Source organism: Medicago sativa, chromosome 7 (assembly GCF_051527215.1).
Source record: "Medicago sativa cultivar Bolivia chromosome 7, Bolivia_mono, whole genome shotgun sequence".
In the NCBI taxonomy this organism is placed as follows: domain Eukaryota; kingdom Viridiplantae; phylum Streptophyta; class Magnoliopsida; order Fabales; family Fabaceae; genus Medicago; species Medicago sativa.
The window spans coordinates 16,267,927-16,340,015 of NC_140755.1; the positions used below are offsets into that span (position 1 = coordinate 16,267,927).

Here is a 72,089-nt window from a genome sequence, read left to right on the forward strand (position 1 = left end):
TACCCATAAGAGTACTAGTCCCTTTAGCCGTCGTTGATAACTCGATAGTACTCCAAATGGATGTGAAAATTGCCTCTTTTTATGGTGAACTAGAAGAAGAAATCTATATGAAACAACCTGAAAGTTTTGCGATTCATGGACAAGAAAACATGGTCTGTAAGTTAGATAATTATTTGTATGGTCTAAAATAAACTCCTGAGGAATGGCATGAAAAATTTGACATTCTAATGTTATCGAATGAGTATAAAGTGAATGAAAGTGACAAATAATATTTGCACGATCATATGTCTCTATAAAGACGACTTGCTCATATTTGATTTAAAGATTCGTGTTATGAATTATGTGAAATCATTGTTTATCAACAACATTGATAAGAAAGACCTAGACAAAGTTGAAGTAATTCTTGGTTTCAAGATTACTAGATCAGAAAAGAGAACTTTTTTGATAAATCTCACAAAGTTGAGAAGTTCTTAAGGAAATATTATTATTTCGCCGTAAACTTGCAATCATATATTATGATCCAAGTGTAAGAACACTTGAGATGGAGTTAAACAAATAAAATATGCGAGCATCATTGGCAGTCCTTAGGTAAGCCACTGAATGTATTAGACCCGACATTGCCGATGTCGTAAAACTCTTGTGCAAGTTTACTAGTAGACGGATGAGAAGCATTGCCATGCTATAGAAAGAGTCATGAGGTGCCTTAAGAAGATTATGACTCTAAGATTACTTCACTAGGAGTAACCTATTGTACTTAAATGGTACAAGATATAAAATAGAACATTTTCAGATGAATATTTAGCGACTAGTGTTTGCATATTGAGCATCACTAGAGGAGTTGTTTGTTAAAACAAATGATATTGACTCAGTCCACTATGGAATGAATCTGAGATGAGAACACTAGATAAAACTAGTGGAGAAACAAGTTGACAAGATGCTTGCTAGTTGAAATCCCTTAGTGGATAAAACCGTTTCCAGAAGTGTTAATTCATTGTGATAGTCTGCAGCTATTACAAAAATTGAGAATCGTTAGAGACGATTATTAAGGCACGAACACATAAAGAATTAGAGAGCTAGCTACTCTCAAAAGGAACGGTTAAAGTAGATCATGTAAGTACTGATAAAGAATTAGTTAATCCTTTGACGAAAGGAATTACTAGAAAGAAAGTCCTAAACACATCCAATAGGATGGGACTAATGCCCAAAGGTCACAAGTGATGGTAACCCGACCTACATGACTGGAGATCCCAAGAAATAGGTTCAATGGGTAATAACAAGTCACAAGTGATAGAACATGCTATGATAAAAGTAAGAAAGCATGATTCTTGCAGCGATAGAAGGATGAGATAATAGAAACTCTTAATGAGATCTATACTCTATTTGGAGTGGAGTACATAGCTACAGGAGTACTCTTGATAGACTCACCTATACGAATGTGGAACTAAGGGCCGGCTCCTATGGGATTCGGGGCAGAATACCTAGAGCGTTCGTTAAAACCGGGATACACGTGCAAGGCCACAAACGCACGGGCTTTTAGAATACACCTTATGAAAAGGTTTGTGTGTGGGTTCTATGTCTGAGATAGAGCTCAATGCTGTAAGCAACTCTTGTTAATCAGAATTTTACTCGCTATGCAAAGGTTCAAGTTGTAGGCGACACCTTTGTTTACTAGCAAATCTTATGGAGACGTTTTTGACGTTATTTCTGAAACCATTTTCTAAATTCAAGTGGGGGATTGTTGGAACATGTGTGGAAATTGAGTAAAAAAGACTAAACACAAATTCCCATGTTGGGTAGAACTAGTGTTGTGTGAATTGAAAAAAGTGGAAGTCCCACATCGGATGTAACACACACATTAGTAGTGTTTATATAGTGGGGGTGTACCTCTAATTAATGGGGGTACATAAGCACTAGAGAAAAAATATATATTGATATATATATTTTATTATTTGGAAATGATAAATTAAATAATTAATTTAATCATTATTAGAAAGTGCTTTCTTAGTCCCCAAGTTTTGCTAAAATATTTTGGTACATAATATAATATATTTTTGTACTAAAGTTAATATATTTTGGTACTCAATTAAGATATTTTTGTACTAGATCTAATATGTGAATTACTTAATGACAAAGTAATGTATTACTTGTTCCCAAAGTTTCTCACTTATTAGTTGTGAATTTTTTCTATAACTAGAGAGCTCACACAGTACATTCCACACACCAAAGAGTTTCATTGAGTTGTCGGGAACTCTTTCTCTCTTCTCCCTTTTTTGACTTGTGTTGACGAGTCTTTCATCTCTTCTCCCTCCTTCGACTTGTTTAACAAGTCCTTCTCCTTTTTCTACTCCTTTCTGTCCCTTCGGAATTAAGAGTGTTCTTAAGACCATAGTCCCTTCTTCGGTTTAATGTCCCTTCGGAATTAAGAGTGGTCTTAAGTTCATAGTCCCTTCGGAATATAGAGTACTATTAAGTTCATAGTATATAGAGTACTATTAAGTTCATAGTCCCTTCGATAATATATGTCCCTTCGGAATAAAGAGTACTTTTAAGATCATAGTCCTTATTTGGAATAAACAATGTCCCGTCGGAATCAAGAATGATCTTAACGGTATATAAAAATTATTCAATAATTTTATTTGAGGAGAAATGGTGGTAACACCATATTTGAGTGGTCGTAGTATCATATTGATACTTTGGAGAAATTAAGGTTAGAATGGTGGAAACACCATATTTGAGTGGTCTTAGCACCATAATAGAGTGGTAAAAATACCATATTAAAGTGGTTTCAGTATTAAAGAGTGGTCTTAGTACCATATTTGACGGTGTAATTCTCGAACGATTTTTCTACAGTGCAGTAGTTAATCGAACAGTTGTAGCTGGGCTTGTTTTATCCTGGAGGCGGCGTGGTTGATAGTCTACCTTGCACAACTTTGGGTAGTGCCACGAAACGTCTTAAAGAGAGCGACCTGGTCGTGACTCAACCTAGTAACAACTTCGGTAGATAATAGAATTTGGAAATCCAAATACAATAGTTTGGAAATCCAAAAACAACAAAGAGTGTTACTGAAGGAACTGCAAACTGATAAACCAGTTCCAACTCATCAATCCGAGGCAACGACTGAAGGGTTATGACTGCTCCAAGTTAGTTATGTTATACGGTTAAAGTGGTTATGATCTCATGTTCAAGACTTCAAGTCACACGTACGTGACTTATAGTGCACCCACATAGGTGTATATAAATCTTGTACTTGATGTATTCATTAATGAATTGATGCAATAACAAATTCTAGTTTCTCAATATTTCCTCTCCTATCATGGAGTCTGTTTAGATTATTCCCAACAAAATTCTTTTCCTATTATGTTTCCTCTCCTATCTTGCATTTGCATACCATTTGTTTCACTTAATTAATATGAAACGATTATATGTATATGGAAGAAATTAAATTGGTGCAACAATCTTTACAAGACTAAAACTAGTGACACTACTTTTTTCTATTAAAGTATCATCAATTGAGTGTTTATTCCATCTTAAATCTGCTGTTGTAATCTTTGAGTGGCAGTTGCATACTCAATTTCACCAGTTGCCACCCTAGCTCAATGCCATTGCCAAATTGTCAATATTGTTAGGTGGAACACTTTCATCCGAGTTTGAAACTAGGACTTTGCAATTGTTTGTGCGAGTTTCAAGAGGTACTTGCTACTTCGTTTGTAGACAAAAAAATAAAATAATAGAAGAATGTTATTTACCAAAACATGAATATACTTTAAGAATATGATTGTTTGTGTTGAGTATGGCTCATATATACACATAAGAGGGGCAAGGGGCGAAGAAGGAGCTGAGCTAGTGGAGCGTCACAAACCGTAATTCATCACAAACAATACTAAACGGCAGTACTATATACATTGGTTGTAACAGTGTAAACCCTAATTCATCACAGAATTCAAACGGAACTATAGTTGCTTTATAGTCGCAGAGGTAGGCACCATTGGTCGAACTGCGTTAACAAAGATCGATCGTGTCCATTATCTTTTACTTTCATTTACATTAATCTTCTTTTATTGGCTGTTGTTATTAAAAGATAAATGTGAGTCCACTGATAGTAAAGAGAGTCAACTGATTCACAATTAACAGCTGGAAGATTTTCTTGTTATTGTTATTGTTTTTTTTTATTTCACATTATGATGGAGATATTTTAGGGATTTGATAGGAACAGCAATTAACACAATGAAGGATTGCACGCTCCATCTTTCTCTATAAATCAGAATTGTAATTCCACATTTCAATTAAATGAGAACAATTTCCATTCACATATGTTTCTCTTCTTTGTATGAATTTTACTTCTTTTAACATGGTATCAAGAGCCTTCTTGATCTAAATCCTTGCTTCCGCTACCATGCCACCTCGTGCAATCCCCAATCCTCCCCTGGATCCCCTTTTGGATCAAACAAGCCCTTACTTTGTACATCCCAGCGATGGACCGTCATCTGTTGTCGTTACTCCGGTTCTCACCGGATCTAATTACCACTCTTGGGCCAGGTCGATGCGTCGTGCTCTTGGAGGAAAAATGAAGTTTGATTTCCTTGATGGAACTATAACCATGCCCGCTGATTCCTTCGATCCCATGTTTCGAGCTTGGAGTCGTTGCAATATGTTGATCCATTCCTGGCTGATGAACTCGGTTGACGAATCGATTGGTCAATCGATTGTTTTCATGGAGAACGCTGCTGATGTTTGGCTTGATTTAAAAGAACGATTTGGTCAAGGTGATCTTATACGCATTTCAGAACTTCAACAAGAAATTTACGGTCTGAAACAAAATTCCAGGTCTGTTACTGAATTTTTCTCTGAACTTAAAATTCTTTGGGAAGAATTAGAGATCTATATGCCTATTCCTGCTTGTAGTTGTCGTGTTCGCTGTTCTTGTGAGGCTATGCGAAACGCTCGCAATAATCACCATCTGCTTCATGCTATTCGTTTCCTTACCGGACTTAATGAGAATTTCTCTGTTGTTAAATCTCAAATTTTACTCATTGATCCTCTTCCTCCTATGAACAAAATTTTTTCCATGGTTCTTCAACATGAGAGACAAGGGAACTCTGCAGTTTCTGAGGATTCTAGGGTGCTTATCAATGCTGTTGACTCTAAGAAATCTAGTTTTAAGTTTGGGAAACCTGGAAATCATAGTTCTGGTTCCAAAACAAGGGTTTGTACCTTCTGTGGTCGTGATAATCACACTATTGAGACTTGTTATCACAAACATGGTTTGCCTCCTCACTTGCAACGTGGTAAATCCTCTACTGTTAATCATGCTGCAACTGATGGGAGTGATTATGGTGATGATTCATCTGCAACAATTGAGACAAAGGCAGGCCCCCCCTCTCTCACTCATGATCAATATGAGAAATTGATGAACCTAATTCAGAATTCTAGCATTAGTCAACCTTCAAATGTTACTTCCAATCAGGTTTGCTCTTCTAAATCAGCTGGTCCTTCATCATCTGATAAGAAAGGTATGGTTTTCACACTCTCTTCCTCATGTCATAACATTACTCTTGGCTCTTGGATCATAGATTCAGGAGCTAGTGATCACATATGCAGTTCACTTCATTGGTTTCATTCTTACAATGAAATCACTCCAATAAATATAAAATTACCAAATGGTCATCACACTATTGCTAAACATGTTGGGACAGTTATCTTTTCACCTGGTTTTTTAATTGAAAATGTTTTGTATGTTCCTGATTTTTCGTTGAATTTAATATCTGTCTCAAAACTATGTGAAGCATTAGGCTACATAGTATCTTTTAATAAATCTCATTGTTTCATACAGGAACAGGGTACTTTGAAGATGATTGGTTCAGCTGAAAAGATTGAAGCATTATATCATTTGATCATGCCAAATAATGATGCTTGTAGATCTAGTGTTAATACCACCTCTACTGTTTTACCAGATAGTGCCTTGTGGCATTTTAGGCTAGGTCACATCTCCCACAATCGAATGATGAGTTTATCCTCAGATTTTCCTTTTATTGTTGCTGATGTAAAGGCAGTTTGTGACATTTGTCACTTTGCTAAACATAGAAAGCAATCTTACAATCACAGTTTGAATAAAGCTTTGAAACCTTATGATTTAGTGCATTTTGATATATGGGGTCCTATTGCTATTAAATCTATCCATGGGCATTCTTATTTTCTTACTGCTGTTGATGATCATAGTAGATATACTTGGATTACCTTAATGAAACATAAAAGTGAGGCAAGACAACATGTCATCAATTTTATAAATCAAATTGAAAGACAACATGATTGTAAGCTGAAAATTATAAGAACTGATAATGGACCTGAATTTATAATGCCTCTCTTTTATGCTTCTAAAGGGATCATTCATCAAACTAGTTGTGTGGAATCTCCCCAACAAAATGGTCGGGTTGAGAGAAAACACCAACATATTTTGAATGTGGCAAGAGCTTTGTTATTCCAATCAAACTTGCCCAAATATTTTTGGTCTTATGCAGTAAGTCATGCAGTTTTCATCATAAACAGAGTGCCTACTCCTATACTTGAAAATAAATCTCCTTTTTTTCTGTTGCATGATACATTACCTGATATACATCTTTTAAAGGTTTTTGGTTCATTAGTTTATGCATCCACTTTACAATCACACAGGACTAAACTTGCTCATAGAGCGAGAAAATGTGTTTTCTTGGGTTACAAAAGCGGCACAAAGGGTGTTGTTCTTTTTGACATCAACAATAAAGAGATTCTAATATCTAGAAACATCACTCATCATGAACATGTATTCCCTTATCATAGTGACTCATCCTCTCCAACCTGGCATTATCATCCTTCTACCAATCCTGACTTACCAGTTTGTAATCCTACCATTAATAACCCTCCACAAAATACTACACAAAATAGCCACCATACCCCAAATGCAGCCACACCATCAATTGACTTCCCAAAAACTGATACTTTAAACGACATGGAAGACATTACATCAACTAACCCCACACCTTCAACTTCACATTCTGCACCAAATACTACTTCTGCACCATACACTAAACCCATTAGACACAAGAATGCACCTCATTATTTGGCTGATTATGTGTGTGATAATGTTTCATCTCATTCAGCTGCTTCAACCATCTCAGGTACACCTTATCCTATCTCTTCCTTTCATTCTTTTTCTTTTTTGTCTCCTTCACACAAGGCTTTTAGTTTGTCTATCACACACTGCTCTGAGCCTCAAACCTATGAGGAAGCTAGCAAATTTGAATGTTGGCAACTTGCTATGAAATCTGAATTAGAAGCTCTGAATAAAAATGGCACTTGGATTATTGTTGACTTGCCGTTACATGTCAAACCAATTGGTAGTAAATGGGTATATAAAGTGAAACACAAAGCTGATGGTTCTATAGAAAGATATAAAGCTCGACTTGTAGCTAAAGGCTACAATCAAATAGAGGGATTAGATTTTTTTGACACTTTTTCCCCAGTAGCTAAATTAACTACAGTCAGGACCTTACTTGCCTTAGCTTCTATTCACAATTGGCACCTCCACCAATTAGATGTGAATAATGCTTTTTTACACGGTGATCTACAAGAAGATGTTTATATGGTGATACCTGAAGGTGTTTCTCATTCTAAGCCAAACCAAGTGTGCAAACTTTTGAAAAGCCTATATGGTCTTAAACAAGCTAGTAGAAAGTGGTATGAAAAATTAACCTCTTTGCTTGTTAAGGAAGGATATAGACAGTCTAGTTCTGATTATTCTTTGTTTACCCTTGCCAATGGTACTGATTTCACTGCTGTGTTAGTATATGTAGATGATATGATTCTTGCAGGCACTTCATTGACAGAATTTTCAAGAATCAAAACAATTCTTGATGACAATTTCAAGATAAAAGACTTGGGTCAATTAAAATATTTCCTTGGTTTGGAAGTGGCCCGTTCAAAAGCTGGTATCTCGATTTCACAAAGGAAGTACTGCTTAGATTTGTTGAAAGATTCCGGATTTTTAGGATCCAAACCTGCTCCTACACCTCTTGACACCTCAATCAAGCTACATCAAGATTCTGGTAAGCCTTTTGAAGATGTTTCATCATATAGGAGATTAATTGGGAAGCTTCTCTACTTGAATACAACACGTCCTGACATAACCTTTGCTACACAACAATTGAGTCAATTTCTACATGCTCCTACCATGACACACTATCATGCTGCATGTAGAGTGATCAGGTACCTTAAGCATAACCCAGGCAGAGGTTTATTTTTTTCCAAAGATTCTGAATTGCAAGTTCTAGGGTACTCAGATGAATATTGGGCTGGCTGTATAGATTCAAGGCGTTCAATCTCCGGTTATTGTTTCTTCTTGGGATCATCTCTTATTTCTTGGCGTGCAAAGAAACAACAGACTGTATCCAGATCATCATCAGAAGCTGAATATAGAGCACTTTCAACAGCCACATGTGAACTACAATGGCTTCTTTACTTACTCAAGGATTTTCAGATCACTTGCACTAGACCGCCAGTGCTCTATTGTGACAACCAGAGTGCACTACACATTGCTTCTAACCCAGTTTTTCATGAAAGAACCAAACATCTGGATATTGATTGTCATCTAGTTAGAGAAAAGGTTCAGAAGGGAATACTTCGTTTACTCCCAATTTCTTCATCAGAGCAAATAGCAGATTTCCTTACCAAAGCTCTTGCAACTCCAAAGTTCACCTCTTTCATTTCCAAGCTTGGGATGATAGACATTTATCATGCTCCAGCTTGTAGGAGGCTATTAAAAGATAAATGTGAGTCCACTGATAGTAAAGAGAGTCAACTGATTCACAATTAACAGCTGGAAGATTTTCTTGTTATTGTTATTGTTTTTTTTTTATTTCACATTATGATGGAGATATTTTAGGGATTTGATAGGAACAGCAATTAACACAATGAAGGATTGCACGCTCCATCTTTCTCTATAAATCAGAATTGTAATTCCACATTTCAATTAAATGAGAACAATTTCCATTCACATATGTTTCTCTTCTTTGTATGAATTTTACTTCTTTTAACAGTTGTTCTAACAATTTGACTTTTAAAAAAAAAATATCTGAAATTTCAAAGTCATATTTCACCCATTTGTAATAAAGATGCTTTCAAGGTATAAATAAAATATAGTTAATAAACAATACTGAAAATGCAAGCAGTCTACATATCTCTCTTTTTAACATTTGGAAACAAACAAACAAACTTTTTGGCACATGAAAAAAGAAACTACTATAATATATAGCTAACCTATACTATATTATATATCTAAGTGATTACTATAAGCTGCTAACAACTTAGTACAAAATTGAATGTGAACATGAAATATATTATACACTATGGATTATTAGGTTGGTGGTTATTGATGGGTGGCCTATGGGATGGCTTTCCCTTATGACTATAGTCTTTATACATGAGACTTCCAATCTCTTTTGCAGCATCAATACTTTGAGCTTCTTCAGAAATTTGTATAGACCTTGTTGATCTCTCTGGGCTACCCTTAATTGGCACAACATCACAATTTTGTGAACACTTTGTGTTTGTGTTGGTGAGGCTATTCCTTGGAATTGCAAACTTGGTGACTTTCAAATATGCCTTTGCCTTCATTGTCATATGCTTCTGTTTAATTGAATATTAATATGGTTAGAAATATATAATATTTCATTAGTTTCATAATACAAGTCATTTTAGTAAAAGTAAATAATACACAAATTAATGAAGACTGATTTGAAAATGAACAAATTTTGCAGGGACTAAAATAAAATACCGAAAATCAAAAGTAAAAAAGTTTTATACTCGTAAAGACTAAAAACAGAAAATTATATAGTGCAAGGACCAAATGCATATTTAAACCGATGATAAATTACCTGCGCATCGTTCGTTTGTACTTGGAATAAGCTTCTAAATGACTTCCTCAGACCATCATTCTCATTACCTGTGGAATGGAAGCAACATAGTACAAAGAGTGATACATAAGTTTCTTTCATAATATAAGATTTTAATTATTATATTATATAAAGAATACGCATGTTAAGGTAAATTATGTTTTAATTCAGATTTTTTCCTTCACAATATACTAGAATATTAATGGACCTTTTCATAAGCTAGAAAATTAATCTTCAAAGTATATTATATACTTGTGATGTACAAAAATGTTTAATTTCTATTCCTACACTGATGAAGCTATAGCTAGCTAGGAGATTCACTCACAAATGATTTTTTTCACTCAGTTATGTTTTGGAAGGTGGTGCCTTGGTCCATGATAATCATCAGTGAAATCTACAGAACCAAAATCCATTTTCAGCTTTCTTGTTGGTTTACTTTTCTTCTCTTTACTACAACATTTTACAATTTTATAATTGGACCCCTCCCTTTCAAAGTCACATATTCCATCACAATAAGTTGCACCTGAAATCTTTGAAGTCTCTCTTTTTCCATTCTTAGAATCATCACTTGTTTCTTCATGATGCATTATGGTTCCTAATCCTAGCTTCCTCACATGAAAAAATCCAGTGATTCTCTGAAAAGGTACCTGATCATAGATACAATCATCAAAACATGAAACTTGGTATAACATATTTTTTTTACTAAGAAAAATTAATATTATTGCAAACTACAAACACATATGAAACTTGTTATATCATGTATGTCCATGAGGTTTACTATTGGGACATGACTAGGCAACATATAAATATACTCTCTCTCAGTGGCGGAGCCAGGATTATTGTAAAGTCTGGGCAAAAAAATTTGCAACACATTTATAGGAGTTTACATAAGAAATTGCAAGCAAATAATAAAAAAATATAAAAAAATTGCCCAATTTATAGGGGTTTATATAAGAAATTCATCGGGATTTATATAAGAAATTGCAAAAAATTTGGGCCGGACCCCGTGCGGGTGCCCGTGGTCGCCGGGCCATAGAACCGCCCTTGTACTCTCTAATTTTATTTTATTTTTTATTTTACATTGACCAGGAAGTAGTGTGACCAACACATACTCAAATAAACACATATATTTTTTATCGAAATAAAAATAAAAACACGAGTTTGAAGACCTAGAATCAAATCTGGGATCCCACATAAAATATTTTCACAGTCAAACAACTACAGTGTAATGTGGACTTCTGATTTTATTTATAAGCAAACATTAATTATTTCATATTTTTAAGAAAATTATTTAATCTTATTTAATTTTCTCAAAGTAAGAAATTACACTCTAAATTGTCCATCGTACAAACTTGTTTCATAAGAATAAAAAAATTATTGGAAAATAAACCCTAAATTAATCAAAAGATACTTTAGAAATAACAGCACTATATTTAGTAGATTCTTATATATTTAATATGACAAAATATGAATTTTTTGTTGCATATGTTCAAGACCTGAAGAATTACCTTTGGAGATGATATGACTATAATTTCAGCAACTTCGAGCTTGTTTTTGTTCCATTCTTGACCTGCAGTTACAGTTGTGGTAATTAATCAGATCATGCAATCTTTATTTTGATATATTGGAAACCAAAATAATTAAATAAACAACATTTTTTTTACCTGAAACAACTCTTGCTAATGAGTCCCTTTGGAAAGTAAGGACCAAGAGACCTCCTAGTAAAAGGCTTGATAGCAATATGAAGATGAACTTCATCTCAGTGTTTCTTTTTCTTATATGAATGTATTTTCTTTTGTTTAATTAACAACTGAAAGAGAGAAAATGTTAACTAGCAAAATATGAGTTTTATAGAGGGGTTCAAAGTCCAAAATCAAGTCAAAGCTAACTAGGGTTCCGACACCTTTTCTACTGATTATAATTATATTATTCCTTGGAAGGTTAAATACTTAGGACAGTACAAAATTATACAGATGATTAAATTACTATTATGTATGTACTATCTTTTTTCAATTTTTGGGTTTTTAAGAAAGAAAAATGATATTTGAACAACCATTTTGTGATAATTTTTATTGTAATTTTCTTTCTTATATTCACATTGTATTTTTACTTTCTTTTTTAATTTCTTTGATTTGTGTCAATACTTGCATTTCTTTGTATATTTTTTTTGATGGTGGCCGGGGTTCGAACCCTGGACCTTTGCATATTTTTATGCATCGTCCATACCAATTGAGCTAAGCTCACGAGGACATTTCTTTGTATATTTTAATTGTCCCATAAATTGTCTCAAAAAGTGGTTGTTCAAATACCACTATTTAAGAAAATCTCCTCTTATTATAATTTATAAGTGATTTTTTTATTAAGTTTCAAATATACATTTACCTTTTATTCGTCCATTCACTTCTCTTTTTATTGTTTCGTTGAAAATTGATATCCTATTCAAGAATCGACTAATCCAATAGATCAACCTCACATCCACTAGTAAAGCCCAATTGAAATCAAACTCGGGGTAAAACTATATATATGAGTTGGCCTGTCACATGAGTTATTGACATCGAACCCGAGACAAGAGATGAGCATATTCAAAGTCACAAGTCTATACAACCAGATCAACCCTTATTTATTTGTTAATGTAAGAATACAAATTAAGTTATTTACCCTTGAATTGTTTCTACCCCCACTTTAAGTTCTTTCTACCTACTAACACAAAGCAGCCGCCGCTCTCCTTCGTCCTCTCCTTTTTTTTTTGTTCAAATTGCTTCGGCGAGATGTAGATTCGGCTGCGGTGGTGCGATGAGTACCTTTGTCCTCCGCACCACCTTTTAGTCGTCAGATCTGCCGGCGGTTCCGCTTGTTTTCATCTTTTCCGGCAGTCTGGCATGTGGGTTTCTATAACGCGTTGGTGTGTGGTTCGACCACCGTCGCGTCTGTTCTGATCGGCGGACACTTTGTTTGTCGTGGCTTGTTTCTGTTGGTGTCGAAAACCCAAACAGGGGTAGTCCTCACAACCGTCGGCGCGCCCTCGTGGTTTGCCCTAAAGTTTTCTCCTGATCGTTTTCGAAAGGAAGTTGTTGTTGGTTTCATGATTCTGATCTTTGAAGGTGTGTTATCGATTCGAGGTAGGCATTTCGATGTTTTGACTCTCTGATCATTATCCAAGTCTGTTGAGATCTGTAGGTGTCAAGATTAAGGTTTGCCTCCTCCGAACAATTGCCGCCTTAATATCCGTATCGATTTTAATGATTGATTTCGGACTGTTTTAAAATCCTCATCATTCTATATGTCTTATGTTGGACTCATGGGCTCGAAAGAGTCGTGTAGAGCTTGTTGTTGTTTTTGCAAGGAGTTGATGGATCTTGAATTGTTTCTATGTTGGCAGACGATTCATACACCAGGCTAAGAACCGCCGTTCACTTTGTTTGATTGGACTGTGAGGCTCAAAAGGGTCGTTTAACTTGCTGCCATTATTGCAGGGAGCTGATGGTACATGAACCACCTCCGTGTTGACTGAGGGTTCAATCACCGCATCAAAGACTTTTAATTAGTTTTAGGATTAATTAGATGTTGATACACTTGCGTGTTGTTTTTATTTTTTAATCAACCGTTTGGGATCGACTTACACTCTTGTGTGGTTTTACTGGGTTAGGTTTATGTCCCCTAGTTTTTATGTATTTTTTTTTTCCTTTTTTTTAATAAAATTTATGCGCATTTGACAAAGATTAGAGTAGGGTATCAACTTAGTTGGAAGCCTCTCTGTCTGATGTCATTTTGTTCTGGCCTTATAAAAAAAAGTGTAAGAATATAATAATTTGAATATAATTAAAAACAATTTTTTTATATAAAGAGGGTCAAACCCAAAGGAAAATAGCTACAATTTTATCAAATAGGGAGTAAAATTTCCAACACAATAAGCAAACAAACAATAAATGCAAAATTTGAGCTGGACAAAGCTCATAAAGTATCAAGGAAGGACCTCATCCACAACCCATATTTGTTAACATCCCCACAATTGTTTACTTCACGATAAGCAGTGGCGGAGCCAGGAAAATTATAGAGCCTGGGTAAAATTTTTATCGTAAAATATGGCGTGTTAAGAACGTTAAAATATGGCTTTACACAAAATATTATAAATTTTCGACAAATTGATTATGAATTTTCAAAGTGTCAAAAACTCAAAAAACAAAACAACGGAAATCTCGGCCTATAAATCAAATTTTGAGCTCAATATTTGCAGAGACATCTATAAAAATACATAAAAAGATCTGTAAAGTTTCATAGCATTTCGAAGTCGTTTCAATTTATTTTGATTTTTCAACCAAAACGTGCAAAATTGAAATTTTGTTCCGATTAAGCGTATACTCACAGGTCAAATTTAGTTTTCTAATTTTGCAGGCATGACTAGAAGATGATAAGAACCTTCACAATGAAATTTTGTAGTTTTTAAACGAGATACAAATTAATTATAAATTGTTTAAGAAATTCATAATTATGGGGAATAAAAATTCATATTTAATTTGTCCCTGGTCGAAAAAATTTAATTTTTTGTGTAAAGCTATATTTTAACGTGCTAAACATGTATGAAAAAAATCATGAAAAAATTCAACATCTATGTCACATTTTTATACTACGCGTGTATTATAGGATAAAAAATAAGAAAAAACTCGAATTACAATACTAGAATATATGTTTTTTATTTTGTATGGTCAATTTGAACAATTAACCATTCAAAATAAGAGAGTTGAACCTACCAATAGTGCGCTAAATAAAATTAGGAGATAAATAAATGTCCTTTCCGAGATCTCTTTGCGTGTGAGAATTTTCAGATTTAGCCCAAATTTTTTTTTTTTTTTTTTAAGTAGGAAAAGGGTTATTAGGCTGGACTTGGTACAAAGAGAATAGCAGCTGAGCCCGGGCTAGTGCCCAGGCTAGCTGGGGTTGTCACCGCCCCTGACGATAAGAATGACAAACACATTTCAATTCATCTCCATAGTAACCGAATAATGTGTTGCCCCAAACGACATGCCACAACACTCCCACAAGATCTATATTCTAACATGTTAACAACAAGGTTCAAATCTATATGAAATTCCAGTCGAGTGAATCCACGAGAACAAGCCAATGCCAATCCCTCAAAAACTCCTCATAGCTCGGCCACATACGTGCTACAACAGAGGCCGACCTAACATATCTAAAGCAAAATTTGAAGTGACACCATTTTAAAATTAAAAACAACAAAATTAGAAATCTTTTAAGTCTATTTAATTTTTATAATATTAAACAAAACAAATGTTCAAATGCATTCACACGATTGATTGACTTTTTTAATAAATGAATTAGTTCCAAAATTTATACAATGTGACCTAAAATAATTAACTGTTAACTAAATTAAAAATTAAATTTGAGGCCTAAGACTTGGCAGCTCCGTTGGGGACAATACTTGGGTGCCATTAATAGCACCGTGCCATTAAATCCTGGCCATTGATGGCACCCAACACACACATCACACACGCACTTGGGGCAATGTGTGGCCCTGATCTAATGGCATGGTGCCATTAATGGCACCAAAGTGTCACCCCTCCGTTGGGCCGTCCTTGATTACAGACTCCAACAAATTTAGAAAAACTACAAAGAATTCTGCTCTTTACCCAAACGGTTCTGCTCATTCCCAAAGTAAAAGTTCAAAATGTCCCTACGCAACTTAAGTTGCGCTAGTGTATTATGAGCAATAAAACAGAAATACACTAGCGCATGTTAAGTTGCGCTGCGCAACTTAAGTTGCGTTAGTGTATTCTGAGCTCAAGTTAAGTTGCGCTAGTGTATTCTGAGCTCAAGTTAAGTTGCGCTAGTGTATTCTGAACAGAAATACAATAGCGCATGTTAAGTTGCGCTAGTGTATTCTGAGCTCATGTTAAGTTGTGCTAGTGTATCACCACAACTTAACATAAGCTCAGAATACACTAGTGCAACTTAAGTTGCGTAGGGGCATTTTGGACTTTTACTTTGGGAATGAGCAGAACCGTTTGGGTAAAGAGCAGAATTCAACTACAAATTCATTAACCATTTGAATCTCTAAGAAGGTCGCACCATTTGAATTCACCCTAACCCAACCTACCTCTGGCGGCCACCAACAGAAGTGAAGCAAGTGATTTAGCAAAAATAAATTCGATTAAAGAGGTGCAATTGGAACATGTCAATTTTGAGATACACTCCATACTAGCTGTGGACAATTTTAATCATGCAATGTAGGCGTTTCTGACTTTGAATCTGGAGATTAATTAAACATTTTTTCCTTGATTTTTCAAAACTCAAATTCCTTCAAAAAAAAAAAAAACTCAAATGTAGAGTTTGTTAGAAGGTAAACAAATGGGGTAGTTCATGTGTTAGCAATGGTAACACTATTTATATATTCAATACCATAAAACGTATAAGACCAAAAATTATTTAATACTATAAAAATTTGTCGTGTATTGTTCTGCTTTTTATAGTGTTGTTTTATCTTGTGTTGTTCAGTCATATACATGTTGTTTAGCAGATCACTCATACTCTCTTTACTCATACTCTCTTTTAATGTCTTTTGATTATAAAAAAACAAAGTTATACAAACAGAGCAGCGTTAAGCTTAACACTTTATAGGTAGAAATTAAACAATGATTTTTATGATAGAAACCAAACCATGCCTCCAAATTAAAATCATTGACTCAATGAGAAAATAGCTGGTTGTTTAATTGTGTATGGTTACACGTTGAATATATTGGACCACCGTCGTTGCTCCTTGGAAAGATGATTTACTTCTGACAAAATATTGTCATATATATGGTGCCCTAAAAAACAAAGGAAGACAAAATGGTCTATTCAGGTAAAGGTTTAATTTTGTCAGATTTATTTAATTAATTAGTTAGTGAGATAAGACGAAATCAGTGTTCTTCCCGTAGATTCCAATTCCAAATGAAATGAATCTCCTCCTCACTACAACAGTATATTTTACTCTAACAATATATGCTAGTGTATATATATATCATGGTGTAGTTTACCAATAATGCCAATATATATCATGGTGAGTATAATTTGATGTTTAGTCTGCTTCCATTCATGAAATATTGCTGACTTGATAATAATGCCAATATAATTCTTTATGTATTTTTTCTCACTAGAATATTGACATTTCATTTTTTGAAGGAAGAATATTGACAATTAGTAGGTAGGTTTTTCTGAATGACTCAAACTCTAATTTAAATGCTTTAATAATATTAGAAGTGATAGAGAACCGGAGAACAAGGAGTGGCATGTGGAGAAAGTTCCTTAATTGATAGTAGGAGATTTTGTTTTTCCTTTATGGAAAAATAGATTAAACCAAGTATAAAGGAGCATCTAAAATCGGGGCCGAAGTTTGAATCCCTAATTTTAATATAAAGAAGGATATGATCAATGTTGTTAAAATCGCGTGTCAATACATACAATCGTCCAATTTTACATAAAGTGTGAATTTTGTGTTAAATCGATGGTAAAATCGGTTTTAACTGAATTAAAATTCAACTTTATTTTAAGTGATTAACTTCTGGAAAAAATTGGGAAAATCTAATTAGTTTATTTCGATTTTACCTGATTTTGAACAACTTAACTTTGTTTTAACTTTTAACTAGATCTCTCTTTTCTATAGTTTTTTTTATAGTTATTTTGGATGATTATATGATTTAGTGGGATAATTTATGTTGTTTTATACAAGTTTATGAGCTTGACACTTCATCATGATGATTTGGTCTATTTTTGTTTTATAATTAAAGTTAAAATTTTAAATTATTGATGTATTTATAATATTACATAAGTATATATGTCATTTATATAATAATCTTAACATCATTTTAGAACGAGGTAAACTCGTCGGAGTTTACAAGTCTATAAGAAAAAAACACATTTATTCATACCAATAAATGTTGTAGAACATAAATTTTATATTGTTTGGATGAAGATGTTATGTCTGATCGCTTATGAATCTTGGGTTATTGACTCAATTTTGCTCACTCTATCTCCTTTGCAAGTAGAATTGGAGTCCTTGTTCTGCTTCATGGAAGGAGTGGGAGTAGTTCCTTGTTCAACCTCATATATGGATCATTTCATCAAAAGTCTTCTTGGTGGTACATGTTGAATATGGTATCAGAGTCGGGTTAAGGTTCAATGTGGGAATTTAACCCAGACCCACATTAGGCATTAGGATGGTTGTTGAATATGATTTTGAAGTTGTTTGTAGTTTGTTATTTGTCCCACGTTGTTCAGGTTCCTGAGCCGTTGAGCGTATATACATGTTTGAGTACCGTCATCCTTTAAACTAACTTTTGAGATGAGATTCAAGCACATTTAACATTACAAACATATGGTGTGAGAGTCTCACACTTGAGGGGGGGAATCAACTATGAATAGGTGCAATGGTCAATATATAAGAGAGGTGTCAATTCCTTTTCGATGGAGATGTGCAGCGGTGAAGGTAACACTATTTTTACGTGGGGGCCAAATATAAAGAAAAAAGTAAACACTAATATACGAAACTTAATTAATTTTACTCATATTTAATGAAACTGCAACAAAAAAAAAATAAAGCTAACAATAGTTTTTTTTTTTTGAAGAAGCTAAACTAACCCACTCAAATTGGCACCGAAAGGAATCGAACTTGAGACCTCGAGGAGGAGCATACTCCCAGGTCTCAAGTCAATACCACCAGGCCAACCCAAGTGGGTTTAAAGCTAACAATAGTTATTTATAAAAGTTAAGCTCTAAGGAGTTTTTAGAAGTCAAATTTATCCATAATTGACATTATACTAAATAGATTATCAATATTTTTATAATATCATCTCTATTTTAACCAACAAATAATATCTGGGATAGCTACATATATATCTAAGTTAAATATTCAAGATTTCTTTTTCTTTTGGAGTAGCCAATACTATCCCATATGGTTGTGAAGCCCTTCGCCCTTGGAGATGTGATGTCTATATTTCTTATAGCCTTGAATCATTAACTCATTGTTGCTCTCAACCCTCCCTAGATCACTATCCAAATATGTGTATGTTTAAATTGACGAAATTATGATGATGCATTATATTATAAAATCTTCGAAAGTTTAACTATTGTGAAATTTTTTATTGCTCACTATATTATGTCAAACTTACCGTCTGTATAAACACACACTTTTACCGGAAAAATTGATGAATTTTGAGGAGTCAAGCACATAGGTGTAGTAAATATTCCTCAGGAGACATGAGAGTATCAAACTAAGAGATTCTGAAAAACGAGCAATTGATTCTATGCTTAGAATTGCGAACCATATGAACAAGTTGATTAAACTATACTTTAAACTTGTGTTGTAGTACGTGCTTATATGAACACGAGGCGTAGCCTCCAATTTCATGCTAGTGCTCTCTTTTTGAGAAAGGTGTGCCTCGCATCACATAAAACCAAGTCGGTTTCGTTTCTCAGTTTTTCCACCGTCATGGTCTTTCCTTTTTTTTTTTAAACAAAGGTATTATCTGCGTAACTTTGGGTCGAAATAACTGAGCTCTATTTAAGAGATTGACTTCTTCGAAGAGTTGAACCCTATACCAAATAGTTATGAGATTCAAGTATCTACGTGTTATGTTGATTTCACCTCTTTTTTTAAGTATATGTTTAGTATTACAATATATTTATCGTATGCACAATAAACTACCATGTTTTTGTAAAAGCTACACAGATTATGTTGAGAGACTAATTCAATTCGGTTTGTTAGTTAAAGTTATAAGTAGTTATAACATTCAGATTTTTTGTTTAGGTGAACTTTCAAATTTACTAGCTAGCTTTGTGTTTTTGTGAGTGATATCCATTATGAGATTTAGCACACATGCACACATGCAAATGCCACCAAAACCGTGTTTAGAAGCACTAAATATATAACGGCTTATACAAGAAGTTCCCCAATTTAGATGCTTAAATGGGTCAGGTTTTTGTATGTAGTACTTAATAAATACTAGACATCTCAAATTCATGCCATCAAAAAATTTATTGAATGAGCTTCATCAATGATTATAAAAAAAACATTACATTTCAACAAAACTTATTTATTTTAATACAATTTATTGAGTGGAGTCTGCGAAAAAGTGACAAAAGAGTGTGATTCAATAGTCATCACTCCGTGAGCACCAGAATTTTTACTTCACAATTAGGATGTCTATTTAGTTGAGTGTTTTCAAGAATAGATTCCTTTCGAGAATAGTTGGTGCAAATAAGTAAATTTGTTTTTAAATTGTGAGAATGAGTCAAAATAGTTTCTCACTTTTGAAAATTGGCAAATATATTCACAAAATAGTAACACATATGTTAAAATATTTAATTTTCTCACTACCAAAAAAAATATTTAATTTTCTATTAACTTTTAGAGTTGTCCCAAAATAGTTATACATATATCATTTTTCAAGCTTTTATCGTTAGAGACTATGAAGTGTCTTGAAATTAAGGCAATTATGTTTTCCACCCTATGCGTTTCTCGGGCACCCTGTTTTTTATTTCCCGAAATATCATTTGTTCATATTCTATAATTCGAACTCCTGCAGATGGATTTTTCGATTATCCAATCTGAAACATCTTGAAACTCATAAATGGCTGTGTAATTGATATCAAAGTCTTTGCTGATCATCGTACAATTCCCACAAAAACTAAAAAGCAATTTCAGGGATTGTATGAATAGTCAGCAGTGACCATGATATCATAAACCATTCAAAACTAAAAAAAAATAAAGAAAATAAAGAAAATTTTAGAATGGATGAGAAGTGAAGAATGAATGAAAGTATTGAAGGATGCAAGGTTATTTATAGTCATCAAATGTTGCTAGATCGTAACTACAATTAAAGGAAACATGTTTAACATTTAAAACTCTATTAATAAACCACAAATCGTCCAAACCTTTGATGCAACACCACCGTCCACGGCTTGGATAATAAAATCTAAAAGCTTCAGAGAAGAATTATGATTATATAATTTGAACCGTCCCAGACTGTGTCTATGCTTGAGGTTTAGAAGGTTTTGCATGGTGCATAACACAAGAAAAAACTAAATAACATAATTCAACAACGTAAAACAACATAATAAGATTAGTGATGATGAAAGGGAAGGCGTTCCAAAAATATGTTTTGAACTCGATCTTGTTGCCTAATGGTCGGATTAGGCAGGTGTACCAAATCGTTTACCAAGTAATAAAGTGAGAAGTAGAGTATCGTATCCACATGAATTGTCGTTTCGTCATACAATTCGAGTTACTGATTTGAGAACAAAATAATAAATAAAGTGTTGGAACAAAATGTGTTTAACAATGAACCTTGAGAGTTTTGATGATAACAAGGTATTAAAAATTGTCAATTGGACTAGCTAATATTTGTTCAAGTGTACAGGACCATAGACAAAATTTTGACATCATATATAGGTTCTGAAGAACAAAAGAGAGCTTAGAATTCAACAAAAAGGAAGCTTAAAGCATCTGAAGAGAAAGTGCTCCTGAAGACAAAAGTGCTCCTGAAGACAAGAGTGCTCCTGATGACGTCATCAGAAGCAAGTTCATCAGAAGCAACCTCATCAGAAGCTGAAACTCACCAGAAGCTAAAGTTCAATCAGATAGAAGAATTAAAGCTTCAAAATCTGTTTAATGGATTCGAAAGCAATGAAGAAGACTGGGAATACAAAGCAACAGTCATTTTGAGAAGATTTGAAGGCATTGGATGCTTATCTTCAAAAAACGTTGACAAAAGTACAATTGTACGAAGTGTACAACCACTACCTCCACTACTCTGCTTTGTCCCTGCTACAAGACAAGAAAAACAGCTCTGCCTGCAACAATGTTCCTTCACAATGGGAATGCATTTCAAATTGATCCTTTATAGGACAACAACCATATCAGGCAAAAGATCATTGGTGATTGATCAATCTTCAAACGACTCTTTTTGATGTGCTGACAATTTCACAACGTCTCTTTCACACCTCTATAAAAAGGAGTGAAGACCTAGAGATTGGTAGAGACTCAATAACAATTTACAAGTGCCAAAACTCTGCTGAAATTGTTCTGCATTCAAAGTTCACTTAGAATTTCTGTTTTCAAGTTCATAACTTAGAAATTCTAGAGTCCTAAAGAGTCTGTATCTGATTTGTATTGTGAGCACCTCTGATTGTATATCAAGCGTTCAACCTCAAACATTTTTTTTTTTGTAATCTTGTTTGATTAGAAGTCTCTTGCAGTTGTGCTTGAGCATTAGACGTCTTTTGATTGTGTTCAGGAGCATAGGAAGTCTCTTGCTTGTGTGCTTGAGCAATTTGAAGTCTATTGCTAAGTTTAGCAGTGAGCAGCTGTAATCAGATATTACATTTTAGTGAACTCTCCTTGGAAGTGCAAGGGGGACTGGACTACTTCCGGTTTGTGGAAGGAACCAGTATAATTGTTTTGTGTCTTTCTTCCTTCTCTCTCTCTCTCTATTTTTATCCGCTGCATATTAGTAATGAACTTCACTTCAGAAGCAGTTCATACTGTGCTTTTGATCAGTGTTTTCAGCTTAGGAGAAAACGAAGAAAAAGATAACACAATTCAACCCCCCTTCTTGTGTTTTTCTCACCTTCATAAAGAGATAAGGGTTTAGAGTTTGAAATAGAGCAAGTTTACCTGTTTGATTGCATAATATTAGCGGCGGTTAGGATTCTTTGAATCCCTTCTATTCATTTGTTGGAATTAATTAACAGTCAAGTCGCATCAGTTATCCTAAGTAGACTATCTAAGTGATGATTTTGTTGGGACGTGATAACCTAATCAACTGTCAAGTTGCACCTATTGGTCGCACGACGATACTTACGTGCGGGGTCTTACTCTCTCATAGATTTAGTCTATCCCTTGCCTATTGAGTTGCACCTGCTAATCACACTAAGGTTATACGCGCGCTACAGTATAGGGTTATCAATCCTATAAGATATGTCACCTTCGTAAGGATTATTAGTGTAGGGTCTTACTCGCTTAGGGGTAATTGAAACGTAAAATTAAATTGGCATTCCTAAATTTCCAAATGTATGGTGGCCAATGTTAGTAAATGTTTTCTCATCTATTAGAAGTACATGGAACATTTTCCCTTTTGGTAGTTCTACAAACGGGCAGCCCTATCAGCGTCTACCTTACCAAGGTGTGAAAAGAATGGAGTTACTAGGTTGATTTAAGTCGTGAAGTCACTTGTTTCATTAATTACTAACTAGTTACTACCCGATTTCAGCAGATTTACATCAATATTAGTTATGTCAGGGTACACTCGCTTTCGGTTTGTTTTGCTAGTTACTAACTAATTACTTCCTGGTTAGACAGATATAAATATCAATATTAGGTCATGTCACTACCTAAGTGCCTAAATCATGGATGCGTTCCAGAGGAGACAAATCTTACGCACTACATTAAAACTAAATAGCGAACAAAAAATAACTAAATAAATGACTTTAAATTAAATGATTATCCAACAAATAAAATAGAGGTTCATCTTAGAGTCCTAGCCTAAAAATATTTAGTTACCCATGGTAACTAAAAACAAATTACAAAAGAAATAAAACATACCCAAGAAATACTTGGAGTGAGGAGAGAGAAACTCATCCGTGGAAGCTCCTAGTTCTTGCCTTCCTCTTGAACCGCTTTGTTCTGAATGAGAAATTGTGAATGAGGCAGGCAACATTTATAAAGAAAGTTTCCACGTGATTTTGGGCTAAAGACATGGGTTTTCGAGCACAAAAAGTCACAAAACAACGCCTTGGCCCGCAAGGCACAGGCGCCAAGCGCTTAGTACCATACGCCAGGCGCATGTGAGTGGTTTTTCATGCGTTAGGCGCCCCAGTGCAAAGTTTTTGGGCACCTGGCGCCTCCTCCTGTGTGTTGGGTGCATGTGAGTTTGTCCGGTGCTGAAATAGCTTGTTTCTTCGCCTTTTTAGGTGTTTGCTTCTACGTAAGATCTCCTGGAACTTGAGAAAAGAATTCCTCCCTTTGTAAAGTCTTCTGAGGCCTCTTGAATCTTCATTCTTCATCTTTCCAAGGTCTTTCCAAATATGTTGGTGTCTTGTTTTGCCGATATGCATGATTTCTTCGTGAATTTACAACAAAACACCCTACAATTGCCACGTTTCGGAAAGAATAAAATTACAAGCTCAAATTCAAAAAACAATATTAATGTCCCAAAATCATAGGAAATTATTCTAATACTCCTCTGTTATGCTGGTAAAACCTACTGAAATTGACTGAAAAACATGCTAAGAATAACGTAAGAAGATTTGCCATCACTGCCCTGCCAACCGACATATTTCTATTGACAGAGCAGCAAGATCAAGTTAAAAACAACAACTTCGTGTTCAGATCCGCTGGAAATGATGAAAGGGAAGGTGTGTCCAAAAGGTGTTTTTAAACTTGATTCCACTGCTCTGTCAACTAACATATTTCTATTGGTAGGGCAGCAATATCAAGTTCATAACAACCTCTTAGGTTTCAGATCCGCCAAATAATGTTTCATAGTTCTTTGTTGTGTTTTACAACAAATGAACCAAACACGTCTATTTATACAAGTTTATGTGTGTCGTGGACCATAGGAATTGTCGGTGCAATGTGGACAATAGAAAAATCATGTACTTGACTGGTTCGGATTATACAATTTGAAATGTCTCTCACCCTACAAAGTACGAGGTTTAACACAGCATTGAACCCGTTCGGATTATGTAATCCAAAAATTCCGAAGATGGTTTTGGATTATATGATCCAAACCAGTTCAGAGTGTGGACGATGGCTTGATCAGCACGGCTGAATCATTCATCATGTTTTTCTTTGGGTCCCTTCTGCTCATACCAGTTTGACCATGTTTTTCTACCCTAATTAATGAAACGTTACACTATATGCACCATCATTCACAAATTCTCCCCTATAAGTATTCACCCATCACTCACAAATTCAATTCCATCTCACATTCACTCATTCTCTTTTCTTCTACAATGTGCTTCCACTATTGGCCTTCATGCAAAGGTTACTCTAATATTTTAGGGATTGCATGAATTGTCAAAGGGCAAGGTGTCACTCTGTAATTTGACATCATCTATCTAGGGTGTAAGGTTGATATGTCTAGGTGTAAGGTTGTCATCAAAGTCTCATTCTCCTTAGAGAGGAAACAAACCTTACCCCAGTCTCATTCTCCCTCAATCTTCTTGCACCACAAGTTTAGCATTAGGTGTTGAATAATTTAATAAGTTTCAATGTTAATATAAATGTACTATGAAAGATATGATATATTAATAAAATGAAAATTTGATTCATTTTTGTCTCTTTTCATTTTGTTCATTTTCAATTATGTCTTCTTAATATTATACTCCATCCGTTTCAAAATGAGTGTCGCTTTAGCCAATTGCACACATATTAAGGAATGGAATGAAATAATCATTAGACATAACACTTTTACTAAACTGCCCTTAATTTATAAGAAAAAGACAAACTTAAAGTTGCATTGAAAATTGTGTGATAGAAAAGTTGGAAGAAAAAAATTAAAGTTGTATTGGAAATGTAAGTGACATTCATTTTGAAACAAATTTTTTTAGCTAAAGTGACACTCATTTTGAAACGGATGGAGTATGTCACTGTTGTTGTGTAAATCTGGGTAATACAAGGTTTCAGACTAGAATTAAAGTGGCACTAGGGACGACCAAGGCCAAACTACTAAAACAAGAACATAGGCCTCCAAAAAAATTGTTTTTCATGTATTAAAATTCCTTAAAAAGGGTTTCTCTTAACATCACCTTTGTGTCTCAATTGCCACCCTCGTCAACCGCCTTAGGATATAGGATTGACTTGCAAGCAACACCCTTTATTTACTCACCGGTATCAATGTCTCTACTAACCCTCCATCAGGTTGTGTTAACCTTTTACGATTAGATATTGTTATTGTTTATTTTTGTTGTAGAGTCCTTGCATAGTTTGGCCTAAGAGGCCTCCTTTGTATAAAAAAAAAAATGCCTAAAAAATAAAAATACTTAAAAAGATACATCAATTAATATAGTCAATTAAAATCTTTTGGATCTCAAAATGCAAGAAAGGTAAAATTTAAATAAAATTAGAATGAAATATTATCATTAACATTAAAAAGCCTCAATTTTTTATTGTTAATGATTTTCTTTAGAATTCGTTTTAACCCTCAATAAGTGTTTAATCATCCCTAGGATACATCTATAAATTTTTTGGCGATGTGATATTCATGTGATTCACAAAAAATGTCGCATGTTTATTCCACTAATTTTATTTTATTTTTGATAGATAGACGAAATGCTAATAAGAATGGACAAGATTAAAGAGTGGAAATATTATTTTGATGACAAGATTAATCCGCATATCCAAGAGGGTGTACAATATTATGCATCCAAAGGCATGATGGTTCAAGAGCTATATATATCATTTTTGACCTTCAAGATATGTTTGATGGTGGTTGCTCTGCCATATTTCTCAACATGCAATTGTAGATTTTCAGATTCAAACCTGTGCACTTCAATCATCCCATTCACATTCCAACGAGTTCCAGCATTCACCTGTCGTGGATGGATACGGAAACGAAAAGTTGAATTGTTCGTAGAAGCGTCCGCAGCTATTGGCTTTACAGCATTCACCCAGCATGGTTGGAAACTGGGAAGGACTTTTGGCGAAGGGTCTTCGGCTATTGGCTTCATAGCATTCACCTAATTGCGATGTGCAGAGAAAGGAAAACAACGATTCAACACCACGGTACGGAAAAGAAGGAAAAAAACGAAAGAGAACGAACGTGCGACAAGGATCTCATTCAGCATTTAACCATGTATAACTACGGGAGTGGATCCTCTCCTGTTTTCTCTTGTGCCTAACAATCCACCTTTAATTACACTCTCTCTCCCTTTTTATTATTACAAACGCATTCTCTCACCTATTTAATGGAAGGCTTAGATTACACATGAGAGAAAATTGGAGACAATCTCCTCCCGTATAACTACACGTTAAATATGCGAAAAAGTGAAGGCTGGTCAAGTGCCAAGTGGAAACTAGAACTCTAATAAATCACTGATATAAGATCATGAGATGAATTATATTATGATGATTTTGGGAAATTGAAAATCTCAACCATGTCTCTTTGATCAACAATTTCATCGTGACTGTACTATATATCTTTCAACTGCACCAAATCCATCACCGTTTTCAATCAAAACACCTTTTGACACATCTATTAAGTCAAAAGTTCTTTCTCTAATTTTATTTTTTTATTTTTAAGCCACTTTTGTCTTAAGTTTAGTTTACCATGTTGAAAACTACTATTCAATTCAACTTGTTTAATTGTTACTCATGACTTTTTAAACGCCGGCGAGCTATGAAAAAATTATCTTGAGCATTAAAAGACTTTAGTTGCTTTTTTCAAACAAATATTATATCTTATTTTCGAAATCGTATCGTTAATCATATTCATATCTCGACTTTAGTATTAATTGGATGATGAGTATACATCCAACTAAATTTTGTGAGTATCATTGTGTTCACCTTATACTTTGTCTCTTTTCTTTTCTTTCCCTTGGGAGTTTTATTTTCCATTTTCAGAAGTGGTCAATCAATCCTTTTGTGTGTAAACAGGATATAAAGTTGTGAATTAAAGTGTCAATTTTCTTTGTGAAAGTTGCATTGATGATTTGATATAACTATTTAACGGTGCTTGGGTTGAATAATCATATATTTTGTTATTAAATTAAGATGTTATTTGTACTAATCGGTTTGTGATTAGGAATAGGTGAAACTTTTAATGTATAATTTTCAAGTAGGTAACTCGGTTGATGAATTACGAGACACTAAAGAACTTTTAAGAGGTTTGGGGTTTGAATCTTAAAAATTAAACATAAGCATTAAATTACTATAATTTGTCAATACTCAATAGAGAAAGTAGCATGAAAACTTAAATTATGTGCATGTTCAAGTTGTTGAACAGAGATTAAGATGAGAAGTCCATTGTCACAAAAATTCAATTTAGTTTTATACCAATGAGGATGGTGATGAAAGGCATATATACTTACTACAAAGAATAATGAATCGATATCAAAGGAATTAAAAACACATTATTTTTAATAAATTGGAAAGGTGTATGATAGAATATTTTGGTAGGTTAGTTATGTGGAAAGGACTTGGAGAAGAAAGATGTAGTGCATGTATTTGAACCACCAACTAACATCAGAAAGGGATCACAGTTAGAGTAAGATCATAGAGTAAAACATAAATTTCTCTAATATTATAGGTATGCTCTAGGAGTTTGCTTTAAGTCCACATTTTTTATCAAAGTTATTAACATACTTAGAGAACAACAGTTCACATACTTATCAGTGCATATCCCACCTAATTATGATGGGTAATAATCTATGTAGAAGAAACTATCTCTCACCTTCTCCACTCTGGAGTAGTGGGTTGGCTAATTCAACTGGTTTGAGCTAAGAGATCGGGAGTTAGAGATCTTGGATTCATATTTTTCAAAAGAGAAAAAAATAATCTAACAACTAAATGCTAACATTTGTATCGTTTGAAAGTACACTTCCAAAGTCTGTGATTTCACATTAATACCCATTAGGCCATTACCAGTGAACCCTATCTTATTAGGGACTCAATATTTTACCTACCACTGCTAAAATATGAAACTACTATTGACCAAGAAATGTACCAAACTCTACAATACAATAAATAAGAAATATGAAACTTTTGCTAACATTTTATTATGGTGGTTGCAGAGGTTATCAGAAATGACTTATGTTTGTTTGTAACCTTTTGGACTAAAAACTTGACAAATGTTATGCAGATTCTCATTTCACTTCATGCAGATATTAATATAATCATAAAAGAAAGGGATGAGCTACAATAATGTGCCAAGAACTAACTCCTCAAACCACACACAATCACATGCATTCCCTACAGCAACCATGGATTACAAGCATCAAGACAGCAAATAAATTGTGGTGACTAGTCATAATAAAAAAAAGTAAACAATAGAGTCATTTGCACAAAAATGATCATCTCTAATCAAAGTTATGAAACACAGACTCCGACACGGACACCTAACACGACACACTGCAAATGTCAAAAACATAGGACACTAAAGCACATGAATGGACCACTGCTCAATAATTGAAACCTCATCTCCCTGAAATCAAAGGAATTTATGTTTCTTAAAAAAAGCATCAGCCCCAGCTACAGCTCATAAAGAACATTTATATTTGAAGGAAACAGTCTCAGTTTATCTTCAATGCAGAAATCAATGAGACCAAAACCCTTCCAATTAGTAATTGCAAGGCATGCAATACAATACAGGGAAAAAAGAAAAATGTCAAGTCAGACCAACACAAACACTTGTAAATTGTAATTAAAACATGTTTTCTCAAAGTTACAAGAGTAGTGGTAGAGTCTATGAAATAGAATCAACAAATCGGCCAAAAAAAAGCTTCTCGTATCTATATTTCCTGCTTTCAACTGTTCGATATCAATCAACAAATTTAGAACAGCGGCGTAATGATTCAAACAATTTCTTCTCAACTAAATTTAACATTAGGAGCATACTCATGAAAAATGTAGCAGAAGACAAAGATGGCAGCAAGAAATTAGCTCTAGCATTCATGAGAGCGCTCTCAATTTTAAACAGTTTTTGTATTGCATTGGAAACTAGTGCAGCAGTATAAATAACTAAAACTAGTAAAACCGATTTCTATAATCACATCAAGATAAAGTCACAAAAGTATAAAGTAAACCATGTTCTTGATCAGTTATTTTCCATGAGAAAGAAAAAAAAGTTGAAAGAACCCATTTACATGAGAAAGTTACATAAGGTAAAGGTTCAAGAAAAGATTTAAAAAAGTTATATTACACGAGCATGCAAAAAGTTGAAGTTACAGATACACAATTTCAGTGCCAATGCCATATACATTTTCAAAATGGCCATGTCGAGGAGAATCTCAATTCGAAGAAAACATGTCAGGTGAAAACAAATCACTGGTAAACCTCTGTTATGTAAGTGTCGATCACAATCTGATATCATGTCGTAAGACTTTAGTAGCTTAGTAGATAGAAGCATCAAACCTTGGCTCATAGAAACAAGCTTGATTGTTGTATGACTGAAAAGCACTCCCACCAATCCAAGACCAGATCTTTTTATCAACATCAAATAGAAGGCCCTTCCCTTGGTTATAAGATGTGAAGCAAATTAAGTTATCAAGTCCAAAGCATTCAAATCTCTCAGCCGACAATCTCAATAACGAACGAAAATACCTTGGCGGCATCCTACTGATCTCCACCCACGAAATCTTGGCATGATCCAATTCCCAAATTCTTATACTCTGCAGAGTGCTATAAAGGCCAATCCTTCCAACAAGAAAAAGCCGCTTCTGAGTACCGGCAACCAAGTAACCATCAAGTAACGATCGCGGGAACTTAGCCGGAATATGTTCCCAACGATTTATATCTAGTCTGTACATCATCAAACCAAGCGGTGAAAGGGTTTCCAAGTACAACCTAGAATCACAATACGCCATCTTTGAAGAACAGAGATTGGAAGCCGGCATAGTCTGATGGACGGACCATTTATCTTCCTTTGAGTCATAAATTTCAGTCGGCAATGACTTGTCACTACATATATCATTAGTGGCTATCACTTTAAACGACTGATCCGAACGATCAACAACCATTATCAGTTGCCTTTGTTGATTAAAATGCATACTTGGCAATTTCCTCCAAGTTTGAGTGAGGGGATTACAAACAAGTATATAAAAAACTGATCCTTCGCACCCAGAAAAGCAAACAAGACCACCAGATGACCCAACCAGCCAGATCGCCCAATGCGGCAAAAATGTGAAACACATTCTATACCAAGTTTTAAGAGGCAAACTGTAAACAGAACATTGCGGGATCAACGAGCTCTTACAGAAACTAAGAACACAAGGTCCATGTGATGGCACACTCGAATGAAACTTAAGAAAACTACTATCCTGAAGCAATGAATTCCATCTCTTACAAACCGAACGAAGCCGAAAAATTAGAAACGGCGGAACTCTAGCTAAGATCTCATGCAACAAATCCTCAGGCAACATAGCCCATATGTTATCCTCCATCTGAATATCAGCATGAACTACTTTACCAAATGTAGCATGTGTTTCTTCATCTAAACCCCTTGGTTTAGTCTTAACAACCTTTTGCCTTGAAGGACTCGTATTCCTCGACCCGACTCGACCCATTGGACTAGTATTCCTTGATCCATTTCCCCTTGGAGGAGAAGCTTGTATACAACATCTAACATCACCACCTAAAACTACATTTTCAACTGCTTCACCAATACTAACACCAGACCCTAATTCAGAAGATTTCCCTACACAATCCATTTTCTCTAATCCCTTAAAAAAAAATCAAATTTAAACCCTAAAGCACAAAATTTCAGATTTAAACCCTATATCATAAAATTCAGCAGACCAACAAAATTTATTGAAACCCTAAAGCACAAATTTTGAAGCAAACCCAGAAAAACTAACACAGATCAAGATCTAAAAATCTGATTTTTATTCAAAATGATGAAGATTTTCAAGGATGGATGAACAAGGTGATGATTAAATTGAATAAAGATTAAATTTTTGAAGTGAGATAAGAGAATTGAAGAGTTAAGCTATGATGGGGTGTGTGATGATAAGCAATTACCTTAGAGATTTTATAACCATTGATTGATGATGGGAAAAATGAGATTTTGAGACAATGATTGAAGAGGGAAGAACCAGAACTTGGTTCAGATTAGAGTTTCTGTGTTTCTGTCTTTTGGGTTGGATTTAGTTTTGGTACTTTTGTTTGTGACTATTTTGACAAAGGCAACAACAAAATTCAAGAATACAATGTGATGGTACTTGGTAATTGTGGTACTTGTTGTGTTCCTCTACGAGCTGTTCCACAATTTCAACCTGTACCTTATGACCACGTCATTTGATTATCTTTTTTACCGTAATCTTATACACTTTCCGATCATTATTATAAATAAAAATTGATACTCCCTCCGTCCCGGAATAACTGACCCATTTTCTAAAAAAAAGTGTCCCAAAATAACTGACCCATTTCAATTTTCAATACAACTTTCATCATTCCCAATACAATATAACACTAAATAATACTACTTTTATCATTTCCAATACAATATATTCCACTTTCCCCTTCATTTATACACTTTTCTTAATCTGTGTGAAAAACCAAAGTAGGTCAATTATACCGGGACGGAGGGAGTATTTTAGATTTATTCATTAAATGATGTATATGGTCTATAATAAAGATCATATACATCATTGATTGAATGAATCTATAATATAGTTTTTTTTGCTTACAACAGTGATTGAATTTTCCTTAAAAAAAAAACAGTGATTGAATTGTGTACTTTAAACAAAAGAGCTAATAATCTAGAGTTTGATGGAAGTAAATAAAATCCAATAAAAAAAGTGTTTCAAGCATAATCAAACTCAGATTCTCTTGTAACAAAAAAAACTCAGATTCTCTTAAGAAATTTATTATATAAGAATTCATTAACATTTGAACGTGATCATGTGGTTTCGTCATTTGTTTCTTTCATTAAGAAAAAATCATTTTATAAATTTTACAATAGTTATAATATTTCTTTTTAAAATGTTTATGAATGTTTTCAAAATCAAATCGGTTAGAGTTGGTTCATAATTTAACATTTGTTTGTTTTATGTGTGTTAATCCTCTGATTTTCATAAAAAAATGGTTGGTAATATAAAGTTCAGTTGAAAAATAAGTAAAATATGACCAAAGACTATTTAATTTAAAAATCGAACTCAGATTCTTTTAAACAATTCGTCATAATGATAACTCATTAATCACGTTAGCTCAATCCCATGATTTCGTCATTTGCTTATCTTTTCATTAAGAAAAAATCAGTTTATAAATTTTACATTAGAGCATCTTTAGTCGAGTTGTCTTAATCAGTTTATAAATTTTACATTAGAGCATCTTTAGTCGAGTTGTCTTAGAGGTTGCTTAAAACACATGAAATCGTAGTTTAACATTTTTTTTTTTTGGAGGAGAACAACGTAACACTGTGGGTTGTATTTTAGGCTAAACAAATAGGGTTATGCTAATCAGTGTCCTTATGTCCTTAGGACACAAGTTAAGGAAACTAAAAATAGCAAGTTTGCATTGAATTCGACAATTTTTTATGTTGTCAACAAGGTTGTCATCAAATGGATGTCAAAATATCATTACTCAAGGTTGTCAACAAAACAAAGTGAAAACAATGGAGAACTTTGAAGAACATAGCGTTGGAGTTGCTCTTAAACAAAACAAATTATGTTCTTGCCTTTGAAGAACTTTGAAGAACAGAGCGTTGGAGTTGTTGCTCTTAAAAACAATGGAGAGAGAAAAAGGAAGAGAGATGATAACAATATCATGTGAGTATGAGAGAGAAAGTTGTCAAAAAATGGTTGTCAAAATATCATTTCTCTTATTTTTTTATGAAGAAATTAGGTCTGTTATATGGGAGCATTAGCATCTCCAATAGAGAGAAAATTTAAGCAAATACCTTGAAACAATTCAAACATATTTTAGTTCAATGGTAACAATTTAAGCAACTTTAAGAAACCAACACTGATGATTTTTACTCAAGGTTGTCTCCAACGCTTTGTTTTTAGCAATAAAAAGAGAAAAAAACAAGGTTGTCAACAAAATTGTCATTAAATGGATGTCAAAATATCATTACTCAAAAAATAAATACACATTAGGAGTGGATATGTCGAGGTCCACTATTGATTGCTGTAGCGTTGGCCGTTGGTCCACTAACCTGTGTTTGATTACTGCTAAGCGCCTAACTTAGGAGAGACTAATTTTATTTTATGATGATGAAATGAAAAAAGACTATTGAAAAATTCTATAAAATTAATGAGCCTGTATTTTTATTTGACAAATGGAATCATTCACTGCAGTTGAATTGAATAATTCATTCACAAGATGGCTGAATTAAAGTAAATAAATGAAAATCATTTCTGATAGTAACATGTTTGTGGTCAAAACTCAGTTTCTGGTTTGTATTGAAGACTGCCAATATTATTTTTGGCTTGCTGTTTCAAACGTATTATGAATAAAATGAAGTTAAGGAAATAATAATAGAAAAATTACGCATATTTATTGGAATGTAAGGGCTGAAAAATGCCATGGGTCAAAAGTTAGGCTGATTATGTAAACTGTCTTGTTTGGTGTTTACACCAGGCTGGACCACATAGCACAGGTTTAATAACTATTGAAATTAACACATATTTTAATTTTACGGATTAAACAATAATATTGTACAAGTTGTTTTTTAAGCCAATACTATTGTACCACCCAAATCTTGTAGCGAAGATAATCGAATCTAAAACTTTAAGGAGCAGCATGTTTCAAGACTTCAAATCAATACCATCAGACCAACCTAAATAGATTAATATTATACATGTTTAATTTTATATATTTGGTCTCAGATGTTTATTTTAAAGTTATACTTTGATCTTTTACGTTTTAATTTGGTGTTACATTAGTCACGAGTTGATCCCTTATGTTAAGTATTGATTAGATTGTGTATAAAATGTGAGGCTTAAATGCTCTTTTGGTTTTCTACCTAAAAAAAAAAATGCTCTTTTGGTCTTTAACTATTTATTTGGTATCGCTTTGATCCCTTAACTAAAAAAAAGATTGTTTGAGTATTTTATCTTTATCTTCGTTACCTGTTTTGGTCCCTTCCATTAAATAAATTCAAAAAAACGTTAGGGTTTGTACCAACCCATATTTTGGGACCAAAACGATACCAAATAAATACTTAAGGGACCAAAATAACATTTAAGTTTTTTTTCATCTTCTTTTTCTTCATCTTCTTCCTTTCTCCTCTTCATCATTTTCTTCATCATCTTCAACACCTAATATCATCATACCCATAGAATATACCATCAACAACCAATTGTTTTTAGTTATCTTCATCTTCTTCCCTCCTCTTCTTCTTCATCTTCATCATATACATACACCTATCTTCAAACCCATAAAAAATAAAAAACTCAATTTTATTTTTGTAAATTTCAATCTTCATCTCTTCAAATTTATTACCATAGCTACAAATTAAATATAACAATCGCAAAATCACCCATTGTGATTAAAAAACCTTACCTAAATCAAAACTTATTTACACCAGCCCTTTCAAATTCTTAATTTTATACCAAATAAATAGTTAAGGGACCAAAAGAGCATTTAAGCCAAAATGTGATATGTCTAATGAGAGTTAACATGTACATGATGCTTAATTTCATATTATATCTCTAACATGTATTTTAAGCATGCTTAATTTCATATTATATCTCTAACATGTATTTTAAGCTTCACTTTAGTAGCTAAGTTTTATAAGTTTTAATTTGGCCCCTTCTTGCTAGAACCAAATAAATTTAAAATTTTAGCCTCTAATTGAAGCTATAAAAACATACGAGACCAAAGTGAAACACCAAATATGAAATTAAGCATGTAGTATACCATACATCATTTGTCATAGTATGATTGGCATCCCATATACTCTTGAAGCTTTGTGCTCATGAAAAAAATACTCTTGAAAAGTTTTGATAATTTTGTTCATGCAAAGGATAAAAAATTAAGCACTTTCAAATAATTTAAAAGCACAAGCATGCAAAGTTCGATTGAATTGAGCATCAAGGGCTCCATGTGCATGAGTATGATTCATTAATAAAGGTCAAAGAATAAATATCGCAGTAAAATCAAATTACACATTTACAGTCCAAAATAAATTATGCATTTGCGAAAATAAATTCTGCATTTAAAATCTAAAAACATGTCCCAACATAAATAGACACATGATTAGAAAATGGTTTTCTACCTTATCCTCAATATAGGGAAAAACTTCCTATCATGAATCCATGAACCAAAAGGTCTCATGAGTTCCAAGTAACAAGACAATATATAACTTATTACAAAACAAATGGCCTAAAATAATGAGACTATAATCCAATTCTTAGTTACAATTGATCTGCATGATCATCAAGAAGGAGGGAAACAGATTTTGCTTGAAGATATGTTAAAAGATATTCAACGCTATAAATCAAGACAAGATAAACTCATATTATGACACTTCTATGATAATATAATAATTATAAAGTAAAATCTTCACTTAGTTTGTATATTCATGTTCTAGAGCTACTCGAATGATAACTTAATTGTTGATCCACAAACGAAATTCCACTCCCTTAATATTAAGCTTACAACCGCAAGCAGCAGTTTAATCTAAAGGTCCCATCTTATGATAAAGAAACAATTTTTCTGAATCAAAATCGAAACAGAAAGTTAGATCACATTTCTTCAATCATTTGTTCCTTAATATGTATTTTTTTTTCTAGGTGTTGTACTAATTTAGATTATATAATCCGAAATAGTGTAATATATGCTAAATTCTAATTTTTTTTGTTTTGTTATTGATTTTTATATGTGATTTTGATTTTTTTTTTCAATATATGGACCAACACCCTTATCGTGTTAGAGGCAAGAGACCTGCCATGACTGTATCGGCTAGACGAAAGCGGTTACAACAAACTTTTGGGCATGGGGCAAGCTTGATGGAGCTGAACCGTCTCAGGGGCTAGAGCCTGATCCCCAACAAGAGGAGGAGGCATTGATGGACGAAAATTAGTAAGTACACCAAATCGTATCAAGTAATAAAGTAGTAAGTTATCATATCCACATGAATTGTCGTTCAACTCGGTAATTAATTTGAATTTATTTGAAAGTAAATAAAAGAAGAGATTTGAAATTGGTTGCATGGTTTTATTTTTCCTGCCCAATGCGAGATTATGTTTTGTCATTCATAAGGGTAACGGCGATCAAGGAATCCTTGAATCCCCTTTCAGTCTTTGTTGGAACTAATTTGATTAATTATTAGTTTATGACTTGCTTTTTGGGGATTTATGAAAGTAGAACATGTCCCCGTGATAAATCAGTGGAAAGTTTATTTTAATACCGATGCAATTCAACCAGTTACAATTGTGGTGTTCCCTCAAGATGAGTCATAGCCTTAAATTCATACTAAGCTTCGATTAAAAGAATTTAATTTAGAAACTAAGCAATATACTACTGTCATGTTCGGATGGGATTCAGGTTGGCAATCCTACTAAGCTCTATCTAGAGATACGATATAGAAATGGACATATACAAATTAAATCAGACTTTGGAACATAATTTGAATTAAAAATTTTATTAATTGAATCCAACAAATGAGAAGGGGTTTATCGCGGAACCCTAGTCAAAGAGGTTCAGTTTCGCATAGCAACCGACATCATTACAAAGCAATATAAAAAAGATACCCTAATAAAAGCAATAGGAGGATGGAGATCATCTTCCTTGAAGCTCTGATGCTTGACCCTTGTCTTGTACCACTAGCTTTCTGAGTGAATAAAAGAGTATTTATAGTACATCATTACTTAGGGGTTAAGAGAAGAAAAATATGATTTTTCAACTAAAAACACCTTAAAAACCAAGCAACGAACGCTCCCTGGCCATGCTTATGCGCATGAGGCAGTAGCAAATGATGCCTCATGCCCAGGGCGCTTCTGACAGTCTCTCCTATGCGAATTTTGTAGCTTTCGTCCTTTTTTTAAGTGTTCTTCTGTCTTGCAATGCCTTGGAACTTGAAATGAATTATCTTCACTTTTTATTGTCTTTAAATACCTTCTAAGAATCATTGATGTTCAATCTTCATATCTTCGATCCTTCGTGTGATGTATTTTGCCGATTTACATGATTTATCATTAAAAAGATTCAAAACACATATACAGTTGCATGATTTAGGATAAAATTGAATTACAACAACTCGAATGAAAAAAAACAAAAAAAAAAAAATCAAACCATTGACAACTCGTCTAAATGACTTCTAATTTATCTTCAAATGCAAAGAAAATAACTAAAAACATAGCCTGAAATATCATAAGATATTCCATCAGCAGGCACCACATCCCCTCGACTGAGGTGGAGGCAGAGGAGCATGGAGGTGCTAAGTTAAGGCTGATGAGATGTTAGGTGTTGAGGATGAGTTACCTGCCCTGGATTCTTATCCTAATGGGCTATCGAACATGTTAGACCTTGACCATTATATGTAGCATAAGGTGTAAACAAATCAAGATGAATTAAAACCAAGTTGATTGGGCTTCAGTGGCAAGAAGCTCCTTCCAAGGACGTACCCGGGGAATACCGTGTTCGATTCCCAAGGGGGAACAACGCTTGGCCAATGCGCATGCCTCTACGCATGAGCCAGATTAGTCGCCCACCTTTGGTGGGTTGGAAACCGATGCGAAAGCCAAAAAAAAATCAAGATGAATTAAATACAAAAATATAAGGGTATTGCATGTGCACATCCTTATTATAGACTAGTTACACCATTATTTATAGAAATTAGTAATACTTCATTTTGAACTGAGAGTGACAGTTAATTAGAAACAAATTTAATGTTGTCACTATAAGAAATTTGCCATATAGCAACAGACACCTTTAATGACTGCAAAAAAAGCGTTGGTATAGATTAAATATAGCAACCGGAATTGCATCTGGCGTTGCTATAGGGTAGCAGAAAAATAATTTTTTGTTCATAATCTTGGGCCCACCTAAACTTTCCCCATCTCACTCCCACTTTAACTAGAAAAAAAAACAATAATATTTTATTTTCTCTTGTATACGTTCTGTTTCTTCAATATCCATCACTGCTAGTTCATTCAATCTCTCAAACCCTCAATCGAACCTCACCATTACGCAATCGAACTCTCCCCTCCCCAAGGGATTTTGTTCTGAAAAGTTACTCAAACCCATACCTCACATTCTCAAGATTTCGCATTCTCCAACCCTTTCATCAGCGATTCAAACCCTTTCAACATCGTTAATTTAGATTCTGCATCAAACTATCACAAAAAATCGATTCAATTCTTCACCATGTTCAGATTCTCTCTCGCCTCTCAAACCCTCTATTCAATAATCATCGTTTAGTTTCACATTCACGCTCAATTCGTCAAACCGTATATACACTAATCATGGATTTACGCCGTCGGACCCAGAAAAATCAACACCCTGATTGATCGGCACTGTGGCGGAAAGCACGACCATCACACAATTTATCCAATATGCTAATGTTTATTCTGACGAGGCCATGAGGTATAACAACATAGTTTTATCACTTATTAGCACTTTCAGTAATATTTTCTCTTGTTTAATTTCGCCTGGGTTTTGTTTTTGCTGCATAATTTGTATACTTAATTAGTGTGAATGTCACTTGGATTTTCAATTGGTTTCTTGAGTTCAGCAGTATCTTACATGGGTTTATGGGTATAAAAAAAAGAAAAATATATTCTTTAGCAAAGATTGCTCTTCACTGTAACCGTGCATCTTCCTCCAATCCAGGTGATAAGCTTTGTTTCTTGTCTATTTTTTAGCATAAACATTACATGTTTGATAGAACAATACACTAAATACCCTCATTTGCTGCTATTTTTTTATTGTTGATATTTCTATAGAATCCTATTTTGGAGAGCAAACCCTGATTATTATATAATAATTATACATGCTTACTTATAACTTTAGGCCTCGTAACCTTTTAATTTTTGTGCTAATCTTCTTTTAATCAAAGCTTTTTACATTTGAAATAATTTTAAAATCTGATGCATTCTTCCAAATTCACAGGTATTTGAGTCTCTTAAAGTGAGAAAATCTGACAAGCTGCAGAGATTGGAGGTGTCTTTAGATATGGATTACGTGTATTAGACCACATTGTGTGGTTTATTAAGGTACAATACAATTCGAAACTCCTTACGAACCTCATTGAAAATTGGTTATTTTTTATACACATGCAAAACCAGTTCTTAAACTTATTGAAACCAATTTGCAAACTGGTTCTTTAGCTGCACTTTTTAATGATTGTTGCAAAACCTGATAGAAATTTATTAAAGCTTTCATTGAATCGAATCGTAGCAATACTGGTTCTAAACGCTTTGAGTCTGCTCTTTACTTGTTTTTGAGTGATACTAGGTTGAACCGAACCAGATTTTAAACTAATTTTCAAGCACGTACATTTGGCTAGATTTTTCAACTTTGTTTTATTATGTGTTTAAAATGTTGTAAGCCACCAAGAAACCTTCAAAGTAATCCAGAATATTAAGCAATATGGCTTCAAATTGAAACTTAACAGAATTGTTGTATTTCATGTCTGTGTGAGTATTTGAGTTGTAATCTCAAGAGTTTGCTGATGTAAAAAGAAACGGCTTGTATTGTGCCTCATGGCATTAGTTAGTTCTAGTTAATTATGTTAAATAATTCCACTTTACCTTTATCCAAGTATCAATATTTCTTTTTATCTAGATAAAAACATCTGATAAATTGTTGTTTCTATTTAGCAATGCTACATTGCAGCAAATAAGCAAGATGCCTTCATGTAGAGCATGGCCCATATCAAAATCTCCTGTTTGATGTCCTGTTTTGAGTTTTATCTTATGTTTCTGAAAATGCAACTTGTTGTTAAGATATTTACTTGTTTAATATCATATGGGTCTTAATTTTCTCCCTTGTTTAATTTCATTTGGGTCTTAAGATATTTACTTGTTGTTTTTGCTGCAATATTTGTAATTTTAATCAGTATGAATGTCACATGAATTTTGAACTGGTTTCTTGTGTTTAATGGTGCCTTAAATGGGTTTATGGGTCTCGCTTTAATTTGAATTGAATGTACATAATAATGCTTGAACGTTTTGGATTTAATTTCTGGTTTTTTATTAACTTGTGGTCAAACTGATACATCAATTTCAAAAGAATAAGAATGGAGAGCACATCAATCTTATGTTGCAATCGCGCGCCAATGCTTCTTCATGTTATTTGTCTCCTTTTGTTTTACTAAATGCTGCATATATCAGCTCCATTTTTCTAATCTGATTGCGCAATATACTTTCGTTTGCAAATAATATATAATTATACTTGCTTCTATGGCAGATCTTCTATGATCCACCATCATCACCGTCCAAAGAGAAGTTTTCACCTGAATATCAGTTCCAAAGAGGTATTTAAAATACAAATTGGTTTATGAATGATGTTGTTAACCGAGTCATTAGCAGGAAGGGAAATATTTGTTGAAGAAAACTTGTTTAATTCTTCTTTTTTGATTACATGACTGCAATTTGAAAGTTCCTTTAAGAATAAAACTACTAAGTTTCAAGCACTACATGTGAATTTTTACAAAGAGAAAGCCACTTCTCTTCAGACCTTGCAAGGTACTTCCTATACCATTATCATCTGAGGCACTAATTAATTAGCATTATTTTTTGTGGGAGTTGAACTTTTAATACACTGAAGTTACTGGTAGGATGATATTTTGCCAGCCACTGAAATATCTATTTGTAATTGCTATGAAATTAGGTGCTAAGGATACAATAGACCAAATTATTTTTCCTAATTCTCTTTTTAGCTTTTTAATAATTGTGATTTGGAGATTTTGATTTTTGTCATTCTGATTGTGATTTGTTGTGCTGAGTTAATATTGATATTAAAATATGACCGAGATGATAGTGGGAAAAATTTTAAACCTCCTTTTACATGGCATAGGCGTTTTTTTTGTTAATGAGATTCCTTAGGATTGAGTGTATTTTCTTCTTGCTGTGTTTTGTTATCGTAGGACGTAGGCTTTGTGTTGTGTTTCCTGTTGGATTCTAATAATTCTCTCTCTCCCATGTTGCAGACGAGTGAATTTGTAATGTGAGAGGCAGTGGCACGTTTGATGTTTACTTTCTTGCAGCATCCGCTGAAGTCTGTGCCGGCTTCAAATATGATTCAACGATTGTGTTTATAACCTTCTCCGTTCCAGTTCCTTAAGAGGAGATGCTTAAATCGTTAATAGAAATCCGAGCTGAAGTCATAAATATGTTGTATTAAGTTAATTCTATAAGGATAAGAGCTTCGTACCATGTAGCTTTCTTAGTTTGTAAGATGTTAGTTTCACATGTTTGCAAGACTTGTTAATTTGACAATTTAATATAATTGAAATTTTCTTTTATTTTTCTTTAAATATTGTGTGGTGCATATAAAAAAAAAGTATAAAACTTTTGTTATTAAAAAACTATTTGGTTTAGACAAAAATATTTATTTGTAAAAAAAAAAAAAACAGACCTATAGCAACGGGCAGTCTGGTCCTATACCAACGGATATACAGGTTGGTTAAAGCAATTAAACATGTGTAAATTGCCGTTGCTATAGCTCCGAAATCTTTAGCAATAAGCTAGTTATCCGTTGGTATAAGCTATTGGGACGGCTTTCTGCCGTTGGTATAAGCATAGTATCCTAGACGGCAGCAGGTGGCCGTTGGTATAGGTTTTATGACCTATACCAACGGTTTTTTGGACCTTTACCAACGGTTTTTGCCGTTGCTAAATGGAAAATTTCTTGTAGTGTGTAAACTTTGAAAGTGACAATTAATTAGAAACAAAACAATATTTAATTTTGTATTTAACTTTGAAAGTGACCGTTAATTAAAAACAAAATTTTTCTGCAAAAGTGACAATTAAAAAGGAACGGAGAGAGTAAGAATGATTTAATAAATAAAATTTATTTTATCATTAAAATCAACACAACTAATTTCTTAATATTTGTCATTATTGCCCTCTCCAGTTCCTCCCTCTCTTCCATTTTCTTCATTGAGATGTAGCTTTCGGTCAATTATTTATTCGAGATCACTACCCCTCTCTCTCTCAATCTAAATAAATGATTTTCACATCGATTTAGGTTTTTTCTGTGCGGTTTCGTCGTCTCAATCAATGTTTTTCCATCTTGTTACGATATTCATTTGATTTTTATTGAAATATCATTTATTCAATCAATGATTTGAGAGACAACAAGACAAATCCAGAGGCACAAGTATTCCAATCATTATAATTTTATCATATTATTTTTATATATTTTGTCGTTGCACACTTTTCGCAAACTCATTCTTTATGCTTTCAACGATGTTGATGATACATTCTATCAATTTAAATGAATGATAAAAATATTTTGTTATTCTTAATAAAACTAAGTTTCTTATAAACGGCAAATAATTCAAATAAGACAATATAATAAGACGAAAACACTAGTCCCCCCCTCTATCAAGGGTTTGGAGATTGCAATGTACATTTCTCATCATATAGTATTTTGAAAGCAAGCTAGCAAGTAGCATCATGCAATCTGAGCTGGCAGTCGACAATCAATTTGAAGAATGCAAGGAGCCAAAGAAACCAGATAACGACAAAAGACAAACTCCGAAAACCACGAAACTAACACAAACCCGAAATTCACACGTGTCACTGTCAAACCTCAACAAGACCATCCCCACTATCAATAACATCGCCATCACAGCCCACCACCCCCTTCACACTAACAAACACAAACGGGATTGATTCACGTCAATAAAGGCATGCTGGTTGTTTTGAATCATAAGTCAGACGATAAAAATGACAATAGTGTTAGGTTGTTTGATGTTATGATCGAGTTTTAAATATTATTATTTATAAGAGATTAACAAAAATTAATGTATTTGGTTTAAAATTCAGTTTAAATACTTCAACTTTCATTGACTAAATCTTCTTCTATAAATAGGATTAGAGGGAATAATTTTATATTTATGTGTGAGTTATCGAGTGGCTATTGTAATTTTTTCTATCTAAAAAAGACATGTTGTTTAATAAAAAAAACTACTTAATACTAAAATGGTTAGACGATGATGGCATGAAAAATGGTTTGAACAAAAAATTGTTTGTCTTTGAATGCGCGACTGCGAGGTAAGGACGTCGGTGGTACGTTTTGAGGGGAAAAAAAAAAACAAAAGAAGTTTGATCCAAGATAAAAAAACACAAGCAGTTGGGTTAAAATATGTTGGGTTAATTATGTTTGTAGTCCCTATAAAATAGTGACCTTGTAAGTTTAACCCTTACTTAATTTTAATAGCATTTTTAGTCCCTAATTTTGTTTTTTTGCCCTGAGTATTAGTCTCTACTCAATTCAAATTTGTTTAATTTATGCTTAAACTCTTAAATTTTTGAACAATTTTTTGCAGACATGTTTAGAACATTACTAAAAGTTTCTCCGCAAAAAATTATCGTAAAATTTGATTTCTACATCCAGATTTTATTACTTTTTATCTTTAACTTTTGTCGTTTTAAAAAATTCATATTTAATTCATTTCATATTTGAAAATTCTAAATTTTAGTAAACGAACCTTTCATAGTGTTCTAATCTTGTCTCAAAAAAATCGTTCAAAAATTTAAGAGTTTAAGGATAATTAATCAAACTTTGTTTTAGCAGGGACTAAAATTATAAGTAAATTTTTTTTTTATAGGGACTAAAAATGCTATTAAAATTAAGTAAGGACTAAACTTACAAGGTCGCTATTTTATAGGGACTAGAAACATAATTAACCCAAATATGTTTTTAAATTTTTCTATTCAATCCAATTAAATGCAGTTAGGTTAATATATATATATATATATATATATATATATATATATATATATATATATATATATGTATATCTTGTCAAAAAAAAGTATATATTATATGGATTAAAATTATAAATATTCAACAAATTATATTTATCTTTTTCAATGACAACAATAATATAAAAAATATAACAAAAATTCTTATATTTTTAAATAACACAAACAATATAACATTATTAAGCAAAAATTTCTTTAAGAGTATAATTGAAATAACAAAAAAAAAACAGCTCAATATCCCCTCAAAATCTTTTATTCTTTTTATATACTGTATAAATTAAATTAATATCACAAATATACTAGAGTAATATATCTGATATCCTGTGAAGCCTGAATACAAGATACGATACGGCACCGACTGGGATACGTTAATAAAAAAATTATATAATTAAATATACAATATAATTAAAACCATTTTTTTTAATATGTCAATATATTAACAAACACAAGAAACCAATCATAAGCACGAAGCACATCAACATAAATATAAGCAATATTGACGATTAAGAGAGTATAAATTAATATCACAAACACACTAGAGTATAAATTAAGAGAGTATATTTGGGGCCTAACTCAACCTTACAAAACCGGCTTGTAAGGTGAGGATTGCCTCCTCTTTATATACTCTTCTCAAGAGTCTTATCTATCCGATGTGTATCCGATGTGGGACTTGGGTTTTTCCCAATACACCCCCCCTCACGCCCAGCACTCTTTGGGCTTGGTGCGTGAATAGGTTTAGGTGGCCCTTGAATTCGACAAGCTCTGATACCATGTTGAAATTTGGGGCCTAACTCAACCTTACAAAACCGGCTTGTAAGGTGAGGATTGCCTCCTCTTTATATACTCTTCTCAAGAGTCTTATCTATCCGATGTGTATCCGATGTGGGACTTGGGTTTTTCCCAATAGCAAACACAGTAGTAAAGTAATATATCTAATGTAAAATATAACTTAAAATATATTAAAATTAACGTTGTAGACTTATAATATCAATTTTGTTTGAAATATGTGAAGTACTAATAATGGACTCACTTCAGTCACATTTATAAGCAAAAACATTTCAGTCACATCTATAAGCAAAAATAAATATTTAGATCAATCGAATAACTAATATATTTGATTTATATATAGGTCAGGTACGTTAGTAATTCTTTTTTTGGTGGTGTCTAAGGATCGAACCCAGACCTTATATATATTATACATTATCCTTATCAACTGAGTTTGCTCACAGGGACGTACGTTAGTAATTCAATGAAGCTAAAAACAATTTTTTTAGTTTATAAATGCAACAAAAAAGAGTAATAATATATAATAAAGAAATAAATTAATATGATTTTATTCGTCAATTTAGTCCATAAATCTGTTTTTCGTTTATCAATTTAAAAACACTCTCGCGGCGATAACTCATACATTTAAAAACCAAAATAATTTCCTAAAAAAAAAAAACCAAAATAATTATCGACTCAAGCAAACTCCTTCACCTTCACGTTTACACGCGCACACAATCACACACTCGCACGTGCACTTTTCCCTTTTCCTCGCCACTTATCTCTCTCTACACACACACACACTTTTCTTTTCTTCACTCATTCTTTCTTCTCTCTCAAATCCAAATCAAAATCAAATCCAAAACCATAAAACATCCCAAACAAACAAACCCTAATTCCTGCAATGGGAGCAGTAACTTCATCCATGGCAGCAAAATTCGCTTTCTTCCCACCAAATCCACCTTCCTATGGACTCGGAGTAGACGAATCAACTGGCAAAAACAAGATCACTGGTGTTTCAACTCGTGAAAACGTCGACGTTTTGAAACTTTGTACTAAAAGAGGAAACAATATCGTTGCTTTGTATATAAAAAACTCTTCAGCTTCGTTAACTATTCTGTATTCTCATGGTAACGCTGCTGATCTAGGTCAGATGTATGAGTTGTTCAGTGAACTCAGTATTCATCTTCGTGTTAATCTCTTGTGGTATGCTCTCACGTGACACTCACGTGCTTCTTCTTCGTTAATCACTTTTTGAATTGTCATTAGCATAAAATTGACACTAATTAATTAATTGTTAATTTTATAATATTTTTTTAAATTTAATTGTCTTATTTTGTGTCTGTTGAAATTATTAGCATTATCTTTGTTAATTTAAATTATGTAAAAAGAATGTTGACTCTCTCTAGTTAGTAAGAAAAAGGGGTGATTATGAAGCATTGATGCGGACACGACACTGACGCTAAACACCGACACTGTTAATAATTTGAGAAAATCAAATTATTTAGTGTAATTATATGTGTCAGTGTCGTGTCGGTGTTGGACACGGCATGTGTCACACACTGGACACGCCTCATCCGAAGAGTGTTCGTGCTTCGGAGGGTGATAGTAATCCAGAGTTAAATATCACTTTAAACTTTTAATTTGATTAAATTTAGAAAATAAACTAAGTTTTTAGAGCTAAATTTGTTAGAAAAAAAGTTGGACCAAGATTGTTATTTCCTTTTTTGGTATTGTAAGAGTAACTATCAATGTTAGTTTTTTTTAGTTTCTGTTGATACTAATGTTTATGCTGTTTTAAATTATGTAAGATTTTGTTTGAATATTTATTTGTGGGTTATTAAATTTAGAATGAAAAAAAATACTTAGTTGTTAGAGCTAAATATGTGAAAAATAAGGTTTGACCAACTTCCCTTTTTTTGGCGTTGTATGTTATTTATGTCATGTGCCAACAACTAGCTTATTGTGTTTTTACTGTTATTGTCATTTTTATTATTGTTGTTGTTGTGGTAGTTGTTATTGTTATTGTTATTGTTATTGACTTGTTGTTATTGTTGGGTCAATTTTTGAATTTTGATTTCTTTTTTTTTGTTTTGTTTTGTAGTTATGACTATTCTGGGTATGGACAGTCCTCTGGGAAGGTAAGCAAGCTGTCTATATGATTTGTATAGTTTTGAAGTTACATTTAATTTTTGAGGTTGAGGTTGAGGTTGAGGTTGATATCGTTGTAAATTGTGATTTAAATTTAATTTAATTGGAAAATGTTATTGTATTGTAAAATGCACCTTTTGCACACCACCAAAAAAAATGCACCCTTTGCATGTTTGTTTAACAATTTGCCTTTATAATTCTAAGAGAAGAAAAAAATGAAATACAAGTTTTAGTTACTATTCACAAAGTGTAGATAAATCTCAAATCAGTGGTGTAGATCATTTAAAATGATTTGTTGATTGAATGTGTAACTTGAGTCGATTGATCTTAAATAAATGGCCGGGATCAATTTATGTGTGTAAATGCATGTATATTTGTTAATGTCAGGGAGTCCAGATCCTAATTTTCATGATTGTTATAAACATCTTGAATGAAGTAATGTTCCAATTTTTGACAAGATAGTTTTTTCTATAGGAAGATAAGATCGTTAGTTACAATGTTGTCAATCGTGTACCATAGAAAATTGCAGTATGTTCAAATTTCGCTACACTATAGTGATACGGCGCCGCTATTTGACAACACTTTCTACTAAATAGTGTATCTCACGTTAGTGATTTGTTCAAGTTCCGCTATATTGTAGCACTATAACACCGCTATTTGATAGTTATGACTAGACAACTCAAATATTTTATTTGATTTTATTCAGTTTTTGGATATTTTATTATTCTCAGCAATTTTTTATAAAACAAAAATGATAGTTAACCTTAATGAAATATTTTGCTCTCATATTATATGTACCAAATAAACGATAAAAAAAATGTATAGACTATAGATCATTATGAAATTGCTTGATATTTATCTGAATGGGAGATTCGGTTGATAGTAACCGTGTGCAACTTTTTGGACAGCCTAGTGAACAGAACACCTATGCAGATATAGAAGCTGCTTATAAATGTTTGATAGAAATGTATGGGTCCAAAGAAGAAGATATTATTCTGTACGGACAATCTGTTGGTAGCGGTCCTACTACAGATTTGGCTGCTCGTTTACCCAATCTTCGAGCTGTAATTCTCCACAGTCCCATCTTATCCGGCCTTAGAGTCATGTATCCCGTGAAGCGGACGTACTGGTTCGACATTTATAAGGTTTTATCTCTATATCAATTCTAAATTGGTGGCTTAGATGTTCAATTTGGATCTGTGTTTTATTGTGTCATATTAGTTTTGATGATTTTCTTCTGTTTTTTTGTTTTGTTTTGTTTTGCAGAACATTGATAAAATTCCCTTGGTCAATTGTCCAGTTTTGGTAATTCATGTGAGTATATTCATTTTGTAACAAATATATTATATCAAACTAGAATATTTTTGAGTACTTATGCAACGGCTAAAGTATTATAGCATTTGTCCCCTTTTCTTTCTATTGCGTTCCCTCATCATTGTGGTAATATTCTTATTGAAACTAATTGAGAATTCTTGCTCTCAGTCGCTGAGAAATTCTTGATTATTGTTGTTGTGGTTGTCTATCTAAGCTTTCTGTATGTATTTCACAAAGATTGTGTTAAGATTTCCAAAGTACTTTTTATAGGAAATGGAACTAGAAGTACCGTTTTTATTGAAAAAATCTTTCCAATATCCATATGCGTTTTGGGTCAAATTAGAAAATCTAGGAGTCTTGATTGGTCATTCTTCTGTTTCTTTTGTTTTTTCTTCATAAAAAAAGAACACTAAAAGATGGACACTCTAGCCTTTCTTATCTTCTTCCTCTTCTGTCCATTTGATTAGCAGAGTTCCCCACAGTTCTTAATTTCTTGCAATGCTTGCTAAAATGCACCTATGGTGTTGGCAACTAACATACATACATACATCTTATGCTTGCAAGTTGCAATAATATGTTTTCATTCATTACTTCAATACATCATTGATGACAAATCCATTCACTTAAACTTAATGATTGTGTGCTTATAAAAAAAAAACTTTATGATTGTGTTGTGCAAATGTTTAGGAATTGCAAAGAGTTTTTTTTCCAATATTCTTAATTGTCTGTCATTTTATTTAAAGTTTTTTCTTTTCATCTCTTTGTGATCAGCATATGGATGCTTGTTGGAAATGGCTGGCCAAACAACTTTAAATTGGACATTGATCTATCAATATTAATTCACTTTAGTTATTTGAATAACTCAAATCAAGTTTTGGATATTTCATTTCATGTGGGAACTATTCTGAAAGTGCCCATTGCCTTTGCTTTTTGTAAGCTAACTAACTATTTCTAGTGTTTAATATGCTAAATGGTGGTAGCACTCTTGCCCAGCTTTTTTGTGCATTCAAGCTTTTAAATCCAGTTCTTATTTTTCATCAACAGTAAAACATTATGCTTAAATAACAAATTATGTTATCCCATGCTTTTTTTATGTTATGTGCACTAAAAGAAGCCGGGAAAGTGAATCAACTTGGTTATCTTGCATATTTGATGCATAATTGACATCAATATTTAATGGTCTTGTTAAATTTGATATTTGGGAACATTTTGATTGCTTATAATACTTTCGGTGGTCAATTGTCTTGTTAATTGCCTAAACTAATACTGGCATAATGCAATCAATGTATACGTTTTAACTTTCGGGCATGTCGATTTACTAAGATGGTTGTTTATATTGTTGTGTTTCTTTTAGGGAACGGCCGATGATGTAGTAGATTGCTCCCACGGGAAGCAACTTTGGGAACATTGTAAAGAAAAGTATGAACCGTTATGGGTTAAAGGAGGAAATCATTGTGACCTAGAGCTTTACCCTCAATATATAAAGCACCTAAAGAAATTTATTGCAGCTATTGAGAAGTCCTCGCGTCACAGAATTGAATCTGGACCCACTCCCGATCAACCGGACATACCTCGGAACAGCACAGATTTTAGAGAGAAACCTAGACCCAGCATGGATATAAGGGAGAATTCTAGACGAAGTATTGAATTTAAAGACAAGGCTAGAATAAGCACAGACCATAAAGAAAAATCAAGATCAGGCGTGGATAAGAGAGATAAATCAAGAAAGAGTGTTGATCGTGCCGATAAAGTAAATAATGGAGCAGACATTCCTGAGAAAGCTAGAAATAGCATTGACCGGTAAGCCATAAACCACATTCAAATGTGCCAAGGTTATTTACACTAATGTTGTTTCTGACTATTTTTATGTTTATGTATGTGGCTGCAGTTTTGGAGGGATGGTGAGATCAGTTGGATTTTGCAATATTGATTGTTTCAGGCCCTCGGCGACTCATGCATAAAAATAACACGCTTACACGCTGAGGTTGCATTCTTCTAATTATTATTTGATTGGTTTATGGGATGTATGGTTTATAGGAAACTGTTCCACTGTCTGATTTATTTTCTTAATATATAGATGAAAAGTAATTTAACCAGGTAGTAGATCATGAACATATGCTGCTAAATTTTTCCTTCCATTTCATAATCTAACCTCTCTGTTGTCTGCATAGACTGAGGTATTTGGATCTATTCTTTGGGTGTCGTTGCTTGCTATACAAACAAAACTTACACAAAAAGTCAACAATTATGAAGTATTAGATTAGATCTCTTCTGCTTCTGTGCAATGTTACACTCTTTTTCTGCGTAAAAACTTGCTAAATTCAGTTGCTTTGAAATGTTATTTTCTCCTTTTGCTTTATCAAGTGTCACTCCTATGGCATTCTCCAATTAACATCATGTTGATTTGCCCTACTGCATTCTATTGATGTCTGTATGCCATGAAGAATCGATAGTTTTTCTTTTTAAAAGCAAACCTAATTCTAAATACTAACATTGCCTTTCAACTGAACTTCGGATTATTATAGTCCGCTCCTCCGGGAACCAGAGTTAAAACAATAAATATACCAACAACTAATAGCTTTTATTCCGTATCCAGTTACCAGTATCTGATACTCTAGAACTGTTTTAAGAATGAAAAGGGTTAAGGGTCAAGATTCACCATAAAAAAAAAAAAAAAAAAAAAAAAAGAAGAATGAAAAGGGTCAAGACATTCCCCCCACGTGTTTGATTTGTTGAATTGTATCACGATTCATGAATGATTCTATGTGTTTTACAGACTGAACAGGTAAAAATGGGAATAACTGTTTGTATGTGTTTGGAAATATTAGGTCTCGGGTGTTGCAAATTTGCAGTGCAATAGAATATTGAAACATTGTGGCTTCATGAGGCATTTGCTAATGTAATCATTCTCACATGTATGTAATTATGCAGAATGTGGAAACCTGAATATAAGAAACTCGCAAGTCTATAAATTACTCACATTTGTTTATTTAATATCCTATGCATTTCTTACATTTTGTGTATAATCTCGTAAGATATCTGCAAAAAGATTTTTGCGTTGAGATGATGTGTTAAGGGTTTTTACACACTATGTGTCAATTTTGAGTTAAGAAAACGTAGTATATATCAATTAAACATATGATACAAAGAATTTAATTAATATACTATGTCGGTGTATCAATTAATGAATATAAAATCACATGAGTTGTTATTTTGTGGTAATGTTGACGAAGATTTAGACCATATCTTCAAAGAGTGAACCTACGTGAAAAAGGTATGGTTTCACTCTCCTTCGGGTGTTCGATTAGAGGATTCTTCCCTCTCTTTCATATCTTGTCTTGAAGAGGTCATTTGTCATTCATCGTTAGATGTCATCTCATGTTCTTTCTTTATGTTATGGGATTTGGTTTGCTCGTAAGGCTTGGACTGTAGTGGATGACTATAATCCAGAGCCTTCCAATTCATCCATTTATTGGAACCCCTTCCTCCATCGTTGTAAAGTTAATGTTCGATGTTGTTGACCCGATTAACAATATGTGGTGTATTGGTGTTGTTGTTAGAGATTCAGACGGATATGTTGCAGTAGCAACTACTTGGTCTTTCAAAGCCTTTCCAAATTTTTATATTGGTGAGACATTGGGTGTGAGACTAGCGATTCAATTTGCTCTAGATATGGGGTTTTTTCCATGTGATGTTTGAAGACGACTCTTTTAATATGGTATGAGTTTTTCACAGCCTTTCAAATAATCAATCTTACTTTAGTATGGTGCTTGTTGATTGTGATCGTCTTAGTTTCCGTTTTAATTCTTTTTCATTGAGTCATGTTAAACGTAGTGCTAATATGAGGACTCATCTTTTAGCCAAATTTACTTTATCTTCCTTGGATACTGTTTGGATTGAAGAAAGTCCTCCTTGTACTATTGCTACTTATCTTGTAGCCGATTTGGTTACTTAATGAAATCTTGTTTTCGTTAAAAAAATCAAAATGGAATTGATATAACTCTATGGATATATTTCTTTTATTGTGTTGTCTCTACGGCAAACTTCTCAACCTTTCAATCAATTGGAAGGTTAAAGTTTAGAATTTAAGAGGAAAGTGGATAATATTGAAGGAAAAGTGTAAAAAAAAAAAAAAAAAAAATCCTTCATTAATTTGATTGTCTTGATACTATCATCTGTAAAATGTACTGCATTACACGTAAACACAGTTTCCTACATTTGCAAATTAAATCCAAAATAAATTATCATGATAGGGATTATGCAATTTTGTCAAGGAAGAGTAATGATTAGTGAATATGAAACTCCTTTCCACTCATACACGGCATCGACTATTAAATTAAATTAAGCATAATAGTGGACTACGAAACTTAACATTTTATTCCTAAAACATGATATATCAACGTAAAAGGTACTAATATATAAGAATACTCTAAAACTTACGCTGTAAATCTTTTCCTAAACCCTTCAAAGTGCATTAAATCTTTGATAAAATTTCATAATCATTCTCATGATAAATATTTTGGAATTTAGTTGGCAAATGCAGGAAACAGTATTTACGTGTAGTGCAATACATTTTACAGATGATAGTATCAATCAAAATTATGAAGGATTTTGTATTTTAAGTATTTTCTTTCAACATTACCCGTTTTCCTCTTAACCATTTATGAGCTTATCAACAACTTTTGTTTATGGAGAAAATTAGTCAGACGAACACAATTGTATGTTATACATGTTCCTAGATGAAGATTAATCACTGCTGCAAGTTTGCATTGATAACATGCTAACAAAAAAAAAGAGTATCAAAGAATATTTAGTTTACTCATGCAAACTTCCTGGTCAAATAGAAATACATATAGTAAATTGTATGTAACATTAATCGCACTTTTTTTTTACTCATGAAACACAATTAATTTAGTTTTTTTTTTTTGAGGGACTTTAGTTTCTTTTTCTTTTGACTCATCATTTTTATAATTTCCTAAATAACATATTTTTCCCATGATTTTTGCACACTATAGACATTATTTTATTTTGGTCAAACATCATATAATTAGAATCTCATCTTAAGATGAATAAGTGAAGAATTCGTGGTTTAAACTCTGGTCTTTATATGTATGATGCAAAATTTCTACCAACCGAGCTATGCACAGGAACATATATTATTATTTTGAGAGAATAAGAATCTCATATATGATCTGTATGTAGACAAAGTAAGAGTGAAGATGGACAAAAGCTAAAGATGCGTAAATAAATTAATGAGAACAATGTACCAAAATAAAATAAAATAAATGAGAGCAATAATAAAATTAATTATTATAATTTGTAAAACAAAACTGAATTGATATAACCATATATGGGAAGTTTTAATTTTACAGATACATTCTCTCACTTATGAATTCAAAACTTTCAATATCAATGGATGGATAAGTACCACATTATTTTCCTTCAAAAAAAAAGTACATTATTATTTGTGTTGTGTGTACTAATAATAAACCTAAGAACATGCAATTTGAGAAGAAATTGGTGTAAATGTAAACTGAGGCTCCCATGCATAAGAGAAGTTGACAGATTCACCACGATGAAGTGGTTCTCCTTTGATGAGAAGACAATCATCACTAAAAATTGCAGGATCAACAGGTAGATTTGTTTTAAATCCATTGCATTTGAACTTTATTTCTGATTGAGTACAAATGCAATTGTTGGTTACAGTAACATTATACACTGTCTTTCCATGTGATGATGTTTTTTGTTGCTTAACTTGAATGTCTTTCAAAGAGCAAGGTTGCCCATAAGCTGCAATATCAACCAAGAATTAATTAACATTAAAATATTGAGTAACAAAAATAATAATTAATTGAATAATTAGTATCTATAAAAAAATTGTAATTTGAAATCAATTATTGTGAATCATATGATTCCGTAATCATTTGATCCAACGTTCAAGACTTAGACCAGTACTTACAAAAAAGGATCACCAAATGATTGAACTCGCACAAAAATACCTTTATGACTAACAATTTAATTACGTAGTTGTAATTTTGCAATGTATAATTGCAAAGACATTTTTGCAATGGATGAACTTTATGTGTATGCATAAAAAATAAAAATATACATTACAAAATTATGTGTTTGCGTGCTACAAATGAAAGGTGTGATACCTTGGAAAACTAGGGCAAGGAAGAGAGTGAGGGAGAGAAGATTGAAAATTGCAGCCATTTGAGATGTGATAGTGTAAATGTGATAAACTAATAGTGTTTTTGCAAGATGAGAATGCTCATTGTTTACACTATTATTTATAGGATCAATTGGTAACAAAATTAATAGTGAAAGTATTTTATTTTTAATGGCATTAAAGGTGAATTGTTGATTTTCCGATGATTTGCTTTTGAATTTTCCTTTCTTTGTTATCAGAGCTAGAATCAGTAAAAAAATTGGGTGAATCAATAGTTATTTGTTGAAAAGGCAAGAGTCAATAATTGATCCATTACACTATTGCATTTAATAAAAAATACTTTGATTTTGATTATTAAATATATTTGAAAAAATGTAAGGAATGTAAGGTCAAGACTCAAGAATCACTAATTAATTAATTAAATGCAATATTAAATCACCATGATTTTAATTTTTGAAAAAAATGTTGCAATAAAGATACTTGCATGTAGAGAAAAAAAAAGTTTTGTTTTCCATTGACTGGAAAATACTTCTATTTAAAGGGTTGACTGATCATTTAATTATTGGTCAAAGTCACTTAATTATTACTTAATTTATAAATAAATTATCTTAAAAACTATAAATAGATAAAAAAACATAATAAATTTCTATCAAGTGAAAAAAAGTTAAGATTCTTTTTTAAAAAAATTACAATCCTGATTAATCAATTATGACGAAAATTAGGATTTCCAAATAAACAATAAACATTTTATTTTAATCAAAAAAAACAATAAACATTTTTTTAAGGGAAATAAACAATGAACATAAACCCTCTAAAAAAAAGCAATAAAACAAATTTTATTAAAATAAAATAAGCAGTAAATTTTTTTGAAAGAATAGTTTTTTCTTTTTGAAAGGATAAACATAAACAATATGCTATAAACAATATGTTGAGTCGTTGATCATATCTACTACCAATATATTAAAAATCAATCAATCTCCAACGATTTGACTAATATGCGTCAATTTTTTTAATGTTTCTCATTTAATGGGCTATCGGATTTTTTTTGAAGAATAATTGGCTATTTGGTTATTTGTGACACCATCTTCTACTATATACTATACGAAAATCAACCTACAACAAAATTTCATAACTAATCTCGATTAAACTCATAATTTTCTTAATTTTATCAACCTAAAAGTCATTTTAAAAATAAAGTTATAATTTTAAAAATATAGAAAAACAATTATTCTCTTCTCTTTGTCAAAAAAAGTTATTATTTTCTTCTCTTATGTTATTCAAATCTCAGATACGTCAAAATAAAATAACAAAGTCTCCATAAACTCCAACATAGTATATAAACAAAACAAATCCTAAAAATGTCATAATCAGAGCCCTAATCTAGATTCCAAAAGCAAGGAAAAGACTCAATACTCACGCCGTCTCAAGCGCCCCGGACCTGCACGTCTACAACTTTTTACAATGGCGAGGCAGTTAACCAAACAACCCACTGGAGGATAAGTTTACATTCAACATTAAGAAACTACGAATTCAAATATAGTATAATAGGATTTCAAATATCACATATACATACTTTCATAAATCAACAACATTAATCATTAATCATATAAGAGTATCTTACATCATTCCCCATTTATCTTTATCACCAAATTCCACCAACATCATCAAGTAGAAAATATGATCATATATTCATCTTCACTTACTCCACATAAGGTGCATAATTCACATCAATGCATATAATTCATCCAATGCATATAATTCACATCATTTACATGATTCATATCATTCACGTAGTTCACGTAACTCAATTACATCACAACAATCACCGAAGTCAAGCATAAATTATTTCACATAGATTCATATGCATGCAATGTTGTAGACACGACTCTACATGCATGTGGTACCGTTTTGGATGTTGGAGTTATTTTACCGATTGATCCGCTATCAACACTTATCATCAACACTAGACTTGATCATGTATGCATGAACATATGACCAAACATTGCATATATTCACTACAAGAAAATATGTTGTTTGTGACAGGTAAAATAAGGCTTTGCAACGGTGCAAACTGTCGCAATTGGATATTTGCGACAGTTCCTCAACCGACGGGAAAATGCATGTCACAAAGGCATCTCATGACGGTTCCGCAAATTGTCGTTACAACCTTCGTAGCAGGTATTGCGACAGTTCGTAACTGTCGTAGTGTGCATTTTTTATTTTTGTTTGAATGGGTCTTATAGACTTGCAGCGAAAGTTCAAAACCATCACAAATGTCAAATTTTGATATTTTTATAATATTGCTTTTTAAACAATTTTCATCAGATTAATTTTGATAACTGAATAAATAACAATTAATCTTAAATTAAAATGAAACTATTAATCAATAAATACTTAAAATGCAAGTATATATAACTACAAATTACTTAATTTCATTCATATAAACCATTCAAAAGTATCCATGTTGATCCATATGTTGAACTTAATTTAAACTATAAATAAAGTAGCTTAAACATTCAAAAACCGAAATACTAGTGGATATCAGTGGTTGACCATAAAAAAAATACATCATAATTTGCCCATAATATATATCTAAATATCCCTAGTGATGTTGATCATGATTCTCAAGTCGGTAACTAGACTTGGAGGAGCGCACACCATCTCTTGGTTTTTATGTGTTTGTTGGCTGAAAAAAAAATAAGATAATGATTAGCAATATCAAAGTACTCATTAACACTCAAAACAAAAGAAAAAAGACAATCTTCAGAATGGATAATAAAATAAAATAACCAAGTAAAACGGGCCTTGTAAAAATAACACCAAACAACCAAGTAAAAACATACAAAACCCAAGGTCGAGCTCCAAAGAAGTCAACAACAACAACCTAACCAACTCCTAAAACTTAACATCCTAATCCAAGCAACAAGAATGCAACTTGTGAGAATACAATTTTACCTATTTTTCTCTAGAATTAGAATGCAACTTGTTCCTTTAAGATATCAACTTGTGAAGCCTTATCCTTAAGTGAATCGATTTCGGCTTGTATTTTCAACATCTTCTCATTAGCCTCAAAGGAAAATGTCATTCTAGCACGGTGAGAAGTAGAGATTTGAGATGGTGTTATCCCAACTCCCATAGAACGCACATATCCATGATGTTCTTTTCCAAACACTTTGACAAATGCTTCATTCTCAGAATTAGTGTTTTGCATTTCAATTTGCAACTGTTCCTGCATTTTTTCAGATTATCGCGACTAAAATCTTTTCATATTATCATGATTAAAATGAGAGGATGACCATATGGAGATGTGGATAGAAAACAAAACTAGAAAGGCCTTGATATAAGAAATATATTTTCACCCCACATATCATTTATATTTATGTATAGATACGAAGCAATATTAATTACAGGTGCAAACATAGGCAATGGAGTGGAGATATTGCAACAAATGACATCACAATTGCATTACATACATACATGACTATTACTATAGGAAAGATATCAATGATCGATTGAGTGTTTAAACATATAAATGACTATATGCATGTAATTGTATCTACAGCTTTTTCCTTGGCCTCTTCATTGACATATGACCCGCCAGACTTCTTACGAGAAATTGAAAAACATTAATCCCCTACTATATTCTCGACCATCTCTCACTTCCAACAAATAACCACATATAATAAGTACTTGCGCAATTAAGTATTTAATCAATGACATATTGAGTGAATCATACCAACTCATCTTTCTTCCTCGCAAGAGACATTTTTTCTAGTGTATGATGGGTCGTTAGTTTTTGCCTATTTGCTGCATTTTTTATGTTACAAAAATAGCCCAATCGTTCGCGTCAATAGAATGTGGATAATTCGTAAGATTCACTTCTAATGGGAGCTCCCATTTAAAATGTGTATCGAACAATCGACTTCTTGCATCCTTCCATTTCCTTCCAATACTTGTCAAAATATATTTTTTGTTGTCTCCATCATCAACAACAAATTTTTTCTTGAAACATAAACATAAAAAAATAGTTACTAAACAAAAGAAACAATAAATCAGAAATATCTAGTTAAATATCAATGATATCTTTATTTTTTCATCATAAACTTTAGTTTTTGTTTTCTCTAGAATTTTGTCCCAACTTTCGAACATTATCGGAAAGTCTCTATACATTACTGCAAGTCTACCCAAAAAATTCACTAACAAACCAGTTGTTGGTCCCACTGGTTGACGATCCTTCCATCTTGTTATTATCCTTGTTCCATTAGGAGATTCTAGCAACTCCTTGTCCGCCATTAAACGCATGTTTGAAACATTACCCGCCCCATCTAACACATAAGAAAGTAAGTGAAATATGACATAATTCAATGATGTAAAACAATTAAATTATTTAAAGATAATTTGGAACTAAATTACTTACTTATAACTTCTACATCCCAATATTTAGATTTCTTTTTTGATTAATATTTGGCTCATCAACACTCAAAAACATTTTATACATGTATATGCTCATCGTCAATTTTCAACATCAACACTTTTCATCATCATTTATACATATACATATGCACACTAACATGAATTATCATCATAAATAAATCATCTTCATCAAAATCATCATCAAACATATTCACCATAAAAAACATATAGCACATCAAGAAACACATTCTTCATTTAGCACATTTTGCATTAAAAGATGATAAAACACCTTCACCTAATTAATCAATACATCATGTGCATCTCAATCCTTAATCAATCACTATTTATCATATTATCATGAACATAAAGTCATTTGCAGGCTATCATGCCTTGATTCATCATTTTGCCAAAGTTCGTCTATTTTCTCAAAGTCGTCTATTTTTCACATTTCATAAAAATCCAAATTTCACAATCATAAATATCCTTACCAAACCTACATGTTTCTTCTACATTCATATCCGTAGTAATTAAATCATAACATCAACATTTCATTTGAGAAAAATCCTCACTTCGATTCCATTTCAAATTCATGTTCATATATATATTCAAGGGTTAATAGGTCTTTACCCCCCTGTAATATAAGTCACTTTTGGTTTTCACCCCTGTAAAAAAAATTTGTCAGATTTGGTCCTTGTAAAATTTTTTTGTTTTAGAATACCCCCTAGGCCAGCTGACTGTGCATTTTCGCTGAGGTGGCATGATGCGTCACCTTTTATTGATGACGTGGCACGCTGACTGTATAATTACTTTTATTTTTTTAATTAGGTACAAGTGGCATTTGTGTTTTTTTAATAAAAATCTTAAAAAATTCTTGCAAAATTAATAAAAATGGAAAAAAAATCTGAAAAAATACGGTTTTTTTTTTTAAAAATCTGGAAAAATTAATAAAAATAAAAAATGATTAAAAAAATAAAATAATCTGATAAAATGAAAATTTTTTGAAAAATTAATAAAAATAAAAAATGATTAAAAAATAAAAAAATTTGGTAAGATGAAAAATAATGAAAAAATTCTGGAAAAATTAATAAAAATAAAATCCGGAAAAGATTAATATATATCAAAATTTTCTAAAAATTAATATATTTAGAAAATAAATCATATATCCAGAATTTTTTCAATAACGGAAAAATGGAAAAAATTCATTTTTTTTTCAAAAGTAAGAAATTTTATTTTAATCTTTTTTTTATAATTTTTCGAAAATTTCAAGATTGATCATTTTCAAAAAAAAATTTATCTTTTTTGAAAATTTTTCGAAAATTCATATTTTTTTTATCTTTTTTTTTTCGAAAATTTAATTTTTGTAAAAATCATTAATCTTTTTTCGAAAAATTCAAGATTGATCATTTTGAGAAATTTGAAGATTAATCATATTTATAAAAAGCATGTCCGAATAACAGGATACAATGTATATTGATTGACACCGGTATATAAATCATGTTATACGGTTGAATGAAAAGTACTTTTCGAAAAAAAATATGAATTTTTTTCATTTTTCCGGTATTGAAAAAAATCTGGAAATATGAATTTTTCGAAATTTATTAATTTTTTCCAGAATGTTTTCATTTTTTTGAATTTTTCCAGATTTTATTTTTTATTTTTAAAATTTTCCAGATTTTTGTTTTCATTTTTATTATTTTTATTAATTTTTGTTTTTGTTTTTTTTATTCATTTATATTAATTTTTCTAGAATTTTTTAAGATTTTTTATTATTTTTATTAAAAAAACACAAATGCCACGTGTACCTAATTAAAAAAATAAAAAATAAAAGTAATTATACAGTCAGCGTGCCACGTCGTAAGAAATAAGTGAAGCAACATGCCACCTCAGCGAAAATGCACAGTCAGCTGGCCTAGGGGGTATTCTAAAACAAATTTTTTTTACAAGGACCAAATCTGACAAAAAAAATTTACAGGGGGAAAACCAAAAGTGGCCTATATTACAGGGGGTAAAGGCCTATTAACCCTATATAAAAAGTTCGTCTCAATTCAACAAAACTCAATCAATTTCAAGCAAACATGATTACTTAAACTCAATTCATCAAAACAACACATAATGAACACTTAAGGATGTCCAAAAACACCTCGAAAAGTCAAAACTTGTGAAACAGCAAGTGTTGTTTAACACTCGCTCGCCACATCGAGGCTCCTGCTCGCCCAACGAGCACCCTGTTCCTGGGAAGCCCAGAAAATGGTTTCCTCTCGGGAAACCCTCCCAAAAACTTTCCAAAACCCCCTTTTTTTTTTGACACAAAATTGTTTCACAGACTTCATCCAATGTTAACATAGTTTGAAAGAACATTTCAAAACACAGATTCAATCTTTAAATTCGTGAATTCTTCATCAATTTTCCAAAATTCACAATAACCCACAACCACTTGCATAGATTTCAACATACAAATGTATTGAATCATATAACAAGTATTAAGGATATGATTTGAACAATAATCATCAACAATATCATGATTCTCACTCATTTAAGCTAAAACTTCAAAAAACTATATCATGATTCTCACTCATTTAAGCTAAAACTTCAAAACTTATTCTATAACCTCAAACATGAACTTAAACACAAACTTAATTTCACAAAGTTCATCATACCAATAATTAACATAATTAAATAGCACGAAAATCAATTAATATAACATCAATTTTATGAAAATCACTTAATCAAACATAACCCATAATTACTCTATCACTCATAATCACTTAATGGTAAGTATAAACTTTTCAACTTACCTTAACCTCCAAAAGTAACTTTAATCTTCTCTCTAATCTCCCTCTTGAACTTTTCCCCAAGCTATATCTCTCTTTCTCTTGAATTCTCCTCTTCTACCTCTTTCTCTCTATTTCTCTCTCTTAGCCTCTTTTCTCAAGATGAACAAATGAGATCTTAACATAATTTCACAAAGACTACATCTCTTATACACTATTGGGTTTAGTTACACTCACTAATGAACTTAGCAACTTTCTATCTCTCACAAAATGTTACTACACAATTACTTCATTAAAACCCTCAATATTACTCACCCGCCACTATTCTATTAATTACACTAAGTTACTACTATTCTCATAAATAACTCTCCATTCCCAAAAGTACCAAAATACCCTTAACATCTTAAAAATCCAAATAGCCAGCAAATATAACACACAAAACAATTAAATAATAAATAAAACAATTAAATAAATAAAATCCTAAAATCGGGTCGTTACAGTTGATAGTAGCGACTAAATAGAAAAGATGGAATACGATAAACAAGTTTAAGAAAACATGGTCAAAGTTAAATATGATTATATTGAATATCAGTCCTCAATGAATTCATGTAAATCTTATTAACTCGAGAAATGATATTTCTTCAACCATTTGGGCAATTCTCTTCCTCATACATTTATTGTGTTTTTACTCTCTATTAATTGTGTACGACAACAACTATGAAGTTTTTTTTAAGCAAATATTAAAATGTAGAAACATCACATATCAACTATATTGACACTCTAAAACGGTCAAATATCATTTCTAGCAAGTAGGCGATTTGACAAAAAATAAAAAGTTGTCCATCCATCCCAAATTAAAAGACTACTAGTTTTGAAACCCGTGCCAAGCATGGGCTAGAATCACGATTTAATTTTTTTTATTTTATAAAACCTAATTAAACTGCAAATTGATTATTTTATACACAATATATCAATATAACACATAATTTTTTTTAGGAAATCAATATAACGCATCGTTATTGTATTATGTATTGCATATTATATAAAAATATCAATGTATATATACTTATTTGGATTTTTGTATCAATAAACGGAAATGATTTAACGGATGTAAAGCCGAAATATTAGTATTTAAAGTCGGTCTGGTTCCATTACACGTGGCTCTGGGATAGCCAATTGGGTTATTATCTTTTTTTTTTCTCTCAAAAAAAAAAGAATCTTAAAGAACAAAACCAACGTTAAAAACAAAATTGACAAAGAACCAAAAGCGTTACTTAAAATTAAAAGAAAGACGATATGTCCAAGTTTGTAAATATAGATGATGCATTAAAAATGAAAATAAAGATAATAACCTTAGTGCATTCAATAATAAAATATAACGTCGTCTGAAAGTAAAAACAATGAAAGCCTTAGCAGGCTTACACAATCAAAAACACAAAACGCCAAGTAATTCGGATAAAGTTACGAAAATGAAACGAAACAATGCAAAGTACTCAATGAGTAGTTGAACACCTAGTTATTGAAGCAAATTAAAAAGGTTCTTGGAAGCCATAAAAACAATCACAATTATCCTTATACGTTATCTCCACGGCGCTGCAGATACCTTCTAACAATCTTAGCATCACTTGTGATTTTCCTAACTTGGTAGGACCTCCTAACATCATCATTAAAAACAGCCTCGGGGATCACTTTGAAAAGAAAACTTTGTCCACTCATTGCAGCAATTTCTCCGAGTATAGGTGAATCAACAGGATTCTACATTTTAAATTATGAGAAGTTAGTTCCATTTCATAAATATAGTTCACTAATAGAGGTAATCCAAAAGTAAAAAGCAAAAGTATAGTTGCATCAATGTAATCGACTCACCAAACCATTGGCCTGGATGACATCTACACATGACTTTCCAAAAAAAATTAGAAGCAACACGATCAAACAAAATGAAAGAGACAAAAAAAAACTCGTACACACCTGCGTCATCAGGAACGACTGGTTAAACGTTCCGAAAAACATCACGGTACACAACATTAGTGGTCTCAGTACACACACGATTTTCTTCATCTAGAATAAGCATTTTCAATCCCTTTTTGGAAGTGACTCTCGACACAACGATGTACAACTGTCCATGAGTAAAAACTGGTTTGGAAAGATAGATTCCAACATGAGACAACGACTGACCCTGACTTTTATTTATTGTCATTGCAAAACACAAAGCCAACGAGAACTGTCTTCTAGTAAATTTGAAAGGCAGTCCAGGATCACTCGAAACTAAGTTCATTCTTGGAATAATTACCTTTTCACCAGCATTTTTTCCGGTAATAACAGTTGCACCAATAAAGTTCTTCCCAAGATTGTTTACAATCAACCTAGTCCCATTGCACAATCCAGCCGCTTGGTCAGTATTCCTCATCAACATAACTGGACATCCAACTTTAAATCTCAATTTATGGTTTGGAATACCGGAACACTTGATATCGTTTAAGAATTCGGTGGTAAACCATTCGCTTTGTACCTCACTATTATCAGCTGATTTGCAAACCGAATCAGAACTGATATATTCCTTTTCGTCTCCTGGAACCAATGACAGAAGGAATTCGTTTACATGGTCAACAACTTCTAGTGTGGGAGCAAGTATCCCTCGCTCTTCGAAAAAATTTGAGATCTTCATGTTCTGTAAAAAATTCGGATATACAAAATCAACCAGAGAACGCAATGGATCAGAGGAATCTTTTATTAGCAACTCATCAGGAATGGGTACGTTGATTTCTCCACTCTCGTTGGCGGATCCTATTCCATCTCCAATCGAAAGTATCCACTCGGCAAACTTTCTAATCTCATCTTGTTCAGAACGAATGGTTGAAGAATGTAAACACATATTTGTTATATTTGTTGTAAGTGTGAGAACCTTACAGTGACTCCACAACTTTGATGAGTTGACAGACGAAGAAAGTATGTCCTCTCTGTTACCTCTTCTGATCACTGGCAAAATTTGTCTGAAATCACCGCCCAAAACGACAGTAACTCCCCCAAATGGTTTGTCTGTATTATCGACACCATCATAAGACATTATATCGCGCATGGTTCGGTCAAACGCTTCAATACAATGACGATGCATCATCGGTGCCTCATCCCATATTATTAATTTTGCCTTTCTGAACATAACAGCTTTATCGCTTTGTTTATCGAAGGTACAATTTGACGCTTCATTGATAATATAAGGTATATTCAATGATGAATGGGTTGTACGACCACCTGGAAGTAGCAAGGAAGCTATGCCACTCGATGCCGCACATACAATAATGTACCCCTTTGCACGTAGTCCAGCAAATAGCGTCTTCCAAATAAATGTTTTTCCAGTTCCACCATAACCGTACAAAAATAAAAAACCTCTGGTCCCAGACTCAACGGAATCAACAATCTGATTGTAAACAACCCACTGTTCATCCGAAAGAAGGTTGGACAACTAAATACCTGAATATGAATTCTTTCCATTTCATCCTTATCGTAGCATAGCTGATCTGCTATGAACCTGTTACTATACTGAGGAGCAATTTCATACCTAGCCTGAGGCATTCTCTTGTACTTATCAAGGGACTTTCCATTAGTTTGCAGGAGCATATCAATTTCAATCATACATAAGTTCTTCAAATTATCATCAGTAATCCGCAAATCTACAAAAAAAATTAATTTAGTTGGCTAAACAAAGACGAAGACAATTTAAAATAACTTCAACAACCAAATTATAATTACCTGGAATTTTTAGCAACCGCCTTCTATTGTACACAATATCGTCTGACAGTAACTTCTAGGTTGCACTCCAAACATCACATGGATTTTTCATTTAAGACATTGTCATAAGATGAACAAACAACTTGCGGAGTTGCGGACCGGAGTACAACTCTCCCGAATCTTTGATAACATCAATGAACTCTTTGTCGTCGGATAATAACCCAAGAGCATCACACGCTTCCTGAAAACTATTATGTTTCTTACCATTTATAGTGCGCAAGCACTCATACCCCTAACATCCTTTTTGAACATTCAACAATAACCTCATGTAAAATAAATTTATAGATCAGAGTTCTTCGTACAGTGGCGTGAATCTTGTTTCCCTGAAAACGCAAAGAATAAAACAATCAATATATAATCAATAACACAACATAAAACAAAACATTAATAATAAAAAAAAGCAATGTAATATGCTCACAGATGCATCCATGAGAACCATGTCGAGAGAAAACGGACGAGCATCGCGATTGACATCACGAACAAACCAAGCACGGACAATCTGTACCACTATGCTCCAAGATTCCTTCACCGGACTGATCTCAGATATGTTATCTGATCTTGGAGCCATATGAATATACCTTTTTTTCTAGGTTGAGAGGGAAGAGAAGTAAACAGATGATTTACCAGAAGAAAACATTGGTATAAATAGGCTAATTGTACAAATAAAATATTAGTGGAAGCAATGTGAAAATAAAAAATAACATCAAATAGTTGCAACATGATTGGTTTAAAAGAATGACATTGACACATGTCAATGTAATATTGGACTACTATTTACAAATGACATGAATGACATGTGAAATTCTGGCTGGCTAGCAACAGAATGTTCTACGAGATGTTCCAACACCAAACACAGATTACGGATGTTGAATGAGATGTTTAGAACATCATGCTAGCAGTAAATCAAAATGAACAAGGAAAGTAAATAACAGAAAGATAAAAAGGACAAGAGAATTGTTAACCCAGTTCGGTGCAACGTCACCTACATCTGGGGGCTACCAAGCCAGGAAGGAAATCCACTAGTGTAGTCCTTATTCAATGGCTCTCAGCAAACCACGTTTGCACTATATGACCTAGGACCTACCCGTCTAGACTTCAACCTAGGAACTCCTAGATCTGAGATCCCATCTCACTCCCTTACAACAGATCACAACCTCTGTGATTCCCAAATTATAGACTCAAATAAAATGAGGTTACCCTAAAAAATAACAACTTGCAACCTTGCTTAAATGCTTAGATGCAGTTCACAGTCTACCTAGCTCCTTGCTTAAAAGCTTCGGAGTAGTGCACAATTTACAACTCAAAGTACAGTCCTAAACATGCATCAAGATGATAGACGAAAGACTCACAATAAAAAAGACTCAAAACCTAAATAAACTCTATTTTGTAAAATGATGTCTTGAATAATTCTTCAGGTCTTGCAGCCTCCTTTATATACTGAAGCAAGGCGTGTCATCCCTTCAATCATGCTTCATTTCGGATCAGTGACTTAATGCTTAATCAACATAGCCGGATAAGGAAACTCCTAGAAAGTAGGCTCATTAAAAGTCACATTATCATCTCCTTAAAAAACTTTCCTAAGTCGTTTTAACACTTCCTTAAGAAATCACATATGTTCTGATCTCCTCATAATTGCACACGGTTCAGACCAACTCAAGCTGGTGTGGATTCTTTCATTCAAGCAAGCGCGTGCGTAAACATAGGCAAAACACAGAACGTACAGACCAGGTATGGATGTTGGAACATTGTGTTCCACATCTGAAGTGAATATTTGTTTTAGGCAAAAGTGAAGCCAACATACAAATATCCAACAATCTCCCCCTTTGGCAAATTTTTGGCTAAAACAAATTAAGCCCACACCTGTTAAAACAGAGAGATAGCACACACAACCTTTCCTTCAATCTTCACAATAAAATCTTCCTTGAAGAGAGGTTCACATTCTTAGATTTCTAAAAGATACCAAAATATAGTTCTTCAGTCAACATACATAATCTTCAGGACATGGAAGAAATATATTACAGGTCTCAGATTCTGCTGCCAATATTTTTACACAACAATTAACACATGGAAAAAACAGACAAGCGAAACTAGAAGGTATCAGAGCGAAAATCAGAGTCTTGCAGCAGAGGACGTATATGGAAAAATAAATTCCTGTACATCCTTAACAGACAGTCAACTGTCACAACACGATACTTAGAGAAATATAGGAAAACAATATTTAGTAGCTCAAACCAGCAGGATGTTCCAACATCCATAGGAACATTCAGGGACACATAAAAATACTCCCCATCAAGGAGCACACATAACATTTTTAATACTCCTCCTGAATATATGCACGCTAGGCAATATTTTGTTGTCAAACTTCAAACTCCTAGTGCAACAAGCGAACATGCATACTTACACAGAAATTTGTTCAAACTACAAGAACAACATATAAACATCCAAAGCAGATACCAGAATACCAGAATCAGATGTCTCAACATCACCTGACACATTATCTGCTAACAAACACATGCATACAAAATAATCCTGCTAACATATGAACACACACCTCAGGAGTTCTTCACAGCATACACAAGGAATACTTCCATCACTCCCCCTGAACATATGCACAATAATAATCTTGAAACACCAAACTCATAACACATAGAATAAGAAAACTTCAGGACTGATTCAACCAAAACCTCAGGGAATATCAATTTCCTTATAGCAGCAGCAGAGAACATGTACAGCAGAAATACTGAGAAAGATGAATTCTCAGAACAACATCAAGATGTTGCAGATATCAATTTCCTTATAGCAGCAGCAGAGAACATGTACAACAGAAATACTGAGAAAGATGAATTCTCAGAACAACATCAAGATGTTGCAGCTTCAGTGCCAACATCTACACGTACTTGAAATAGTTGCAAAATAAATGCAACAGCAGAAAATACATGCATAACAAGCATATCATACATAAAACTGCATAATAAATGCAGACACATAGAGAGACGATAATACCATTTTTTCCCCCTTTTTAGCCACAAAATATGCCAAACAGAAAGCAGTAGACTTCAAGAGTAGATCATTGCCATGTATACCCCACAGTTCAAAGACGTGCGCATAAGAGAAAACAGATAACACGTCTCACATAACAGATCATTACACATCTTCATGCAGGAAAATGTCATCTAGATGTTTCAACATCATCTGACACATCAGATCATCAGGCATGCATCAAAAACTTCTGCTATCAAACCAACACCTACACATACCTACTTCCAGGAACAACTTCACAAGCATCATTCCAAAAAAATAGAAAAGAGCAGGAGTACACACCAGTAGAAGTATATGTCAGAAGAACATAAGTATACACTTACTCCCCCTTTGTAGCCATAAATTCTGACAAGCTACCATGCATAAGAAGCAGAAATAGAAAGAACAGCAGCAGTGCATAAGATCACGACACATAAGTACACATAAATCCATAAAAACAAGATTAAAACAGGAGAAAACTCCACACACTTTGATCATCACTTTCTGATCTATCCTTCTCAACACCAACAGACACATTATTACAGTCCTGATGATCAGAAACCTTCTTACTTTGAGATTTTTCATTATCAGAGGCTGACTTAGCCATAAACTTTATTCGATCAGGTTGAACTAGGGATGTTGTAACATCCGACGCAACATCCGGTGCAATAGCAGTTTTACAAGCAGACACAAACACACATTTCTCAATAGTATTATCAGCATCAGCAACATTCAAACTAGCCTGACCTAAGTTGCCAGACTTAGTCAAAATTTGTGGAACACTAATTGACGCAGAGGAAGTCACAGAAGAACTTACATTTGGAGTTTTGGGTCTCCATTCTTTACTAGCTTGAGCAATTGGTTGAACACGAGGCTGAGGATATCCATACAATTTATAACAGTACGACCTTATGTGTTATTTTCTTTTGCAGTGGTGACAGATCCAAGGACGAGTTGTCTTTTTCTCATACAGATGTTGTTGAGAAGGTTCCAATGCTGTCTTGTTATTAGACGTGCTACCCTTACCTGAAGTATCAGTAACCTCACTTCCCTTGTTATGTTCTTCCTTTCTTATCATTCCATGATCTTCTACAGCATATGCAATCTTTCTGTTGCGTTGCTTTCGAGTTAGAGGCTGATAATTGAATCTTATACCATTTGTGTGTCTCTTGCCCTCACCTTCTGTCACATCATTCAGAACTGTAGACCCATTTGTCATAAGTTCAACCTGTTTTTTAAACCCTTCAATTTGTGAATTTAAGCACATTACCTCATCATTGAGTTCAGATACGTTTGTCAGAAGAATATTGTTTTCTGAAAGAAGTTGACTATTTATCTTCTTTTGTTCTCCCAACATCTTACAGATTTCTGTACTTCTGGCATGCAGATCCTTGTAAGCAGTAGCTAGGTCATCATAATCTAATTCTCCATCACAAGACTCATTATCAGAATAGACTCTTCCTGCTAGAGCAGTCACTTTCCTGGTAGCCATACCTGCACTCATTCTTTCTGAACCATTTACCTCAGACCAAGCAACATCCACACTTTTCATTTGTTTCTTGTGAAATGTAGCACATTCAGTTTTTGTATAACCAAAACCTCCGCATTCATGACATTGATCTTCCTTGAATTCACTTTCTTTGTCATCAGTATTAAAACCCCTTTGTTTTTCTCTGATGTTGGATCTAATGTTCTGACCATCTGTTCTGGACTTCCAATTAGCCAAACTCACAATTTTGTTGAAAAGTTTTCCAAGGAGCACTACAAATTCAGCCAAGTTCTCATCATTTTCAGAATTCCCTTGAGTTTCTTTAATGTCAGCATCAAAAACAAAAGCAATATTCTTTTCTTTCTTTTCAACCTTACTGTTGATTATAATTTCATAACTCTGTAGTGATCCAATAAGCTCTTCTAACTTCATACTGGAAATGTCCTGAGCTTCTTCTATAGCAATGACTTTCATGTCAAATCTGTTGGGTAAGGATCTGAGAATTTTTCTAATCAATTTTTCTTCAGACATCTTCTCCCCAAGTGAATCAAAGGCATTAGCTATGTCAAGGATATTCATGTGGAACTCTTGAATGTTCTCATCTTCCTCCATTTTCAGATTTTCAAATTGAGTAGTCAGAAGCTGAAGTCTTGACATTTTGACTTTTGGAGTGCCTTCATGTGCAGTTTTAAGAATCTCCCAAGCCTCCTTGCAACATTGCATTGTTTGATCATTCTGAAGATATTCTTGTCAACTCCATTGAAAATGACATTCAAGGCTCTAGAATTAGCAAGAGATGATTCATCCTCAGCTACAGTCCATTCTTCTTCTGATTTCAGAACAGTAGTCTTGTTTCCATCTTTGTCAAGTGCCACAGGGTGTTCCCAACCTTTCAGAACAACTTTCCACGTCTTGCTGTCAATGGATTTAAGGAATGCACACATCCGTGATTTCCAATAGTCATAATTGGACCCATCCAACAAAGGTGGTCTGTTAACAAATCCTCCTGCCTTGTCCATTATGCCAAAAAGTATCTTCTCTGGATCTCACCCTAAAACAGGCAGGGTGCCTGCCCTGATGCCAATTGAAATTCTGGCTGGCTAGCAACAGAATGTTCTACGAGATGTTCCAACACCAAACACAGATTACAGATGTTGAATGAGATGTTTAGAACATCGTGCTAGCAGTAAATGAAAATGAACAAGGAAAGTAAATAACAGAAAGATAAAAAGCACAAGAGAATTGTTAACCCAGTTCGGTGCAACGTCACCTACATCTGGGGGCTACCAAGCTAGGAAGGAAATCCACTAGTGTAGTCCTTATTCAATAGCTCTCAGCAAACCACGTTTGCACTATATGACCTAGGACCTACCCGTCTAGACTTCAACCTAGGAACTCCTAGATCTGAGATCCCATCTCACTCCCTTACAACAGATCACAGCCTCTGTGATTCCCAAATTACATACTCAAATAAAATGAGGTTACCCTCAAAAATAACAACTTGCAACCTTACTTAAAAGCTTAGATGCAGTTCACAGTCTACCTAGCTCCTTGCTTAAAAGCTTCGGAGTAGTGCACAATTTACAACTCAAAGTACAGTCCTAAACATGTATCAAGATGCTACACGAAAGGCTCACAATCAAAATACTCAAAACCTAAATAAACTCTATTTTGTAAAATGATGTCTTGAATAATTCTT

The 72,089-nt window shown here is 33.1% G+C and overlaps 5 protein-coding genes, 1 long non-coding RNA gene and 1 pseudogene across 12 annotated transcripts; 2 read left to right on the top strand and 5 right to left on the bottom strand.

The window, feature by feature from the left end:
* Window positions 1–9,186: 9,186 nt before the first annotated feature.
* On the bottom strand, window positions 9,187–11,747 carry LOC146904618 (uncharacterized). Its single transcript, XM_085725277.1, has 5 exons — window positions 11,589–11,747; window positions 11,433–11,494; window positions 10,448–10,571; window positions 9,907–9,974; window positions 9,187–9,658 (listed from the first exon to the last, which is right to left on the bottom strand). Exons 1-5 carry the CDS (start codon window positions 11,680–11,682, stop codon window positions 9,377–9,379), a joined length of 630 nt encoding a protein of 209 aa, XP_085581403.1. The 5' UTR covers window positions 11,683–11,747; the 3' UTR covers window positions 9,187–9,376.
* A 17,959-nt stretch (window positions 11,748–29,706) lies between these two features.
* LOC146904619 (Galactose oxidase/kelch repeat superfamily protein) lies at window positions 29,707–31,891 on the bottom strand. The gene has a single exon (XM_085724345.1). The coding sequence runs from the start codon at window positions 31,339–31,341 to the stop codon at window positions 30,025–30,027; it is 1,317 nt and encodes a 438-aa protein (XP_085580471.1). The 5' UTR covers window positions 31,342–31,891; the 3' UTR covers window positions 29,707–30,024.
* A 6,786-nt stretch (window positions 31,892–38,677) lies between these two features.
* Window positions 38,678–42,056, top strand: LOC146904620 (uncharacterized). 7 transcript variants are annotated; one of them, XR_015019276.1, is made up of 5 exons: window positions 38,681–39,163; window positions 39,312–39,409; window positions 39,689–39,792; window positions 40,988–41,265; window positions 41,730–42,056. It is a non-coding gene; the product is annotated as an uncharacterized LOC146904620 (long non-coding RNA). The 7 variants fall into 7 exon arrangements; XR_015019277.1 differs by having other exon boundaries at window positions 39,315–39,409; XR_015019273.1 differs by having other exon boundaries at window positions 38,678–39,163; window positions 39,312–39,792.
* A 4,017-nt stretch (window positions 42,057–46,073) lies between these two features.
* On the top strand, window positions 46,074–50,934 carry LOC146904621 (alpha/beta-Hydrolases superfamily protein). The gene is made up of 6 exons (XM_085727596.1): window positions 46,074–46,485; window positions 47,384–47,420; window positions 48,339–48,575; window positions 48,697–48,744; window positions 50,099–50,544; window positions 50,633–50,934. Exons 1-6 carry the CDS (start codon window positions 46,184–46,186, stop codon window positions 50,703–50,705), a joined length of 1,143 nt encoding a protein of 380 aa, XP_085583722.1. The 5' UTR covers window positions 46,074–46,183; the 3' UTR covers window positions 50,706–50,934.
* Window positions 50,935–54,021: 3,087 nt separating this feature from the next.
* Window positions 54,022–55,011, bottom strand: LOC146904622 (TPD1 protein homolog 1-like). The gene is made up of 2 exons (XM_085727597.1): window positions 54,900–55,011; window positions 54,022–54,534 (listed from the first exon to the last, which is right to left on the bottom strand). Exons 1-2 carry the CDS (start codon window positions 54,955–54,957, stop codon window positions 54,236–54,238), a joined length of 357 nt encoding a protein of 118 aa, XP_085583723.1. The 5' UTR covers window positions 54,958–55,011; the 3' UTR covers window positions 54,022–54,235.
* Window positions 55,012–57,884: 2,873 nt separating this feature from the next.
* LOC146904623 (uncharacterized) lies at window positions 57,885–59,206 on the bottom strand (annotated as a pseudogene).
* A 4,881-nt stretch (window positions 59,207–64,087) lies between these two features.
* On the bottom strand, window positions 64,088–65,188 carry LOC146904624 (uncharacterized). The gene has a single exon (XM_085724614.1). It carries the CDS (start codon window positions 65,171–65,173, stop codon window positions 64,088–64,090), a length of 1,086 nt encoding a protein of 361 aa, XP_085580740.1. The 5' UTR covers window positions 65,174–65,188.
* Window positions 65,189–72,089: the final 6,901 nt, after the last annotated feature.

Bases quoted from the DNA above. Each gene is read 5' to 3' on its own strand.
- LOC146904622 (XM_085727597.1), bottom strand. From the start codon at position 54,957: ATGGCTGCAATTTTCAATCTTCTCTCCCTCACTCTCTTCCTTGCCCTA. The intron at 54,535-54,899 runs GTATCACACCTT...TTGATATTGCAG, and splicing joins CCTTGCCCTAGTTTTCCAAG to CTTATGGGCAACCTTGCTCT.
- LOC146904621 (XM_085727596.1), top strand. From the start codon at position 46,184: ATGGGAGCAGTAACTTCATCCATGGCAGCAAAATTCGCTTTCTTCCCA. The intron at 48,576-48,696 runs GTTTTATCTCTA...TTTGTTTTGCAG, and splicing joins ACTGGTTCGACATTTATAAG to AACATTGATAAAATTCCCTT. The intron at 48,745-50,098 runs GTGAGTATATTC...TGTTTCTTTTAG, and splicing joins GTCCAGTTTTGGTAATTCAT to GGAACGGCCGATGATGTAGT.
- LOC146904624 (XM_085724614.1), bottom strand. From the start codon at position 65,173: ATGCGCGATATAATGTCTTATGATGGTGTCGATAATACAGACAAACCA.
- LOC146904619 (XM_085724345.1), bottom strand. From the start codon at position 31,341: ATGGATTGTGTAGGGAAATCTTCTGAATTAGGGTCTGGTGTTAGTATT.
- LOC146904618 (XM_085725277.1), bottom strand. From the start codon at position 11,682: ATGAAGTTCATCTTCATATTGCTATCAAGCCTTTTACTAGGAGGTCTC. The intron at 11,495-11,588 runs GTAAAAAAAATG...CTGTAACTGCAG, and splicing joins ATTAGCAAGAGTTGTTTCAG to GTCAAGAATGGAACAAAAAC. The intron at 9,659-9,906 runs GTAATTTATCAT...TCAATTAAACAG, and splicing joins TACAAACGAACGATGCGCAG to AAGCATATGACAATGAAGGC.